At 40.8% G+C, this 72,089-nt stretch overlaps 1 long non-coding RNA gene across 1 annotated transcript; it reads right to left on the bottom strand.

Annotated features, from left to right (window-relative positions):
• Nucleotides 1–23,786: 23,786 nt before the first annotated feature.
• LOC111096867 lies at nucleotides 23,787–68,707 on the bottom strand. Its single transcript, XR_005361591.1, has 4 exons — nucleotides 68,697–68,707; nucleotides 67,761–67,809; nucleotides 24,993–25,173; nucleotides 23,787–23,921 (listed from the first exon to the last, which is right to left on the bottom strand). It is a non-coding gene; the product is annotated as an uncharacterized LOC111096867 (long non-coding RNA).
• Nucleotides 68,708–72,089: the final 3,382 nt, after the last annotated feature.

Below are 72,089 nucleotides of genomic sequence, written 5' to 3'. Positions count from 1 at the left end.
GGAGGAGGGGTGGAGGAGCCATGAAGAGCAGCAGTGGACACCGTGAGGCCACTTCTCTTTCAGAGGGTGACAGCTGACCTCAGTCATTGGTGCCCTGGCGCTGTGAGCAGAAAGTGAAGGCTTTGGGCACAGAAACTACTCTCTGGGCCCATATTTTCACCATGCCCTCCCTTGGGAAGAGTGGCACAGGCAGAGTTAAGAGATGATCCAGTTCACCCCACCCACCCCTCCCAGAGGTGCTGACAGTCCTTTTCCAACCCAGGAATGGAGATCCAAAAATCCCCATTTCACTCTTGGGAAGCCCATCCTGCAGCTTGTACCACTCTTTGTCTAACTGCACGTTGAGCCCATTTCTTAGTTTTCCCTAAATGGGAATGTGAGGAGAGATTTGAAGATTGGCATCTTCTTATTGAGATTGGTGCTAAATTCCTCAACAGGTTACCCAAGGAATGACATGAGGTAAAGGTGTCTGTTGACAAGCATGCAGGTTGCATCACATTTCTGCGGGCCTGCCTTGCCTCAACAGATCCAGGGGGTCACAGTAGGTCTGAAGACCTACTTGTGGTCTCATGGGACTGTTCCACCAGCATCACGCCTGGTGGACATGGAGGGTCTGCACTTCCCCTCCTCACATTTGGATACCAGCCATAAATATTAACGCTGACAGTATATGCTGTGTGCCAGGCACAGATCAGGCGCTTCACATGAGAGATAGATAGATGATAGATAGATAGATAGATGATAGATAGATAGATAATAGATAGATGATAGATAGATAGATAGATAGATAGATAGATAGATAGATAGATAGATAATAGATATTCAATATATATATAACTTCCTCCTTCTCAGACCACTGAAAGACAGATGCTAGTATCAACCCATCATATAGAAGAAGACCCTGTGGCTCAGATGAAATCATCTGCCCAGGGTCACACAGCTATAGGATGGCAGAGCTGGGATCAAGCAGGTAGTCAAGGTGTAGAGTTGTTTTCAACACCTTACCCGATTGTTTTTTGGGATCTTTCTCAGACAATTTCCCTGTCTCCACCTTCCCACTGCCTCTTCAAAGTCAGCCTATGCACTGTGGCTCTCTCCAGACACAAATATCAGCATGTTCCTCTCACGGTGGCTTGGTTTTGCAAGCCCCGAACTCCAGCCTGGGGATCAGGATCTTCCTCTCCCGTCTGTCATCCAGCACCCTCACACAGTTTGTCTGACTCGACACGTAGTTGACCTACATACCACTATGGGGGGGGGGGGCCTCAGACTTTCTTCCTTGTTAACCATATCCCTAAAACTTAGATTGGACCTACTCACATCAGCTTTGGAGATATGATTAAGCCTGCACAGCCTCCTCCTCACCATCGACCTTCCACCATCCATATCATAACAGGACCATGACTTGGTTTACCTGTAAATGTTTCAAGAGTAAGAATTCTAGAATTCTTGTGACTTTTTTCCCTATTATTTTTTCAAAGTGACTGAGGACTGTTTATCATTCCTTAGCAAGGTTGGTAGAGCTCTCCCATGGTATAAGTCCAGGGGAAAGAAATTCAGCCACCATTTCCTAAAATTCCACCATTAGAGATTCTTTAACACTGTATTCCCTTAAAATGAAAATGCACTAAGCAGAAGTTACTAATTGAGCATCTCAAGCCATTCATTCTTGTAATGGGTAAGTTTAATCCTGTGTCAGCATTTGAGGAAAAGGAGGGAAATAGGAACGAAAGAGTAAGAGAGCACAAAATGTAAAGATTAAGAGACAAAAAAGATGCTATCAAGAGAGGAAAAGGCACAGAAAGGGGGTGTCAGTGATGCCTGCAAACAATTTTTCTGCCCAATAATGTTGTTGCCCCATAGCACACTCACATGCCCCTGTCCTTGCCACTTGCACATTGAGCTCAACATTTTGGCAAAGATTTTTCTGAAGCATGGGCTCATGTTTTTTCCTCTTGACTTTCACTCCACATCCGCTAACAGCTGATGCAGCAGGTCTATAGCCATAGAATCAGGACTTGCAATTGGGACATTGGCCATTGGGTTGCAGTCTTAACTGCTTGTCTGCCTACCTGCCCTTCACCAATGTTCCTTGGACTTCCACCCACTTCCAACATTTCCAGGACTGGATTCTCTGAGTTGAAGGCTTTTGTTGCAAGCCAGAGTTTGGGGCGTGAAGCCTGGCCTGTAAGGTCCTTCAGATACTCCATTGTTTTGATGCTTTCATTTCCAGGAACAAAGGCTCTTCTACCCCCACCTCTCTGTCCCTTCAAAGGGCACCACTCTGTAGCAGCAGCAGCAAGCACATCATGATATCATTTCTGATATCCATAGGTTTCAGCAATCAGTAACTGGGTTTTGTTCCAGGAAAAAGCAATATTCTCTGACAAATAAGCCATTTGCTGAGCAGTTTAAATGACATTGCAAAGAGTGACACTACAAACCAATGAGCCTGTTTTCTCTGCTCCTATTCACTGTAAAAACAGCTAATGCCCCAGATAAAGGGTGTAGATCACATGTGACTTATAACGTGAATACAGCTCTGTATAAAGAGCCACACGGAAAGTCTGCCTTGATCAGCCACTCTGCTTATGAGAGACCCAACCAAGCTGAATCTTTTCCTCTGAAATCTCGGAGTAAGAAAATACCATCACCCCTGATCCTTGAGGGTTTTCTTAAATGCCTTCCATTCCCTAAACCTTTCTCTTCTTGTCACTAACGTGGCAAAGCCCAGGTCTCTATTAGCCCTGGGACTATTGTAACCTGCTTTAATGCAGGGCGTTTCCAGGAGGCAGATGTTTTAACTAGCAGGGGAAAGAAAGGTCTGTTTCTTATTGACGGAACCCTAGCATGTGTAATAGAACTTCAAAGATGTGAGGCCAGATTGGGCAGGCGACATCAAAAGCTTTTGCCTGGTGCTGAGTAAACCTTGTATTCTGACATACAAGTTCTTATCTATTCTGCTCCAGACTTGAGAGAAGGAGGCTGCATCTAACCAAATCACATTGTTTTTCCTCGCAGCTGCCAACTTGGAAAAATATCAGGGCACAAAGGGACCATTAAAAAAAAGACACACACACACACACACACACACACACACACACACAGACATGTTTTGTTAGTTCCTAAGCAACACAATATTGCCAAGATGTGGGCTCTTAGGAAAACGAGAAGATATTTGTTACACTTCCCTATTGAGGCCACTCGCTAATCCTAATTTTTATCTTTTTATAAAGAAATTAACGGAATGAATTTGGACAAAGTCTGTGTCGTCCCCCCCCCTTTCACCTACATCCTTGTCACAGTGTCCCTGTCCCTTTGATAAACACTCACTTTCTAATGAGGCCAAATCAATGGTTTAATTATATCTAAACTCAAACAATGAAACTATTTCCTGATTTAAAATTTTAAAAAATTCATTTATTTTTAAAATGGTTTAAAGGAATTACATTCACTTCTTCAGATTACCTGTTTTTTCCATTATTAAGAAAAAAAAAACAACTTTAAAATGTGTTTCATTTCAATGTAACTGGAACATAATAATATTTCCCCAGTCTGGGAACCAGAAAAAATCAGGAAGGCCATCTTTCTATCAAAATGTGTGTGTGCCTGCCTCATGTGGGTTTGTTTCAAAGCACCCAGTTATTTCCTCTGAGAATGTCTATGTGTGTCAATACTGGGGAAGGGAGGAAGAGCCCCACAGAAGGAAATTAGTTTTAAACCTGGAGTTTCCTCCTACATTGAGAACACATTTATTTAATCAATGGGTCCTTCTGAGGGTCTTGTGTGTGGGATCTGGCAGGGATGGAATCACCTCCAGCCTGCCTTCTATAGAGCTTGGCCATCAAGGCCTCTCTGAAACACACAGATCTGCCTGCCAGTCCCTCTGCCTTAAAACTCTGCTAGTTTGAACTCCACAGCTCAGCCCCGTCCTGGTTTCCTCCGCCTCTCAGCTCTGAGCCACTCTATCCCCTTTGGATGGTTGTATCCATATTTGCAGACACCTAAATAAGACACCATATAGACCAGGGTGATGACTGTCAACTTTGGGCAAGACTCAGAAACCCAGAACCCTGCTTGTTTAAGGGTAGACCTGTCTCCAAGCACAAAGAGCTTCAGCCTCCCCTGGATGCTGGTAGGAAATGCAAGACTCTCAGGCCCTGCCCCAGACCTGCATTTAACAAGCTCCTCGGGGGACCTATGCACATAAGGTTTGAGAAGCACAACCCCAGAGGTTATCAATATACACATGCCCAGGCTCCAACCTGAGGTTTTGGGGAAGACCTGGGTGACATCCTGGATTCTGTGTCTCAACAGTGCCCTGGGTGGATCTGCTCTGTCTCAAGTCTAAGTACCAGTAGTGAGATGCTCAAAAGCATCAGACAGACACAAGTTGCCAGCAACTACAAGCTGGTTAGAAATGAGCTAAAGGGACACAGGATTCCTAACATTCAGGGAACTACATGAATTAAGTTCAAAGAGCCCAAGAACAGCCATCTCTGAGGGCCCTGAATTCCTTCTGTCCTTCCCTGTCTTTGCCATGTCTTGGAAACCAAAAGACTCTCCTCAACCCTCTTCGCTGCTGCCAAGGTCCAGCCACCGACAAAACATTAAAAATGCTTTGTGCTGACCCTACTCCTCAAGGCCCTTTCTGCCTTCTATTGCCCTCATAGTCCTCACAACCACTTTCCTTCCCTGTCTCTGAGTCCCGTTCAGTGGCCAGCCCTACTCCTTACATTGAGACAATATCCTATAGAAATTGGTTGTCTAATTGAAATCATGCTCATGAGTCCCTTTAATAATCTTCAAAATGTCCTCCCTTTTACAGATTGAGACCAGGAAAGGGGGGGGGGCAGTATTTCTACTGAATATTGGTTTGTAAAGGTCACATCTTTACAGGCAAAAGTAAGCAGAGTATTGAGGCGATTCATCTATTCAGTGAAGCAATTATTAGACCCAAAACCTATAATTGGAAGAAACATAAGCATTTAAAGACTTCTTTAGCATATTCCACTGTCAAGCCTGATAGTATTAATTATCAGAGTATGACATTATTTTAACTTTGGTTTTTGACATAAGTTATTTTATAGTATCTTTCACTCACTGGTGCTCTAATAAAAGAAGTCCAATTTGGCCCACCCGTTCTTGTTAGATGGATTTTACAGTGACAAGGAAGGGTGGGTGCCATCAGGGTTGAAGGTTGGTATGCCCCCTGAAGCAGAAGAGGGGTGGGGCTAGATCACCCAGATTCATTACATAATTTCACACCCCTCCACATCCTTTGACCTGGGTCAATAGATTCTTAATTCACTTGATATAAAGTGGACAACTGCCCTGAATGACTCATAGGCCAGATGATATTGACCCCATGACCCAGAGGTCCTATTTCAATTAGAGAGGCAAATGAAATTTCCTTACTAGCAAAAAATGAATTCTCTTCCCAAGGAGAATCCAGTAGCAAATGGTCTTATATCCTGGACAGAGAATGCTGCACTCTCCATGACTCATACAAAATTGGATTCTTCTTTGGGGGCCATGAGAAAACTGGAGTCTCTTTTTCAACTGTGACACAGGTCAGTAACCAGGGTAAGATTAGACCTTCACAGCTCTGGGCTTCTGGGCAGAGTGGGATGATCCCCATGGTGAGAATGGCACCCCATCTTTTCATGTGGGCCTGTATTAAAAGCACATGACCACACTTTTCTTTGAGTGCCAGGCATTTCACATATGAGATCTCATTTAATTCTTATAATAACTCTGAGGCAAATAGTATGATTATCCCTTTTGGCAGATGAAAAAACTGGAATGCATTGAGGTAAAGTAGCTTGTCCCAAATCATTCAGCTAAGAAGTGATTGAGCTGGGCATGGTACCAAGACCCCCCAGCTCTGAATATGTCTTGTCTTATAGCTGGTCTTCTGGAGGCAGAACCTTCCATGTCTGATCCATATTCACCCTATGCCATCCTAAACAAAGCCATATAGGTCACCCCTCATGCTTCTGGTTCCATGTCCAGCTGTTTTCTAAGAGGCCCACTTTTCTCTTGCTTATTCATATCCACCAAACAGAGCAATGACTTCCATTAACTTGCTATGGAAAGGAATTGACTAAAGTCTTTGGTTTCCTAGAGACTATATGTTTTGTATTTCTTTGTAGTCTTGCCCAACACTTAGATAATGTCCCAAACTCACCTTGGGTTCTCAGTACCTGTTGTTGAATGATTAAATGAGGGAACAGCTACCGAATGCTATTCAGGTAGTAATTCCACACTTCTGCCCTGACCACAAATGATCTATTTAATTGATTTTAGTGACTCCACAGTAGCTGTTATATTACCTCAGAGCAAAATTACTCATTTCTTGCTTCTAAGACCTAGTAATTTATATGCTGAACATGTAATAATCTATTATATCAAATATCCACTCCTATTTTTTTTAAATGCTTGCTGCAGAGCATAACAGCCCTAGATACACAAAATAAGTGCAGGTGACTTATGAGTTTGCACAGAAGAGCCTTCTGTTCTCTACACAGCTGTTTCAGAAAAACATGGCAAAGAGTGTAGAAGGAAGCAGGGTAGGTAAATATTAGAAGAGGCATTTAAAAGCAGCCCTGATCACTGGATCCTTAGGATGTGTTTGTTAGGGAAGGATGCCCTAATAATGGTTAATATTGATACAGCATTTTACAATGCAGCCGACAGGCAATAGGAAGGCTGTTTTTCTGAAGATAAGCAAGTGGGGGCATGATAGACCAAGCTCATGACCTCAGACCAGGCAGTAAGGCACTCAACAGCAAAGCGCAAAGACCAGGCACCAGAGGGTGGGACTGCTTGCACAGTGATCTATAAACAGCACAGCTGAGTGGAAAAGAATCTTCATTTCCAAGCCCAGCATCCCTGACCACTCCATGGAACCCGACAGTGGGTAGCAGCATGTCGGGGAGGAGAAAAGGAAGAGGGAGATAGGGTACAGGTAGAGGCACCCCATGTTCTCCTGTCCATGCCCCTGGATCTCCCAGGCCTGATGGAGCAGTGGTCACCATCTGTTTTTCCTAACAGTGGGGATTGTTGGTGAGACTATGACAGCTTGCAGAGCCCACCTCTTTTTGGTGTCTCCTTTTTTGACTCACAGCTTGGGATAATGAGCACTCTTCCTTATCCCCTCACAAAGGTCAACTTGAAGGCCTGCCTTTGGGGTCCAGCTCACCTGGGTTTGCATCCAAACGGCACTATTGACAAACATGATATTAGGCAAGGGGCTCAAGCTTGCAGAGGTACAGAGGTTCAGTTTCCTCCTCTTCAAAATGGGCATACTATTGTCTGCCTCTTAGAGTTCTGGTCAGGACTAAAACATATGATATAGACTGAGAATCTAACCAAATATCTGGATCAGAAAACCATGCTCTGTCAATCTCAGTTCTTTGCACTGTCGCTCCTACTTTCTGCCCCCACCCCCAAGCTGCTCCATCTTTTGCTGGGATGTAACTAGAAACAGCTGTGAAATACCTGTTGATGTTTTGCTTCATTCCAGATGTCCTTGAAATGAATCTTCTGTCCTCTGTGCTCCTCTTCTCACCATTAAACCCCCTTCCTTTCATCTCTGGGGAAATCTGGAAACCAGAAGATGCTCTCTGGTCTCTCATGGCCAAGAACTGGGACTGATCTTGTTAATGATCCCCTGGAATGGTCTGCAGAGTGACTAACATTTTGTTTTTTCCAGGACTCACCCAGTTTGGGAACTGAAAGTCCCACATCCTAGGAAAGACCACATCCCCGGTAAACCAGGGCATCTGGTCACCCTAATTGTCTGCAAGGCCGTTTCAGAGACAAACAGAAAGCTCATCGCTTCTCAAGTCTGCAAATAAGAGCAGGTAACTCAAATAAAACAGTCCAAAATCTATAGGAGACACAGAAGTCTCATGCTCCTGTGGTTGAGTCTTCTGGTCAAGCAGCAGGGGGTCACTTAAGAGTGCCCCCTAAAGGACCTCAAATGCTAGTCTTCAAGACAACCCACAGGCTGGACATGACAAGTAATGGGAGAATTCCAAAAGCCACCTGCTTCTCATGGTCCGAAGAACACTCTTCAGGCCTTGTTGCTGAGTGAGAAGATAGTGAATGCACACCCAGAAGGGAGATTGTTACAGTACTAATTGAGTAACACTGCTGGTCCAGGAAAAACAATGTTCCAAGGGCAGAAGGTAGGTTTCTCTACCCTTGGAACACAAGAGAACTAAAGCTTGCATACCAGAATTATTTAGACAATGGGAGAATCCCAATTTTTCCACATCAACCAGCTTGTAAGACCTGGGGAAACTGCCTAATTCCCCTATGCCTGGATTTCCTGAACTAATAATACATAGATGTTTGTTGTGAAGAATTAACAAAATAATCCATGTGAAATGCCTAACACAGCTTTCATTTCTGGCATTATGGAAGATCAAATTACTTAAAGACCCTCCCAATATGAAACACCTAGAAAATGCTGAGTAGATTATAATGAACATTCTTTTAAAAGCAATAGCTAGGTTTATAAGAAAATGAGGGAAATTCCCAGAGACTCAAAATAAAAGGAGAACTAAACTCCAGAGTGCAAAGCCTGAACAGATGCCCTAGCTGCCTATGGGGGGTGGTGGCCAGATTTGGTAATGCAAGGGCCTAGGTATGAATATCCTTGTGTGGTTAGGAGAACAGGCCTTGAGTCCACATGATGAAGAAAGTGGAATTCAAACACCTCTCTTTCCTTTTCCCCCACAGAAAACCAGAAGCCTCAAAGTGCTATCTTAGTAGAATCTATACTCAGGCTCAGGAAGATGATCAAGAAGCTTAGTTGTCTTAAACCAGGCTCTGGATAAAGAAAAGAAATAGTCTCCTCTGATAATTCATGAGCACAGGCTTGCCTTCATGTGGGTTTTGGGTTCAACTTTGCTCTAGATGCACGATATGAATGACTAATATAAAAAGTGATTAGAGCCTATGACTCTGGTACATCTTGTACAAACAAGAAAATTTCTCTGGAGGGACAAAACTTCCTCAAGCTGGAAGAGTCCCTCAGATAAATATCCATTACCATAATCACAATCCAAATTTATGAAGGAGGCAATCCACAATGAGTGGGAATCAGCAGAGATAGCAAAGAGCAGATTTTGACCCCTGAGAAGACCCACTTGAAATAAACTATCAGAATTAAGCTAAAAAACAAATATGTTTTAAAAGCTTAACCACATAAAAATATCTTTTAAAAAACACAATGAAATAATTATTTTTGAGAAAAAGCTAAATGGAATTTCTAGAAATGAAAAACATAGTCTGTATGTAACCAGGATAATAGATGCAGCCAAAGAGAGAATGAGTAAACTGAAAAGTGGACACCAGGATGACATACCTGAAGGTGCAAGGTAGGGTCACCCAAATGCAGCAGAGAGAGACAAAGATATATAAAAGAGAGGCTAAGATCTGAGGATGATAGGACAAGAAATTTAAATACAAATCTAACAGGAATTCCAGCAAAAAGAGGGGAAAAAAAGATAATATTCAATGAAATATGGGTTGAGAAGTTTCAAGAAATGAAAAAAGATGTAAACTTATTAACTCTGAGTGCAGTAAAAATTAATTCGTATCTAAACACATTGCAGTGAAAGTGCAGAACATAAAAAAAGGAAAGAACATAAAAAAGGAAAAAAACCATAGATGAAACATGTCACTTAAAAAATAATATGAAAATTCTTGAAAAGCTCTTTTTGTGAACAGTATAGCTCTTGGATAAATACCTAGAGTGGACTAACTGGGGTCATAGGGTAGGAGGTGTACACTTATAAGACACCACCAGATTTTTCTCTAAATTGGTTGTATAATTTTACATTCCCAACAAGTTGCTACACATTTTTGTCACATTTACTATTGTCAATCTTTTTATTTTTAGCCATTCCTGTGGGTGTGTAGTGGTATCTCATTGTGATTTTAGCTTGCATTTTTTTTGATGACTAATAATTGTTGAAGAGTTTTTCATAGGCTTATTGGCAGATTTATATCTTCTCTTATGAAGTATCTATTCAAACCTTTTTGCTGAGAACATTGTTTTGCATAGCAACAATATAAAACAGAAAACAATAGAATAGTATTTTATCAGTCAGGGTCCAATCAGGAGACTGAAACCAAACCAGCAGTTTAAACAGGGAAAACTTAATGTAATGGATTATTAACTGATAATCCAAAACAAACTCTAAGGTGTGAGAGATAGAAACTATACACACAGGAAAACTGCCACCCTTATAAAAGAGAGGAAAGTGAACAAGAAAAGAACTTAAAATATCAGGGGACAGGACCTGAGAATGCTGAAATTCAGACCTCTGAGAAGAGGACATGGTTGCCATAAGAATATGATGCCCACTGATGTGGTAACAAAGAAATTGGGCATTGATAAGCCATAAGATCTAAGAACCACTCTCCAACATGGTAACAAAGAAACTAGCTAGAGAGTGCCACAGATAAACAAGGATCCTTATACTTTGATTTGTTCAATGTTAAGCCAAAAAACAGAACAGAAGAAAAAAATTTCCTTTTTCCTTCTTCCTCTTCCAGCCTTGTAATGTCCCTCTGGCGCCCTCCCTTGGCAGAGTCCAACATGAAGCCCTCTGGCAAGAGAGAAATGTAATCTAGAGAGTTCAGGTCTGATATCACAGTGTATGACAAAGAAGGGCAGATTTGAAGCTGAGAGGCAATAAATTAATAACAAGCACAAATAGTTTCCAAGGGCTGAAGAAAAACAATACCTATGAACCTAGATTTCTATACCCAGTTAACCTATCATTCAAGGCACAGCAATGGCTAAAAAAATTTTTTGTTACACTTGATACAATACATACAAGAGAAAATATGTAACATATAGGTAAACTAAGACTTTTTCAGGCAATCAAAAACTGAGGGTGTATAAGTTAACAAGCCCTCAATGCAAGAACTACTAAAGTGTTTCCCCTCAAGGAGAAAATTGAATCCAGAAGGAAAATTAAAATGCGAGGCAAAAATGGTGAGCAAAACAACTGGTAAAGTTATGGGTAAATATAAATAAAAAGGACAGTATGGGGTACTTTGGTAGCTCCATGGTTGAGTGCCTGCCTTCAGCTCAGGTCATGATCCCAGGGTCCTAAGATCAAGTCCCATGACAGGCTCCCCACAGGAAGCCTGCTTCTCCCTCTGCCTATATCTCTGCCTCTCTCTGTGTGTCTCTCATGAATAAATAAATCAAATCTAAAAAAGAAAGAAAGAGAGAGAGAGAAAGAACAGTATAAATCAATGATAATTTTAAAATGGCTAATTTGTGGTATAAAAGCAAGGGATAATTAAAATGTTAGACAACAATCTGGGAGACAGGAAGAAATGATGAATTAAAAATTTTTTTTTTTAATGTTTTAAGCTCCTTATATTTCTGGAAAGAAGGTAGACTTCAGGGTCTTACCACTTAACAATACAGAAAACAATGTAATTGATACTCCCTAGAAGTATACAACACAATCCTGGATGATACATTCTAAGTCAAATATGTGTGCTATATGTCAGGGTTGCCTTTAAGAACAAAAATAGGATGAACAATATTAAAATCAGTAAAATACAGAATAAATATATTTTTTACCTACTCAAAATAAAATAGGGATGATGAGAAAAAAGAAGAAAAGCTTAAATCACAACAAATGAAAGCACTAAATCTTTTGGAGAAATAAATTTAAATATACCTGTGATTCCAATAACTATGAATGAAATAAACTTCCCCAGTAAAGACAGAGATTTTCTTACTGTGATTTTTAAAAAGGCAGCTATTTATACTATATAAAAGACATAGCTAAAACTTAAAAGCATATAAATATTATAAATGAAAGGATGGAAAAAACATATTAGATAAATGGTATCTAATAGAAATCCGGTGTCACCATGTTAATTCCATATGAAATAGATTTCAAGAATTATTAGAGATAGAGAAAGGTACTTTCTAATGATAAAAAGAACAACTCATCAGAAAAATCAGATAATTACAAACTTCTATTGACATAAGCTTTGAAATAAACAAAACAAAAATTAATATACTTTCAAGAAGAAATTGACAAATCCATCCTCACAAGAGATGATAATATACTTCTTTCAAATTAGTAAATCAAGCAGATAGAAAACTTAATAATGACACAGAAGATTCACCAACATAATTAACAAACTTTACCTAAAGTCATATAAAGAATGTTTCAGGCAATTTTATGGAATATATCCTTTTCAAGCACACAGAAAGCATTAACAAAACTTGTCATATGCTAGGCTACTAAGCAAGTTTCAATAAAAACCAAAGGATTGGTATCATACAGGGGTGCCTGGGTGACTTAGTCAGTTAAGCATCTGCCTTCAGCTCAGGTCATGATATCCAGATTCTAGAATCAATCCTAGCACTGGGGTCCCTGCTTCTCTTTCTCTTTCTCTCTTTCTGCCCCCTGACCCTCCCTACCACTTGTTCTCTGTCTCTCCAAATAAATAAATAAAAATCTTTAAAAAAAATTTTTTTAAATGATATACAGATCAAATGCCTTGATCATTATACAAGTAAGTTAGAAATTAATGACAAAAAAACTTTGACGATGTTAAAAGTATACTTGTAAAATGGATAATACATCCCCTTTTAAAAATTAAATCAGTGGCCCCAGAAGAAAGAAAGGATCTGATCTCCAAGGATATTGAATATGCAATCTTGACTCCCCTAGGCCTGCCGCTCCAACAATTGACTTTCAGGAATTTAGAAGTACTCTCACCTGAAAAGTTTGGCTTAACATATTCTTCCTAGGGCAGACACATTTCTGCCCCACTCTTCCAAAGACCAAAACAACTATCTCAAAGATGAATTGGGCTATATGTTTTCTAAAATTGCTTGAGAAAAAAGGGGTTGGTCACTGGGATTGGAGTGTGTAACTGATGGGTGAGGGGGACCTTAAGAACAAAAATGCTGGGGATCCCTGGGTAGCTCAGCGGTTTAGCGCCTGCCATTAGCCCAGGGCGGGATCCTGGAGTCCTGGGGTCGAGTCCCGCATCAGGCTCCCTGCATGGAGCCTGCTTCTCCCTCCTCCTATGTCTCTGCCTCTCTCCCTCTCTCTCTATGTCTATCATAAATAAATAAATCTTTAAAAAAAGAACAAAAATGCTTCGGTTTTTATCCAGAGTGGTCTCCAAGGAAAGATAGTACTGGCCTATATGCCTGGCTTCTATCGAAATTGTAGTTCCTAGGGGAGGGGTTGCAGTCTGGCAGGATAAGAGTCTAGAAAAAAGAGGTGAGGCACTTCATGCAGCAACACGGACATAGGGTGACAATGACAAGGTAGCCTGACTTTCTGGATCTCCAATCTGCATCCCCCCAGGATCCCCATGCTCTAAGCTCCTGACACCATGAGATCATCCCTAAAGTTATTCCACCTTAAATGAAATACAATGTCAACCTAGTTTATCAGTCTGCCTCTGCTGAGTCTGAGAACTACAACAATAGTCTTCTAGAGGATACATTCTCAGCAGAGGCAATATTACCCCCAACGGAGCAAAATTTGGTTGGGGAGGGAGTAAAAATACTTAAATATTACAATGATTTATGGCCTTCTAAAGGGTCATAGAACATAATTAGATATACAGTATATCTGTGGTATAAAAGTTCATGGGGGGAGGGAACAATTAGGAAAAAAAAAATCCTAAAAGGCTCCATAAGGGGGCAACAATCTTATTTTTTAAAATGTTTTTATTATTTAAATTCAATTAATTAACATATAGTGTATTATTAATTTCAGAGGTAGAGGTCACACTATAACACACAGTGCTCATTACATCATGTGTCCTCCTTCATGTCCATCACCGAGTTACCCCATCCCCCCTCTCCTCTAGCAACCCTCAGTTTATTTCCTATAGTTAAGAGTCTCTTATGGTTTATCTCCCTCTCTGATTTTGTCTTGTTTTATTTTTCCCTCTTTTCCCCTATGATCCTCTGTTTTGTTTCTTAAATTCTGCATTTGAGTGAGATCATATGATAATTGTCTTTCTCTGATTGACTTATGTCATTTAAAATAATACCCTCTAGCTCCATCCACATCATTTCAAATGGGAAGATTTCATGATGGCTGATATGATATATATATGATGGAATATTATATATATAATTGTATATATATATGATTATATATAATGGTATCATTATATATAATCATATATATATATGTCATCTTTCAGTGGACATTTGGACTCTTTCCATAGTTTGGCTGTGGTGCACATTGCTGCTATAAAAGCATGGGGGGGGGGGTGGCAGATGCCCTTTGGATCACTACATTTGTATCTTTGGAGTAAATACCCAGTAGCCCAATTGCTTGGGTCATAGGGTAGCTCTATTTTCAACTTTTTGAGGGACTTCCATAGTGTTTTCCAGAGTGGTTGCACCAGCTCGCATTCCCACCAACAGTGTACGATGGGTTTCCTTCCACATCCTCAAGAGGGCAGCGATTTTAAAAATAAAAAAGAAAGTTTGAAAAATATCCAGGAAGACAGATGATAATACCCATGAATAGGTGGATACAAAGGAGTCTGGCAGTCAGATCTTGCCCTTAAGTAATCCTCCATTTAGTCAATGGTCAGACTAATTAACTAAACTGTCCTTCATTAAGAGCTTTTAAACTTTAGGAAAAGGCATCAGTCACACTGATAAGGGACCACAGAGCTCAATTCTCAAGTTTTCAGTCAGCCTCTCAGCAAATATTTGGTAGTTTCTACATCTGTGCTGTATAATATGTTTGCCACTAGCCATATGTGGCTCCCAAGCACCTGAAAGGTGGCTGGTCCAAATTGAAATATGCCATGAGTATAAAATATTGAGACATGCTTTCATGGATCTCTCTTGCTGCCACATGTTTTGCTTGGTTTGAATCTTAGCCCTTTTGGGCTGATGTAATAAAAATACCATAGTCTGGGTGGCTTAAACAACAGAAATTTATTTCTCGCACTTCTAGAGGCTGGAAGTCTGAGGTCAGGCTGTCAGCAGATTTGGTGTCTGCTAAGGGCCTGCCTCCTGGTTTGTAGACTGCCATCTTCTTGCTGTGCCCTCATGTAGAAAGGGTGAGGGGTCTCTCTGGGATCTCTTTCATAAGAATACTAATCCTACTCATAAGGGCTCCACCCTCTTGACCTAATCACCTCTCCAAAGCCCCACCTCCAAATACCATCATACTATACTGGGGACTTGATTTCAACATATGAATTTGGGTGGACACAGACATTCAGTCTACAGTGGTATGCCAAGAATGGAAGACTGATCACTTTTTACCTAGGGCATGTATCAGAATTGTGTTCACAGTGAGCATCCTTGAAGGATGAGATAATATCTGCCTTTGGGACAAAGAACAGCTTTACCTTCTGCTTTCTATGAAAAGGTGAGTTTCCCAGGCTTAGGGTTCTTCAGCTATAACATAAACCCATTACATGTGTGGTAACCACCTGGGCACAATGTCACCCCCATGGGACTTTGGAGGGGTATTAGTTTTCTATTGCAGAATAACAAACTATCACAAATTTTGCAACTTAAAATATTACCCAGTCATTAGCTCATAGTGTTGTAGGTTGTGAGCCATGCAGAGTTCTCTGCTTAGGGTCTCAAAGGCTGAAATTAAAGTATCACCAGGTTGGGGCACCTGGGTAGTGCAGTTGGTTGGGTGTCTGCCTTCAGCTTAGGTCATGATCCCAGAGTCCCTGTACTGGGCTACTTGCTCAGTGAGGAGTCTGCTTCTCCCTCTGCCCCTCCCCCTGCTTATGCTTGCATGTGTGCATGCACATACTCTTCTCTCTCAAATGAATAAATAAATAAATCTTTTTTAAAAATTAAAAAAAAAATAAAGGATCACAAGGCTGAGTTCTCATCTGGAGACTCTGGGGCAAAGTTCACTTCCATGCTCATTCAAGTTGTTGGCAGAATGTAATGCCTTATGATTGCATAACTGAGAGCCCCCTATTTTCCTTGATGGTTGTCAGCAGGGGCCACTGTCAGCTCATAGAGGCCTCCTGCATTCCTCACCACATGATGTCCTTCATGTCAAAGCCAACAATGGAGAATTTCCTATTGTGAAATCCTTCCCATGTGTTTGATCTCTCTGACTCCTCTATCTCTGACCTCTAGACCCAGATTTTAAAAGGTCATGTGATTAGGTCAGACATACCTGCCTAATCACCCTATTTTAGGGTCAACTGATTTCAGACTTTAATTATGACTGCAAAATCCCTTCACAGGGATTAAATAACTAGGAGAAGGTGGGAGTATATAAGGGACTAAGGGTTTCTGGGGCCACCTTAGGCTTCTACCTATTTCAGGGACCAGGGGAGCTGAGGCAAATATGCTGGTACTCACACTGCTTCCTGTGCCATGAGTAATAAAGTCCTTTATCTTTGACCCAAGGATGTGATCTCTTCTGCCAGCTTCCATGAAATTGTGAGAGTATCTTATAAGAAAGGTAAAGTCAAATCCCAGACCCATAACATATACACTAACTTGTAAAGGCTTAGTAGGTAAAACATCTCATTAATAATTTTTAAGTTAATTACATGTCGAAATGATAATATTTTGGATATATGTGATTAAGCAAGGTATATTATTAAAATTAACTTTACCTCTTTATTTTTAACAGTCAATATGGTTACTAGAAATTAAAGTTACATACGGAAGAGTCTTGCATTTGCATTTCTATCAGATCTTGTTGATGCCTGTGCCTGGCTACTACCAAAGTCTTAGGCCCTTTGGCAGGGTTGCAGTCTGACTACACAAGAGCCAACTGTGTCCTACAGATGTTTTGTTTGGCCAGGACAGTGTTTAAATATTTTTATTGTTTAGATGCCTTTAAAGATGGGCATGTATCTTCAGGTATGCCCCAGGTCTCGCCACTCCCTATTATGTTGTCACTTGACTTATTTACACATTTATTTTACCTGACTTCTGTAAGCATTTAAATTTTGTGACTCTTATAGTCATGCTCCTTTTGCACTAGGCATATTAAAAGATACTGACACAGGAGAAATACCAAAAAACAAAACAAAACAAAAAAAAACAACCATTCAGTCAAATGTTAGCATGCATGATTCAAAACGGCTCTAAGAATTTCAAAAGCAAGGAGTCTTCATGGGCAGTCTGGTGACAGTGAGTCAGTAGACCTGGTTCTAGATGAGGTTGTCAATGATTTCAGTGGCAGGCCTTGAGCAAGCCATTTCTCCTCCATGGGCTTCTGTTCCCTCAATGACAAAGTGAAGGCCTCCAAGTTCCTCTTGAAGACCAAAATATGATGGCTTTGCTGGCTAAAGCAATCAGACAGAGCTACATGGAAAAGCAGGACTTGATACTTGCTTCTCTGTCCTTTGTACATTATTTCCTTATTATAATTGGCCCCAGAGGAAGGGGGAGGGAGTCAAGAATACTGCAAGTTCTAAAGAGCTTCTATGGATAGTTTGTCAAAGAAAGAAGGCAAAACATTGTGCTACAGTGTTGCTTTGTGTTCTCCATGGGTATAGATCATTCCAGTTTTGGCCCTGTACTGGTAGATAATCAAGAGCTGGCAGCGTCTTGATACCTACATCTGCTCCCCCCTCCCTTCCACTTCCGACAATGGCATTTCATGAAATCCAGAAGCAGATGCTCCGTGTTGGGGCTGAGCAGATATGAGCAGGGGTTTGCGGCTGGCAAGTTCCCACTCTCTCTACCCATGACATCTTTTTCATAACCTGAATTTCTTTAATTAAAAAACATCTGCCAACTTCTGTTATCTGCAAAGATGTGCCATAGCAACTCTCTTTGCAAGCCCCTTTTGTAGCCGATGCAAACAGGTGGAAGAAAAGCTTCCATAGAGCCTCCCAAGTGTACAAAGAAAAAGGGATGGGAAGGAAGCTCCTCAAATAGCATATGTGTGTGTGTGTGCATGCGCACGCATATGCACACACACATATGAGAGAGAGATAGAAAGAAAGAGAGAGAATGAACATGCTCATAGGCAAATCTCTCTTACAATTCATTCTTCTACAAGTTTTCCTTCTCTATCAGAGAGAGTCAGAGAACTTTGGGAACATGGGCAGTACACCTGTCCTATACACACCACAACATGAGAACTGGTACCTTGTGACAAACGAAATGCACAGAGAGAAGAACTCATGGAGCTTAGCCTTACTTGTCAGGACATATGTTGTGTTTTGTCCAGAATAAGTCTGATTCATCAGTGGGAAATGGAGGCCCAATCTCTGCTGCCCTCATCCTCTGTCCAATGAACAGCTACCACCGAAGGAAAATCTTCAACAATAATCTTGAGGAGGTGAGGGAACATTTGCATGCCCAGGGCAGGAATACAAATGAAGTCCACACTGGACATGTCTAATATATACCAAGTCAACAAACTGCTTAAGAAAATATCTTCTATGTTCATACCTTACAAATACACCTTCAGACCAACCTGGAAAGCCAATTTCACAATGAGAATTCTTGCACTCAGACTTGTGCATGGCCTGGGATATATAGAAAAAGCCAATCCCAGGATCCTGCCCTGCTGCCTTTTCTCTTTCCATTTGTGGCTCCATCCTGCACAGCATAAGCCTCTTGTATCAGCAGACACTCCAGTCCACATGCCCAAATCTCAAATATGCTTTCTGCAAGCCGCTACTCCCCACAAACTTTCAGATCTAGGGTGTGCACAAGAGTATTTTGTTCTGTGTTCCAGGGGGCTGGCCAAAGAAACAGTCTATGCTGGACTTGGAAGCCCAAGGAATTTCAAGTTTCTGAAACTAGAGCATGATTTAGAAAGTGAAGGTGACAAGTCATGAGCTCAGGGTGGCACACATCCTTGGTTCCATGGATTCTTCACCTCCCATAGAGAGAAGGGTCAGAAAGAGGTAAAACAGGGCCCCAAAAGTTCAGGACCAAGACAAGGACCCTTCTTGCTGGGTCTAAGGGCAGTGCTGATCTTAATCTCTTACTTCCATCCTTGGGCCTCTTCTCAAGATGGATCCAAGTGTCTCTACCTCCTCATCCACCAAAATGTGCTCCTCTCTTCCACTGTTGAGGCTAATATAAACATGCTACCTTCCCTAAGAAAAGTTTCCCAATTCTTTGAGAGAAAATAACTTCTGTTGGTCCCCATCTCACCTAGATTAAGCTTAAGCTCCATTGCTGGCCCCCTGAATCTGAAATGGAGGTATTTAAAGTAATAATGAATATCCTCAGCGTTATCCTCTTGACTTGACAGTTTCTAAAGGGCAAAGTCCTTTGTGTTTGGGGCATTCCCACAGCACATTCCCTAGCACAGTAAAATGTGGATGATGGGACTTAATGTCTTTTAAAATAATATCTTTTTCAGATCAGAAGAATATAAAAAATTGATAGGTCTTTTTAGATGGTGAGCTATCTGGCATGTTTTGTCAGCAATCTTTAAGATAACCCCTTTTGCAGCCAGAAAGTCACTTCCCTCCCAGACAAGGCTAACAACTTAGCAATTTTTTGTAGTCTTAATATTTGCCTTCTCATAAGTTCCATCCATTGATGCAGTTCATCTGCTCTCTACCAGCCTGTTTCTTCTGCATAAGTGAATAGCCCTTGTTCTTAACTTCTCAGATCATATGTAATGGTGCCAAGTGTCTAACACCATGACCATCACATAGACATTGAAATAAATTATTCTTATTATTGCCTCATTCCTTTCAACTTCTTGGTAAAAGATTAAAAGAGCATAAATAAGTAAATTGGGTAACTCTCATCCTTTACATTTTTCTCCTCCTTTTTTCATTCCAACTATACTTTCCTACTACTCCCCTCCACATATTCTAGGTCAGGGCAAAAGAAACAGGAAAATGAAAATCATATGTTTCTTTCTTAAAATTCCAATGCTACCCGGGCCAAAGACAAAATATTTACCTCCAAAGTGAAAACATCCGATAAATAATGTGAATTATGTATTTTTTAATGGATCTTTTAACTCTGAGGTGTCAAACATCCTCATGTCTTAAATAATGTCACAAACAATGATGATGTCATAGAATGCCAGGGGATATCTCAGAGTTTCAAAGGCGATTACATCATGAGGAGAACATTAAAGACATGGAGTCTTGTATCCTATTCTGGCCACAGCGATAAGGAAACCCGGAATCAACCCTCTCAAATACAGATCATGAAATGAAGGAAAAGGAGCCAAGGACATGGTTAGACAAAGAAAAACAGTTCAAGAGAAACAAATCATAGAAGAGTAAAAAGAAACTGTTGATTTCACTTGGAGGGAGTTAAGTGGAATAAGTTTATGTAAAATCCAAAATAGCAACTCCATAGATTTCTAAACACACATAGATTTCTAAACCACACTTCAAAGGACCTAGCACAGCACTAGAACTTGTTGAAAAACAAAAACAAGAAAGTATTGCTATTCACAATTAGTAATCAACCGAATATTGATAAACATTCATAAGAAATAGATAATAAAATATTCAAGCAATCTTTGGAGTTTTGCAGAGTTCCAAAGTATATAAAATGTTGTGGTGTGTCCATTCTCCACAGATGGCTATCTTAAGCAGCATTTCCTAAGAGTTATACCATGCATTGCTCAGGCTAACATCATCTACTGCCAAGAATCTTGCTGCCAGGGAGGAGGCTAGGTATGAGGGGAACAGGCCCCCAGTTTACTTTGACTCTTCAATGACACTTTCAAGTTGCAACATTTTCAAATATTTTTTTCTTTGTGGCAGTTTTTTTTAAAGAATCTTAGAAAGACTTTCCAGGTAAACTGTCCCTAAAATTAAGCCTGATTTTATGATAAGATTTCTTCCATGAACAGATATGCTTGTGTGTGTGGCCATTATAGCCTTTTAATTCCCAAAGCTGGATACAGGGCTCACTCAGCCTTGCTCAATAACCCAAGTGTGGATTATTTCTACACTTTTTTTAAAAAACTCTATCCCCATATCATACTTGGTAAGATTATCCTACAAAGGTGAGTGAAAGGATATTTTAAATGGCAGCAGTAGAAATTCTGAGAGAAAATTTATTATGTTTGGATGAAATGCCTAATGGATCATTTGGGTATGAAAAGACATATCTTAGAGTATGTTCTAGAATGAGAAACCAAAAACAAAGAAGGGATTGAACAAATATTTCTGCATCAGGAAATGAGAGGAAATGTTTTTGTACCTATAAGTATAAAGGGGGGAAGACAACAGGTTCAGAGACTGGGGGGCCATTCAGGAGATATAAGGAAGTGTAAGGGAAAAGAACAAGATAGGAAAAAGCAACACGTATCATTCAAGGAAAAGAAAAGGTGGCCACTCAGCTAGTCCAGGTCCTGCGTATGCTGAGAAACTGAAGGATGGCTATGTCTAATATTGCATTTTAAGTTGTTACACAGAATCATGCTGTAACCTCCTTTCACTGCCCCAAAACTTCAGTGGACCCATAGTGCTAGGAGGTAAGATGGAGGGAGGGACACTAGAGATGGAGGGAATTGCAAGAAAAAGAAGGCTATATTTCATGTTTGCATTTACTCAGAGGAAAGATAAAATAAAAACCTCTCTGGACACAGAAATCTCAGAGGTAACTAAGAAAAATATAAGCCCCTCCACCTTCAAGAATCTATAGAGGCATTGATGAGAATATGGGGCTTTATATGGAGATTGATACTCAATTTGTTCTGTAAAAATTAAAGACTTGTTAAAGACAAGTTACAGATGTGGAAAAAATATTTGCAAAAGACATATCTGATAAAGGACTGTCACCAAAAATATACAAGAAACATTTACATGTCAACAGTAAGAAAGCAAATAACATGACAAAAAAAATGGGGAAAAGACCTGCACAGATATCTCACTAAAAAAGATACACAGATGGAAAATAAACACAAGAGAAGATGCTCAACATACTACATCACAAGGGAATTTCAAACTAAAACAATGAGATACCACCCCATACCTAGTAGAATGGCCCAAATCCAAAACACTGACACTACCAAATGCTGGCAAGAATGTGGAGCAACAGGGACTCTCAGTCCTTGCAGGTGGAAATGCAAAATGGTGCAGCCATTTCAGGAAACACTTTGGCAGTTTCTTATAGAACTAAATATACTCTTACCGTATGATCCAGCAATCATGCTCTTTGGTTATCTACCCAAATGAGCTGAAAATTTATGTCCACACAAAAACCTTCACGCAAGTGTTTATAGAAGCTTTATTTATAATTGCCAAAACTTGGAACCAATCAAGATGTCTTTCAGTAGGTGAATGGACAAATAAACTGTGGCCCAACCAAACAATGGAATTTTATCCAGCGCTAAAAAAGAAGTGAGCAATCAAGCCATGAAAAGACATGGAGGATGCTGATCTGAAAGGCTACATACTGTATGACTCCAACCATACAGCATTCTGGAAAAGGCAAAACTATGGAGACAGTAAAAAGATCAATGGTTGCCAAGGGTTAAAAGAGAAGGAGGAATGAATAGGCTGAGCAAAGAGGATTTTCAGGGCAGGGAAGTTATTCTGTATGTCACCATAATGAGGGATACGTGTCATTATGCCTTTGTCCAAACCCAAAACATGTATAATACCAAGAGTGAACCCTCATACAAACTATGGACTTTGGGTGATAATGATGTGTCAATGGAGGTTCACCAGTAATAACAAATGCACAACTCGGGTGGGGGCTGCTGAGAGTTGGGGAGCCTGTGAGGCATAGGGAGAGCAGGGGGTCTATGGGAAAGCTCCCTACTTTTCACTCAATTTGGCTGTGAACCTAAAACTGCTCTTTAAAAGTCTATTTTAAAATGATAGAAAATTTATATATATATATTTTTATAAAAGAAGGGTGACTTCAAAAGTCTTTAGGACACAGGAAATCCCAGATGGCTGACCCCTGGGTTCAGTTGCCAACACTTATGGTAAATAAAGCAAAACACTGTCCGTGGGCAAAGTTCCTGAGAAATTAGACTTGGCTCACGTTCAGCGATGTGGACCATCTATTTTCTTCCCATTGTGCTTTCCCACCCTCTGGTGTTTGGGCTGACCATGGGACCAGTTCCAGCCAAGCAAATGTGAAGGAACCCAGCCTGTGTCACCACCTTGCCCAGGCATGTCATCATCAGTCCCTGCATCTCAGGCTTCTCCTTCTCTGCTGCGGCCACCGTAGGAGACGCACACTGGGATGGAGATGCTGACAGGTCAAAGCAGCCTGAGATGCCAGGCTGGAGAGCTGCAGGGCAATTGTTGTGACAAACAAGCAGTACCTACAGGGTTTTGCATGAAGAAGGAATAAAAACATCTGCTGAGCTGAGCCCCTGAGGTTTAGGAGGGTTTGTTGCCAGAACCCAAGCTGGTCCACTCGATCTGCTACCCTAAGTCACAGTTTCCGGTTCAGGTTCATGGAGGCCTGACTGGAACACTGAACATGCTGTGGACAAAACTGCAGTAATTTTTAGGTGAACTCAGTTTTGAGAGTTTACTCCAATCTAAGCAATACTTAGGTCAGGACTACACTGTCCATTTTGCTTCTTCCAGTTTCCTGGAGAGTGTTGCTCTATTTATTTTATTTATTTATTTATTTATTTATTTATTTATTTATTTATTTATTTTTTAGTTTTTATTTTTTTAGGAGAGAGTGAGATGGCTGCCATCCATCATTTTGGAAAGTCACGAGATTTACAGATAGATGCCTAAACAAAGGACAAGCGTATTAACAAATCTAGCTGTCCAAAAGTCAGGGCTAATGTTAACCAAGATGAGCATTACTGCGATTCCATCAAGATGTCCTGTTATTTATTTAACTTTTCCATTTTCATTTTTTATTTGGGTAAGATAATTGCTTGTGATAAGCCTCGGGTGTGGAGGTCTGGTGCATACAGAGTGGCGGAGGCGAGCTTCCATCTCCCGCTGGGGATGCACTTGGGGAAAGGAAACGATGTATTAACATATTAAAATAAAGTCAATTAATGTCCTTTAGTGGTCTTCGAAAAGGAGGACCTCTCCAAAGTGAATGGCCTACTATCAAGAGGAAAAATTCTTATTAGGGGGATAATATATTCACCTGCTTGTGGAAAGAAAGATCTCATGTGAGTGGATTTTTGTAAGACACAAAAAAAATATGTCTAGTGTCCCTTTCCCTGTGGGGCTGATCCCACAATGCTACTCACGCATTGCACTTCCTAGCACCTACACCGGCACCCCCCATTGCTCTGGCCAAGACCCTGAAACCAAACAACACTGGGGCTTTGGTGCCTTTAGTCTCAAAATGGAACTTCCATACAGGAGACGGGTTTGTTTAAATGATGACTCAATACACAATCATAATTCTTTCCGTGGAAAAACAACCATGACTTCTGGCTCTTGTGCACCGCCGTTCCCCTCCCCTTTGTCCCCTGCTGTCCCTTTCCCAGCAACCTCTCTGTTCAGGCCTGAACACCCCAGCAGCTTAAGTAGAAGCAAATGTGGGTATGGTTCCTGCTTCTGTGAAGCTGATAATGGCTTGAGGCATATTCAAGTGCTCTGCTGGATAGCAATGAAAAGAGCCACTGGTTTTTCGTGGTGCTCGCCCCAGGCCCCAGCAGTGCTGTTGCTATTCAGGCAAGAAACCTGAGGTTTGGAGAGTAGGTAACTGACCCAAGGTCACACTTCTGCTGCTGCTGAGACCAAGAGGATGGAGGAGGGGTGTCGCTAGAAGCATTCTTTCTTCCCTGACATCCTCTGTCTACCAAAAAGGCTTAAAAATAAAAGTTGTGTCTTTGAGTTCCTCTTAAAAAGAGAATATTATATTGGCGGTCACCCCTAGTAATCTGTGAGCAAACATTATTGCTTGTGCTGTATCCTAGCTCAAGTGTCTCCTGGAGGCTGTCCCATGTCCATCCCCGACCTTGCTCTGCCATCTGGGTCCATCCCTGTCCTCCTCCCTACCTCCTGCAGTGGAAGGATTCCCTTCCATTCGCTCCTCTCTTGTCAGTCCATTCCCCCTCACACACCTGACTTTATATGATGTGTGTTCTTGCTCCACTTCAATCCATTTCCTACTTTTTTCTTTTCCTTCTCCTTTTTTCCCTCCTCTTCTCTTTGCATCTTTTCTTCTTTCTTTCTCCACCTTCCTCCTCCTTCTCTCCAAGAGTGTGTGCACTGGTGGATATGCTGCAGACCATGAACCGGTTTCTGCCAGACAAGAACACATGCAGATGGATTGCTCCGCCATTCATTAATCATTCCGGTACTACCTGAAAGTTTATCAGCTAAGTGAGATCCTCTGTAAAATGTGTCCTTGGAGATTCCTGTCTTGGCCATCCCTGAGCAGAGTCTATACCCTGTATCTGCAAGGTCTAAGAGGTAAAGGAAACAGAACAGGAAAGGCTGAGTCCTCCAGTAACTTGCATGTAATAATCACAAAACAAAAACAAACAAAAAAATCTAGCTGAATTAAGTAGAATCAGGGATAGATCAATCCTCTGTTGGAAGAATTGTTCCAAAACAAATGGTTTCCCTCTATTCTGAAAAGATTCCCATTCTGAAGAGAAAATGTGGTCTTCTCTGCTACCCTTTGGGGGTTGGATAGACCCTTGTTTACCTCAGATGCTTTAAATTGACATAGGTATTAGAGACAGAAAATTGGACTGTAGCCTTCAAAGGACCCTCTGAACTCCAATTATCAGCCATCACCTCAAACTGAATATTCTCTCCCTATCTAAATCCCATCCCAAGCTGGCAATCTGGAAGCCATCAGGGAGTTCTCCCTCCCACATAACCTCAGAACAGTCGATCAGCAGATCCTGCCTCGCCTGTTGCCTTTACTGTGTTTTGAATTCCTCCTTTTCCTCCTTGGTAGCCCTCCTCTGTTTAGCACCTGGGTCACTCTTTGCCTGGGTCATACTGGCCTCCTCCATGTCCCTAGCATCATCCCTCTCCAATCCCATCCTCACCGCTGCCTCAGTGATGCCATCCTGCCTTCCTGCTCAGTGTACCTCCTCATGCCTCCCCAGCTCAGCACCAGCCTCATGGCCAAGCCCAAATACTTCAAAGAGCCTTTGAGATCTTTTGTGAATCTCCCCAGACTCATCTCCATCACTTTCCAGTTCCCCTGGCTGTACCCACGTGAATTACTTGCAGTTCCTGAATGGGCCATTCTCTCTTTCTCCCTGGTTTTGCACTTACTATCCCTTTCCTCTAGAATGTCATTTAAACCCTCATCAGGTGGCTATTGCCCCAGTTCAGCTGTCCCTGCTCTCTTGTTCTCCTTCTGAGACAGCATTAACACAGCCCCATCACACTATGGTGTAAAGGCTGGTTTACTGGTCCCTGTTGCTTCCCTGACACTTGGGAGCCCAGGGTATTCCTTGCTGTTGAATTCCTGTGGAATGTAACTGCCTGCTTATGCTGGCATGTATAATCATACACTTCCTAGTAAGTAATATCCAAAATAATAGCTATTATTTTGTGTAATACATTATTATAGAATCTATACCTGTTAACATACATTGTTAAAATAGTACAATTTCTTAACTATATCATGAATGCTTGTCCCCATTGCTCCAAATATAGGACTCTTGAGACTGAGAAGCATGTGTTTTATTTCTTCTATCTTCTCTGTAGCTCCCGATGCCTCATACAGGGAAGATGAAGAGGACTCAAAGTCAGAAACTTGGTGGGAATGGGCTTACCACAGAGAGAGAAACAATGTAGCCAAAACTGGAGATGAGGAATTTTTATTTTCGGGGACCCCAAATCTGCTATATCTACTCACCACAATGGGCCATCCCATCTGTCTGAAGATAGGGACACTGGCTCTGTACTTTCTGGTTTTTCTAAGTGAGAGAGGACTCTGCTACCTATAGGACCAGCATGTCCATTGGAATCAAAGAAGATGGGCTGAGCAGGAATGGAAAACAGTTTCCCGGCCTGCCCACTCGGGTTGGTGGCAGCTCTCTGCAGTGCTGCACTGAGGAAGGTTCAGAAACCAGGTCAGATTTCAGCAAAAAACGTGGTGATTCAATCAGCAATAGATCCAAAAGAAGATGGTGGCCCATGTGCCAGAGGTTTGCCTTCCAGATCTAGAGACTTCTGCAAATGGAGAAATCATTCCTCCTAATCCTTCAACACTCTGACTGCACATATATCAAATTACTTCTCCCCATTCATGGGGGAAAGGGGACAAAGTGGCAGGGCAAGAAAACAAAGTTCCAAAGTTGAGAGCTGAGCCGGAATACCACCTACTCTGGACTCAAAAATGCCTCCATGAAGCTTCACCTTCAGAACCTGAGGTCCCCTGCTCTACTTGGGAAACTTCTGCTCAGTCTTCAGGACATGTTCAAATGTAAACCTACTGGTGAAATCTTCCCCAGGTCCTCCAGTTTATGCCATCTATCCACATGGCCCTGGCTTAGGTCACTGCCATACTACTTGTACAACTGACACACACCAGTTTTAGTTTCTACAGAACTGTCTCTCCCACTGGACACAGCACTCCTCAAACATGTGCCTTTGCCCCATTCAAATGTATATTCTCAATGCTTTGTCCAGGGCTTTGAGTGGATTTTGTTGTTATAAAATTGTATGCTTCCTCAAAGGACAGTCTCAAGGCATCACTGATATAAAATATCAGCTAGCATTATGGGGTAAACTGAGACCCAGATCTCTTCATCATGTTTCCATTGATTATTTGGTCCAGTGGGGCTTATGGAGCCAATGGATCAATCCAGTGGCTTCAGTGCTCTATGACCAATAACCATCCCTCTCCTGATGTCCTTCACTAGAGGCAGTTGGGCATGTTATGCAAGAATAATGCTCGGTTCATACTTTACCACCTCTGTTATAGCTTGCTCCAAATAGCACAACTGCTACCTGTCCCAGTCCTCATCTGTTCCCATCTCACTCTGGGGATGCCACGGGCAGAACTGAGAGCCCAATCTGGAGCAGGGCCCCACAGGAAGAAGATCCTCAAGATCCCGCTTACTCTCCAACTGGAATGGCTTATGAAAAAAAAAAACAAAACTGCTGTGCTTTAGGTCAAGCAAACAGATGGCGGCAACAGTACCAACCACAGAAAGGGACGGAAATCCCTCTTATTGATGAGGAACATCTATCATTTCAGAATATGGTGGTTTCTCTGCAAGAAAACCAAACCAATTTATTTAACCATTTACAATGCTACCATGTGTTTGTGAGATGGAAGTTTCCTCTGGGCTCAGTGTGACAAAATGCTGATTGCCAATGTTTGCTGGCCCATCACCAGGAAGCTGGATGGATGTCAGGACCTGAGATGGGGATTCCAAGGCTGACGGTTCTCACAAGAAGGGAACAAAGAGAAACAGGCCTGCACTCATGCAGATCACATGCTGAAAGAGGAGGCTTGATGGGTAGTCAAGCACTCAGTGAACATCTCCAATTACCTAACACTGTGGTAGGCAGAACATGTTGAAGGGGAAAGAGCCGGGGGCTGTGTCCTTTGGTGTGTCACCTCAACTTTCAGAGTCCCCTTATCTGCAAAATGGTGATAATAAATCTGCCTTGCCTCCATCTGAGAGTCGTGCTGTGCATAGAGTAGTAGATAAGAGAACAACTTCTAAACCCAAACCCCATCACTCTCTATAACAGCACCATGTTCATTTCCTTCATGGTCTTTATCATAATCTCTAAGTATGTGTTTTGTTGCTGCCTTGTTTGATGTCTGTCTCCTCCAGTAGAACACAAGCTCTCTACAGGCAGGAATCCAGAGCAGTATGTGATCCACACAATAAACTCCTAGTTGGTTAGTAATTATCATCTTCCTGCTATCCCACCGCAAGACATACTCATTCCTACCTCTACATCTCTGCTCAAGCTGCTCCTTCACTTCAAAATCCACCACCTCTCATCTTTATGGCAATCCAAAATCTTCCTTGAAGGGCCACCTCAAGCCTCACTGCTTCTATGAAATTATTTTCTTAACCTTTTTTAAAATCGCCCTTTTGCCAGGCAGTTCTTCACTATGAAACAAATTGTCTGCAGCCCATGGCCACACTCTCTCACATCCTCAGTCAGCATAGAGGGGGAGGATGGTTTGGTAGGTTTCCACTGTCCTCCTAAACCCCATGTAGTTAGTCCTCAGTCCAGTATTCTGTGAGCATTCCCTAATGAGAGACTTGTGCAAAGAATAGGAGAATATGTCCTAGAATAGGAGAATCATAATTTTAAAACCCTAAAATACCCAGGGTGAAAGGAGATGCTAGGCCCAAGACTTACTCTGCAACTTTGTCATTTGCTGACATTTACTTCCTTCTTGGTTATCTCACCACACACACATTTATTAGCCATGGGATATGGGAAACAAAGAATCCCCCAAAGGAACTAATTCATTCTTTCTAAGAACTTGGGAGGGAGCTAAGTGCCACTCTTAATAGTCAGATGTCCTGCAGGAAGAGTCTCCTGGGAATTAGAATCTCCCCTGATGTGGCCATCCCCCCATCTCCTTGGATTCCCTTGTCTCTATATCAGAGCTTCAGCCATCTCAACAACCAATTCTCTGCAGATAGTAAGTAGGTATTCTACAAGTCAATTCAATTCTGACACTAACTACCAAGGATTAGAACAGACCCACAGATTAAGGACCCAATCCCATAAAACTGCCCTCCCCTACTTTAGACACCAATCACGTGTGGATTCCCATAAAGAAGATGTGATATATATATAAATATATTTGTAAATATATTTAAAACATAAATATATATAAAAATATAAATATATTTATATATTATTTAATATATGATTATATATCACATCTGATATGATATATATCATATCATATATCTGATATGATATATATCACATAATATTCCATTATATAAGCATTCCACTATATATATTATATATATATATATATATATTCCATTACTCAGCCATCAAAAAGAATGAAATCTTGCCATTTGCGATGACATTGATGGAGCTAGGGTATATCATGCTAAGCGAAATAAGTCAGTCAAAGCAAGACAAATATATCATTTCACTCATGTGCAATTTAGGAAAAAAAACAGATGAATATAGGGGAACGGGAAAGAAAAAAGAAGGAAGCAAGCCATAAGAGATTCTTAATGATAGAGAACAAACTGAGGGTTGATGGAGAGAGGTAGGCAGAGGATGGGCTAGATGGGTGATAGGTACCAACCAGGGTACTTATTTTAATGAATCACTGAATTTTACTCCTGAAACCAAGATTATACTGTATGTAAACTAACTAGATTTTAAATAAAAATTTGGAAGAAAAGAAACCAAAAACAATCCAAATAATTATAACAAAGAAATTTTATATATGCAAACAATAAAGAAATGCTGTTAACTTCCTAGGGTGTTTTGTAAAATACAAATTTGTTTTTTGCATTAAAAAAAAAAGTGTGGATTTCCAGATTACTCGCACTTCTCTCCAGTTTGGCTATAAATCAAGAGTTCCCACCTATCTTCAAGTATATAACTTGCTAGAACAGAACTGAGCTCACAGAACTCAGGAAGTCACTTTACTTATATTCACCAGTTTATTATAAAGGATCCAACTCAAGGATGGCCCATTAAAAGAGATGCATAGGGCAAGGTATGCTGGGAGGTGGAGCATGGAGCTTCCATATAGGCACACCCCTCTCCCAGCACCTCTCTGTGTCCACCAGCCCAGAAGCTTATCAAATAGCATTGTTCAAGAGCTTTTATAGATTTTTAATCTCCAGCTTCCCCACCTTCCTGTAGGTCAGTGGGTGGGGGTGAACGTTCCACTTGGTCTTTCTAGTAACCAGACCAGCCTTAAGTCATCTCATTAGCTTAAACTCAGGTCTGATCAAAGATGCTCATTACAAATAACAAAAACACCCCTCCTGTCATTCGGGAAATTCCAAGGCTTTAGGAGCTCTGTGTCAGGAACCAGGAATGAAGACCAAATATATTTGCATTACACTACCATAGCCAAATGTGATAAAGGTAGATGTCTTGACTTAGATAAGTTGGGGAGCCCTCTAAAGAATTATCGTGCTTTTTCTTTTCCAATAATGACAGCTATATCACTCTCTTTTCCATCTTGCCCTGGCTACCAGGAAGCACCACATAAAACCTGTCACTTCATCACACAATTGTGTTAACCTATATGATTGGCAATATTTGCTCCCTCTTGTCTCAATCATGATTTTCTCTTTTTATTCTATTCCCATAATCTTAGTATACATGGTCACCTTATATTCTCCCTGAAAAGAGAAGTGATATAAATAAACTGATAACTTAGCCATAAGACCATTGTCTAAAGAGGAATTAATAAAATGAACCTCCAGATGGAGCCTGCTGACTTAAGCTGATGAACTTTCCCAAAGCAAAGTATACAAATCCTCACGAAGTCAAGTCCTTACCCAGTGTTCAGAGTCAAGAGGACACAGCAAAGAACTCTACTCAGTGTTGACATGGTGTGCCCTCAGTGTAAACGTAATCAGAGGATTAACCATGACTGGGGGTGGGGGTGGCAATGATACTGAGTATAGAAGAGGAGAAGGTTATCAGCAGGCCTGGGAATATCGACCAGCCTGAAATAATGGTAGGTTCCTGCAGGCAAAAACTTCATGAAGTGGGATTTCAGATGGGCCTGTTCTGTTTTGAGGTGGGAGCTTCTTAAGGACATTAACTGGGTACTACTTATTTATTTCTGACTTCTCATCTCCTAGCACAGTGCCTGGCACAGCCTAAACACTCAGTAAAGTATTTCTTCTCTCTTAACACTATTCTTTGTTTCCCTTCCAATTCTGAGGCATAGAGCTAGGAACACTGGGGATGATATCCAGTTTGTTCCCATGGGAGGAAAGAACTGTGGGCTGGGAATCAGGAGACCAGGGCTCTGGGCCCCACCACTGAGGAGTTGTGTGATGGCATCAAGCAAAAGAGTAGTGGTTGGTGGATGCAGCTTAAGTCAGACTGTCTGTATTTGAACATTGGCTCCTCTTCTTGCGGTGTCTTCAGGTAGTCATTTAACCTCTCTGTGTCTCCTATCTCTTCTTCTGTAAAAGGAGGGTGAACACCTAGAAGATGTTGTGAGGATTAAATGAATTTCCTTAAATGAAATATTTAGAATATTCCCTAGCACATACTAAACATTTGCCATAGCTTTTATTATCTTTAATAGTCACAATGTCTCTAGGCCTTAATTTTTATCTCTCTCCAGAGTCAGGTTTGAACTGGATAATAGATGTCAAATATGCCACCCTTTCTCATTCCCTACCCATGACAGACATCACTAATTGATCACAGCACTCTCCTACTGGGTCCAGTTAGAGCCTTAAAATTTTTCCCAGGGCAATCCTCCAGGCAGCCACCTCTAGTGTTTCAGAGTTAACACAAGAAATGAAATGTATTTGCTATCCCAGTAAGAGGTTATCTCACAGATTCTATGATTCTTAATGAACAGATGTGAGAAACGGGTGAGGAGGTCATGGGGGGGGGGGGGGAAGGAGTCTGTATGAGAACTTTAGTACCATTCCAGGCACCACCCTTGATCAACCGACCCTACCAGACACACAGCTTTGAGACCTTGCTATTCCTCAGCTTCCCCTGGGACAATGACAACTGTTTTCTCCCTGTGCAGTGTCACTGCAGTGATAAAATGGTGTGTGGCTAATTGGTGGGTAGGCCACAAACAGAGCAGCCCTGCATGTGATTTCAGACTGCCAGAGGCTGTAAATTATTTAACATGATAACCAAAAGATTATAGTGATGTATAGAAGTTTCAGGGAGACAAGAGGCTAGCTTTGAAACCAGGCTAGTCAAATACGTGTGTAAAAATGAAGAACATACTTTGGGCCAAGATACAAAGGGGTAGCTAAAGCTCATACCTGGGAGACAGGCTTTCGGTTCTCATTCACTGGGATCTTCAATTTGCCTGTGAGTATAATAAACTGCTACACAAAGTTAATTCTTAGTTAGCCAAGAAAATCCAGGATAATACAAAATAATATGTACCATGTGGATTAAACAACCCAGCTGAAAGGCCTTGCCATCAGGCCAGAGCCCCATGCTGACTTCCCTTTCTCCATTAATGGCCCCAGGGTTCTGTTACCCTAAAGTCTTCTTTGGCTCTTTCCTCTCCCTCTGAGTTTTTATCCCATCAACGTATCCTAGTGAAGGCCTTCCCACCCTCCTTTTCTTTCCATCTCATTGCCACTGCCCTCATTTGGATTTGAATCATCATGGCAGCCCCAGGGCTCTGACTTCCTGGCTCTGAGTCTTCCAGCACATGGCCCCATTTTCTAGGTTTTTCAAGAAAAGTGCTAATCAAAGCACTTCTCCACTCAAAACCTTCATGACTCCCCTTGTCAAATGAAGCTTGGCATTTAAGTTATAGAATGCAGGTCCACTCACTTTCAGGCCCCTCCACAAGCAGTCTACATGGTGTCCCTGTGACACCCTCTCTCCTCTTAGAGGCTTTGCGTGGCTGTCCCCCCACCTTAATGGCCTTTCTCATAGAGTCTTCAGGCCAGGCCAGGGTGACTCCTTTGAGATGTTTAAATATTCTGATTAGCACTCCCTTGAGATCCAAAACATGACACTGTTCCTTGGGCAATGGGAGCACTGTGCATCCCCTCTGAAAGACTGCAAGCCTCCTGCCTCCTAGTAACCCCTAGCCTGTGCTACCAATCACTCGTGGCAAGAGCTCCTCCAGCCTTGACCCCAACTCTGATCTTGACTTGGTAGCCATGGCAATTCTGTTAGCCAGTGCTGTTGGGAGAGCTGGAGTGTGATGGAGAAGGGACTAGCAAAGGGGTCATAGGCAAAAATCTCTTTAGAATCCTCTCATCTTTCTTTATCTCCTATCTTTAGTGTTTTCCAATATTCCACTTAAGGCCTTTGAAGTCAAAGCCACAATATTCTGAAGGGTTCCAAGTCACTTGTTTTCCTCCAAACAAATTCCAGACAACTAGATGTAGGCTAAACCATAGACCTCATCTCCTTTTAACTCCTATCCTATAAATCTAAGGTAGAGAGGGTCATTCTGACACATCCTCAGTTGGAAATCAAACCCTCACCACCTCCACTTTATGCACCTCCAGGATGGGACTGCTTTGGCTGCTCTGCACCCCTTCTGCCCATCTGCTGGGATGGCATGGTGCCCACTCACAAGTTGGTTGGAGCCTACGGAGGTGCCAGGCAACAATGTGTTTTGATGGGCAGCCTGCAGAAGGTGGCAATTGCCATCTCTTGTGAGTGAAGGCCATAAGCAGTGCCAGCCCTGGCATGCCAGGTCTCTGTACACTTGTTCACACCTGTTGACTCACTAGTGCCAAGAAAAGCATACTTGAGCTAGGAACAGGGTAGGGAGAGAGGACATCCTCAGAACACCAGGCTCTTTGGGTTTCCTTGTGAAGCCAGAAAGGACCTAGAGAAGTCAGAACCACACATGTATCTGGCACTGTAATTTGTCCTCTAACACTGGTTTGTGCTCATGAAGGAGAAAAGTACCCAGCTGGGAGACTGTAGCACATAGTCCAACATGGATACAAGTCTGAGTTCTAAGCCAGAGATGAGAGACGAAGAGAAGGCCAGGATAAGTTTAGCCTTAATATGCTTTGAACCCTTATAAAATATGCCTAATCCACCTGGAGACCTCCACTTCCTCGCTCCTCCTCTGGTCCTGGAGAATTACTGTGTTCTAGCTAGGACATGAGCCCAGCTCTAGAGTCAGAGAGGTCTGGCTCTGTAGCACAGCTCTACTAACTGACCGGTGATCTTGAGCAAGTCACTGCCTTTGCCTGAGCCTCAGGTTTCTCATCTCCACAATGGGTGTAACCACATCTACCTCCTTGGATTGATATGAGAACGAAATATAGGACAACATAAGTAAAGTGCCCACTGTGGTATCTAACACACAGTAGGCTCCCATGAAATTACAGTGTCCTTCTTTTGCCCTGCTGTTCCCTGTCTTCCTTCATTCTTTATTCCAAAAAAGAAAGGTGCTTCAGGAGCTAAATGGTATCACAGATGTCCATCTAGGAACAAGTCACTGGGACAGAGTAGCAGAAGACGTTCCAGGATAAACACAATGGGAGAGAAAAGGGAAAGGGAAAGGATGGAGATAGGAGAGGAGGAAACAGGGTTCTTTTCACAAAGGTCCCTTCCATCTCTGAGCTCTCATGTCAACACTCCATTCCAATTAACAGCACAAGATCTGGGCTCCATCCCCACCTCCACTTATCAATATCTTCCCACTCTTTCATTCCAACTCCTCCACAATGCCTGCTCAGACAAACAAAAACCAGGAAGGAAAGTACATCGTGAAATCACATTATCTAAAGGCCCTTATATACAAGATGTTTTTCCACCAAGACCTTGAAATTCTCTTGTTCCCTCTTCTGTGGTGCCTGCAATGTGCCCATGGCAGTGTGGAGCAGAATGAGGGTGACATGGGCGCGAGTCCTGCCCTCCTGGTTCACAGTGCAGGAGACAGAAAGAGCTCAAATAACCTTAGACTAAAGAACCTAACCAAGATGTATGCAAATAGCTCTGGGAAAATATGGATTTAATTTCTCTCTGTTCTCCATGTTTGGCTGGTGGTATTGTGCTACCCACCTGCCATAAGGCCTTTGAGAGTAGAACCCACATGTACTCCAGTATGGGGCCATCACAGAAAGTCTTACTGACCCTTACTTACTGTTTGCATCAGAAAATATGAGAAGCCATGAGGAGTTTATTTTGGTGGCTGGTATGACCCCACTAGTTTCATGGCTCTACTTTAAGGGTGGCCCATTGGATTTAAAGTTGAGTGACATACTCAGGGATAGACCTGGATGCTGGAACATCATGGGTAGGAACAGGATCTTGAATCTGTAGCTGAGAGGCTGTTCAGATCTGCCAGAGATCTCCAATGGATTTCTCAAGGAACCACCCTAAGTTTTGGATGACAGAAATAAAGGTGAAAAGGAAGAAAAGCAAATTATTGGAAGAGAATACAGAGGCAAAATGCCACCTGCTTTCCAAGGCAGGGGAATTGGGTAAAAAGGGGAGATGGGATCGGCCAAAGCATGAGAATGGAAGAGTAAGTCTTAGAAGTGAAAGAAAATTCCTAGAGGAGCTGATCTGGGGTACCTTGGGGCTTTCAGTAGAGTGTAGGCCCCTAAAGCTCCAAGGAAGACAAAGGGTGCTTGAACAAAGAAGACCAGATGGACTGTCCAGTCCTGAGCAAAATCTAGCTTCCATGTCCCCAGGAGACTCAGAGGAGAATTGACCCATCAGAAACCAAATCAATTCAATTCACGAATTCAATATATTCCTCCTGTGAGTATCTTTCCAGGGATCAATAGTGAGCTAAAACAGAGTCCCCACCCTCAGAGAGCTTAAAGCAAGCACTGGAGTCAAGAAACTTGCATTCAGGCTAGTACCCACAAGACAAGAAATAACAAGTGCCCGCAAAGATGTAGAGGAGAGGGAACCCTCCTGCTCTGTTAGCATGAATTCAAACTTTCAGCCACTGTGGAAAACAGTATGGAGTTTCCTCAAAATATTAGAAATGGAAATGCCATGTGATCCAGTAATTTCATTCCTGGGTATTTATCTGAAGAAAATGAAAACACTAATTCAAAAGGCTATATGCACCCCTAGGCTTATTGCAGCATTATTTATGATAGCCAAGATATGGAAGCACCTTAAGTGTCCATCCATAGATGATGTGGTATACATATGCAATGGAATATTACTCACCCATAAAAAAGAATTAAATCCTTGCCATTTGAAGCAACACAGACAGACCTAGAGGGTATTATGCTAAGTGAAATAAGTCAGAGAAAGACAAATACCATACAAGTTTGCTTCTATGTGGAATCTGAAAAAACAAAACAAAATAAAACAAAAGAGAAATAGATTCAAAAATATAGAGAACGAACTGATCCCTTGAGGGGAGGGAGATTGAGGAGGCAGGGAATGAACAAAATAAGTGAAGGAGATAAAGACGTACAAATTTCCAGTTATAAAATAAATAAGTCACAGGGATATAAAATATAGCATAGGGAATATAGTCAATGATATTGTAGTAACTTGGTATGGTGACAGATGGTAACTACACTTATTGTGATAAGCATTTCATGATGTATATCATTGTCAAATCATTGTGTTGTACACCTGAAACCAATATAATATTCTTTATCAGCCATACTTCAATTAAAAAAAAAAAGGAGATCTGCATTAAGAGCCTACCAACTCCATGGAGGAGCTGGGTGAGCCTGAACATGTTACGTCAGCTCAGTTTTTCCATCTGTACAATGGGAGTCAAAAGTAATGCCGAATTCAAAGTGGTATTGTGAGAATTAAATCATGTTGCCTGTGAAAAACTCAGCAGTATGGCTGGAACACAGGCTGGATGAATATTGGCTGACATTATTGTTGTCACTGTTTTGCTTATCATGATCTTGATTATCATTAGTTTCAAAGTTTAGCTGGGGAGACAGAGATTAATCAAATGCAAGCACAGAAAATGTCATTTTGAACTATGATAAGTAAGTAGTAAGTACAGAGACCGCTTACAGTGTCTTGAGATTGAACCCGGGGGCCCTGAACTAGCCATTCGGATCAGCAAGAGCCTCCATGAGGATGGCCTGAAGGCTGAAAATGGAGAGCCACTTGGGCCTTAAGTGTGGCAAAAGGAGCAAGGGAATGTGCGTGGGGCTGAGGCTAGGGTTCCAGGCAGTGGAGACCACTTATGTAAAGTCCCTGTGACAAATCCAAAGTCAGGGCTAGGGGCACCTTGGTGACTCAGAGGATTAAGACTCTGCCTTTGGCTCAGGTCATGATCCCAGAGTCCTGGGATCCAGTCGCTGTGGGACTCCCTGTACCTCCAGGAGTCTGCTTCTCCCTCTGCCCCTCCCCTTACTCATTCTCTCTCTCTCTCAAATAAAAATTAATAAAATCTTTTTTAAAAATAGTAGTGCTTCTAAAAACCATAAAACACAAAATTTTACTAGCAGCTAATCTCCCACACAATTGTAGCTCCCAAAGAGCATAAGATGAAAACAGAAGGAGGTTAGAAAAGGCTGAACTGCAGACCATAAGACGACAGGGGCAAGGTTGAGAAAAGACTAGCCCCCAGCACAGCTCGGCCCAGGTCTGCAGGTCTCCAGCCACCTCCATGCCAGCAGACCCCAGGCACACTGCCAGGCCTGGGAGAAAGGAGAACTAACTGTCCCTTACCCTCCCTGCTCTGCCTCATCACCCGGGGAGCAGAACCCCCTCCTGCCCCAGGCCAGTTGGCTCCACAGTGCTCCCACTTCTGTCTGCCAGGGTCACACAGGCCTCATCCCCCTGGTCCACCACTTGCCTCCCGGAAAGCTGACCTCAGCCCCAGCCCGACGGTACCAGTCTGACTCAGTAGATCCACTAACCTCCCTTCTGAGAATAGATACACTCTTTGTATCCATGATCCAGTGGGAAGGTCTGGGCTTAGAATCTCAAAGACTGAAGTATAAATCCCATCTCTACAGCTTCCTGTGAGGCAGCTTCGGTCTCCTCATCTGTCAAATGGGACTAATGTCACAGACAGGACTATCACAAGAAGATGAAGGTCAATAAACCCTGTTGACCACCAATAAAGAGTCAATAGCATGACTACTATTGTGAAACTGATCTACACTGGACAAAGAGAATCAATCACTTTGGGGTGACAGAGCTAACCACCTCCATTGAGCCTCTTACAATTACCACCTGCCAAATCTGCTCCTACATTGCTTACTAGGTGGCCTCAGGCAGATTATTTAGCTGTTTTCTACCTAAATTTCTTCATCCGCAAAACGTGAATAATAATAAGTCCTACCTTGTAAGATTATGAGGATTATAGAGATTAATATCTATAAAATGCCTGGCACTTGGTAAATATTTACCAGGAGAATGATTATTATTGTAACTTGGGCTATAAAAATATTCTTCTGGCTGTTACGGGGGCATAGTAAAAACAGAGAGACCAATGAGATGTGTATTGGGATAAACCAGGCAAGAGGTAGTGGCTTGGACCAAAGTGGCAAGAGGAGTGGAGAGAAGTGCTTGGGTTCTGGACATAGTTTGAAGGTAGAGGTACAGTATTTACTGGAAGATCGCTGTGGGGTTGTGCAAGAAAGTAGTCAAGGACGAAGTGCAAGGCTTAGCAACTGGAAGAATGGGGTTATTTACTAAAAGTAAAGCAGGTATAAGGAAGAAATGAGGAGACCCTAACTACAGGTGCAACTAGTCATCCAGCTGGAGATGTCAAACAGGCAGCTAGCTGGGGAAGTCTGGAGTTGAGAGAGGAGTATACAGGCTGGGGATAGAAACTCATATTTAAAGCCAGGAGACCTTGCTGAAATTATTGGAGACTAGATAAAGAGAAAAGATCAAAGACTGAGCCCTGGGACTCTCCCAAAGCTTAGAGGTCAGAGGTGAACAGAAACTCATCAAGAAAACCAAACAGGGGATCCCTGGGTGGCACAATGGTTTGGCGCCTGCCTGTGGCCCAGGGCGCGATCCTGGAGACCTGGGATCGAATCCCACGTCGGGGTCCCTGCATGGAGCCTGCTTCTCCCTCTGCCTGTGTCTCTGCCTCTCTCTCTCTCTCTCTCTCTCTCTCTCTCTGTGACTATCATGAATAAATAAATAAAATCTTTAAAAAAAAAGAAGAAAGAAGAAGAAAAAGAAAGAAAGAAAGAAGAAAGAAAGAAAGAAAGAAAGAAAGAAAGAAAGAAAGAAAGAAAGAAAGAAAGAAAGAAAGAAAACCAAACAGGAGCAGCCTAGATGGCAGGAGGAGAAAGAGAGAAAATGTCTCAGGCTACAAGTAAAGCAAGGGTTTCCTGGGAAAGGGAGCAGTTGATCAGCTGTGCTAAATACAGGGATCCTGGTGGGGTAAGATGGAGCTGGGGATGGACGTTTTGTTTGGCAATGTGGGGCCACCGGTTACCTAGAAAGGGTCTTCTTCGGTGGAGTGGTGGGTGTAAGCCTAGATAGAAAAGGTTAAGCCAAGAAAAAACAAGAGCACATGAAATGGAAACTGCAAGTATGGAAGACTTTTTTTTTTTAACTCAAGTATAGCTGACACACTGTTACATTAGTTTCAGGTGTACAACATAGTGTTTGGACAACTATATGCTCACCGCAGATGTAGCTACCATCTGTCACCATACAGCGCTATTACAATGCCATTGACTATATTCCCCATGCTGTGCCTTTTATTCCCATGACTTACTCATTCCATAACTGGAAGCCTCTACCTCCCGCTCCTCTTCCCCTATTTTTGCCCAACCCCCACTACCCTCCCCTCTGGCAACCCCCAGTTCGTTCTCTGTATTTATGAGTCTGTTTCTACTTCTGTTTCTCTGTTTGTTTTGCTGTTTAGATTCCACATGTAAGTGAAGTCATACGGTATGAGTCTTTCTCTGTCTGACTGATTTCACTTAGCATAATACCCTCTATGTCCGACTACATCGCAAATGGCAAGATTTCCTTCTCCTTTGTGGCTAATATTCCATTGCATATGGAATATGAGCAACTTCTTTAGGGAATGCTGCTGGTAGTGGAGAGGAAAGGGATGGGGTCATCCCAGAGGGAGATGTGGCGTCCAGGGAATATTATAGTGTGCTGCTTTTTTTTTTTCTTTTTAAATGGAAGGTATTATGGCATGTTTGATTGCTGGATAAAGTAGTCTAGTTGAGAAGGGAAATTGCAAGAGACAGAAAGGATGTCTCTAGGAGTGATGGCCTAAAGCAACCAAGAGAGGAGGGTGCAGATGACCTGGGGCAAAAGCAGAGGAATTGAAAGGTGTGATAGTCCAAGTGTATATAATCTTCTGCTTGCATGATTTTCTCGGTGACATATGACTCATCACCAGAGAGTCCAGAGAGGATGTTGGAAGGTGGAGAGATAAGAGCATGGGTGACCTTGTCCTCTAGGAGACAGGAAACGTCAGGGATGAGGGACATGTAGGACTATAGGATTGCTGGGAGCACCGAGAGCCTGCTGGAGCTTGGTCAGTTGTGAACTTCAGGTAAGGCAGTCAGTATGGTCCTGTCTCCCTCCAGTAAGGTTTGGCTGTCTATGTGATGCATAGGAGGGGAGGACAGTTGAATTAATCCTGGGGCTGGGATTTTGCCAGGCAAGCATGATGGGGGCTGGGGAGAGACAGGGATGAGGAAGATGTGTCCAAGAATGAAACCTATGAGAAAGAATGAAAGCCTGAGAACAGTCCTGACACAGCAGTCCAAAATCCTAATTCAAACACTAAACCATGAGAACCTAACCTAGTCACCTCTGCTCCCTGTGCCTCGATTTCTCACTAATAAAATGGGGATTATAACCCACTTCATAGGACAGTTAATAACAGTGATAGGATGGAAATGAAGGTAATTTATGAAATTGAAATAAGGCATCATTTATAAGCCAAACTCTCCTCCAAACCAAGCCCAGTTTGAGTTACTAATTGTTCCTGAAAACAATAAAAATTCCATTTCTTTTAAAACTGAACTTTAGCATTAAAAATGTTTCCTTAATTTATACCAGTAGTCCTTCTGAATGACACAGTGAGGTTTTCTGGTACCTACCTACCTCATTTGATCATTTAACTGATGCCCACTCACCAAAAAGAAATACTTATAGGCAAGCCATCAGGGAGGGGGGAGGATGCTCTAAAGATGAATAAGACTTGGTCCCAAAATGTAAGAAGCTCAAAATCTTCTGAATATCTTGGAAGTCCACAATGGTAAAGCTCCTAGAGGTCTGGAGCGATGTCTCTTTAACTTGCTTTGCCTGGTGACTACCACTCCACAATGCAGAAGAGATAAATACCTCATAGAAAGGTCAGGCTGCTCCTGCTGATCCTTCCAAACAGCAGTGTTTTACAACTTATGAATCACATCACGTTGTGGTCTTGTTTATTTTGCAATAAGCTACAAAGGCACAGAGTGATGATGCCTGTCCTACTTTACAGAACAGGGAGACTGAGGCTTGTCCAGGCACCCAGAGCCAGTAAGTGACAAAGTTTTCTTCCCAGACCTACTGACTTCCCAGTAATTCAAGAGACTCATGGCCACCTGGAACCAGAACCCAGACTTCAGGCGCACAAGCAGTGGGTAGAGATGACACACTCAAAGAGTAGTAGCACAGCACTAAGGGAGCCACATGCTTTATAGGAGGAGGTGGAGAGTGCTCCATAGAAACAGAGCATGATTCTCAGAACACTCCCTTTCTGCAAATCATGCCTTATGGCTTAGCCTCACTCCCCTCTGATGTCCTCTTGACCTCTGGGGAAAGACTAGCAAGAGCACTGTACCCAAGTTGAGAAACTTGAATCCTCATTCTGCTTCTATCACTCACTGTAGTGTTTTCCTCCTTCTATGCCTCAGGAGCTTCATTTGCAGTATAAGGAGGTTGGCTTGACACTTGATGCCATCCCCAAACCCCTCCTGCCTTGACTCCATGGGTCATCTGTGCCTGCTCCCCCAGGATCCCACAGACTTCTGCCCTGGGTGCTCTCAACAGCCTCATAACTGAGAAGCATGAACAACAGAGAAACTACAGTAGCTCTGGTTTACCAAAGTGATGAAGGAAATAACTTTGGGTACTGATTGCCCGTTAGTCCTTTAGAAGATCTCTGGAAAATACACTGGTGTTAGGGATAATTAAAGCAAAGCACTCATTCATTCAAATTATTATGTACAGGAACACTTGACTATGGGTCAGGCACTGGAAGTAAGCATTAGAACCACATCAATGAGTGAAACCAGGCACAGTTTTTGCTTTTCCAGAGCTTGTGGTCTACTAAAAGACCGGCATTAATCAGTCAGTCAACTACAGAAATATGTGTAAAGTGACAACTATAGTAAGTGTAATAAATGGGAAGCACACAGTGCTTTGGGAGTATATAGTGGGGGGGGTTAATCTATTTGGGGAGATCAGGGCTGACTTCTCTGAGGAAGTGACAACTGTCTGCTATGCAAAGGAGATAGCAAGGCAAAAGAAAGAGTGTTTTAAATGAGAAGAATGGAATGTGCGGTCTCCATGAAGGGAAGAAGCATGACAAATTCATGGTCTAAGAGAGGCCGGGCAAAAGGAATTACTGACAGCCAGGGAGAACATGATGCAGGGTGGGACTAGAAAATGTTTAATGTGTGCCTTTTTTGACCTAGGAATTGCAGCTCTAAGAATTGGTCCTAAAAATCCTTGCTCAAGCCCACAAAGATGTTATACACACACACATACACACACATAATTAATCTTGGTACATAATCTTGGTACAACAATGAGTACCATTGAGCTGTTAAAGGAAAAAGAGTTAGATTTACATGTACTAATATGGGAAGATAAAGTACTAAATGAAAACAGTAAACTGCAGAATATACAAAGATAATTTACTTCTTAAAATGTATATTCATATTATATCATGCGTATATAATACACAATTCACTAAGCAAGAAATGAACCCAAGATTATATACATCAAATTGTTAACAATGATTACCTCTAAGGAATAGGAATGCAGAAGGATTTTATTTTGTCTTGTTACGTGTCTGTCTTGCTTGAGGTTTTTTTTTTTTATAATCAGAATATTTTATAATCAGTAACTATTTCTTGGACCAAAAAATGCCATATTGTGTTTTTTAACAAGAGAGCATACCCACCCATCTCCTTGAAATCCCCCAGTAAACCCATGGCCTAAATTAATCTGAGGTTTGTGTGACCTTGGAGCAACTAAATCACCATTCTAAATCATCCCTCACCTCCTACCTGTTTTCCCTCTTGTTTTATCTTCTCTTGGGTTTAGTGGAGAAGAAAAGTGAGTTGGGTCACATTTGATTAAAAAGAAGGAAGAAACTAAAGAAAGGAAAGGAGAGTGGGTGGAAAGGAAGAAAGGAAAGAGAAAAGGAGCCCTTCTATCCCTCTCCTCACCACATGTCTCTCCAAGAGTCACAGAGCAAGAGTCATTAGGAATGAGAAAGAAGAAATGCCACCAGGTGTAAGGGTACATATTCCAATGAGACTGGCAAAACAGCACAGGGTTGGGACACAGAATGGCAAGAACCACAGCAATGATCATCCCCACCATCAGGTGCAGACTCTTTGGTCGGATCCTCACTACCTTATCTCAAGGTAAGGATTTTACGTACATTAGCACCTTAATTCTGCATTTAAAAACCAGTAACTTCTCTCAGCATCTGTTTTCTCATCTGTATCATGAGGAAAGCTTGCTAGCTTGCAGGGCTCTTTGAGGATCAAGTGAGACCCCACATAAATAAAAGTATTATTTGTTCTATAATTGATATTATTGTCACTCCAGCTACTGAGCCAGAACAGAGAATGCTCACTAGCATGAAGTGCAATAATCCTGGTATCCAGTGGTTACCATGTGGTTGCTCTTTAGATCTGCTGAAAAAAAAAATGGTGAATGTGGAAATAATTTTAGTCCCATTCACAGATTTTTAAATGACTGACTGTATGCTGGGGAGAGGATTTGGCCATGGGGAGGGGTGGTCGCTAATACCACGCAGCTGCTATGGCTGTGAAAATTTAACCTCAAGCAGCCTAAACATTCATTTTACAATGTACACTGCTGATTACTTAATTATGTCTAAAATATAAGTCAGACACACTACAAACCCCAGGGAGTAAATTACACAGATCTATGAAACAACATCTATGCACTCATTCTGGTCTCACATTTCTGAATTATCTCTTCCCCCCCAGTGAATTTGAAAAATTTCCTCCTTCTCTGTAAAACGTATGGCTATTGCAAACAAATGATCTTTTTTTTTTTTCAGTGCTATAAGATTGGTGTAGGAGAGCCTATCTTCAACCTAACATTTCGGACACTTACCAACAGGTTCTTATCTTTATGTATATTTGAACTAGGAGATCTACATATGCTTGATCTCAGCATGAACCTCCGTATGACCTGATTTTGTTACCATGGTCACCAATTAGATGAGTCTTGTTGACTGCAGAACAACAGTCAAAGGATTTCTATTAAGTTCCAGGGCAGAATAACAGTCATATTTTGTGAACACACTTTATAGATTATTTTTCCCATTTGCTTGCCCCAAGGTCTGCCTCCCTCTATCTGCTGAGAATGCAGTTGTTATATAAAATTCAAAGAAAATGCTTCCTGGGGCCAGTAATTAAATTTTCTTATAAAATAGATGGATCAGCTGGGACTCCCAGTCCCCTCTTCTCTTTCTGGGATATATCAATGTAGGTCCTACTCAGAACTTAGCTATAACCATCTTTCCCTAAAATAACTTCACCCCCACTCCATGGTCTCACACAGGAACATGTATATGAAAATACACCACACCCTGTACTGATTATCAGCCATCCTATAGATGCAAAACACTTAAGTGTATTTTTGAAAGGTTCAGCTAGGTGACATTCTTCATATAATCATTCCAGCCAACAAGTGTGGTCCAGTGATTCAACAACCTCACAAAAACCATGCCTGATAATTTATAAATGTTGACATTAACAGGCAATATGTAGGTACTGAATGTTTTATGAGTGTATCAGTTTCCAGTGGCTGCCATAACAAATTAACACAAACTTGGTGACTTAAAACAACAGAAATTAATTTTCTCATAGCCTGGAGGTCAAAAGTCTGAAAGCAAGCTGCCAGCAGGTTAGTGCTCCCTCCAAAGTCTCTAGGGGAGAATCCTTCCCTGTATCTTCTAGCTTCTGGTGGCTCAGCCATGTCTTGGTTTGCAGTTGTATGACTGCAGTAGAGCTCTTAACACAGTCTCCATCTTAACTCAGTCTCCTGGTCTGTGTCTGTGTCTTTGCCTCCTCTGTCTCTTATGAAAATACTTGTTATTGGATTTAGAGCTCACTAGATCATCCAGGATCACTTCATCTTTAGAACCTTAATTACAACAGGCAAAGACTCTTTTCCCAAATAAAGTCACATTCACAGGTTCTGGGAATTAAGATGTGGACACATCTTTTGGGGCGCCATGATGTAACTCACTATAATGACATGCTTTCCTGAAGGTTATATGAAATTGAGCTTAGAATTTTTATATGTGTAATGTCAGATCCTTGTCACTAATTTGGAACTTGATACAATGCCAAAGACTATTTACAAGAATATATACTTCCCTCAGTATTTATTAATCAAAGGTTAGAAGTTTGAGTTTAAATTGGTGATTTGGGTATAAGAACACTGAGAAGTCTTATAAAATCCTAATGAGGGGCGCCTGGTGGCTCAACGGTTAAGTGTCTGCTTTAGCGCAGGGTGTGATCTCAGAGTCCTGGGATCGAGTCCCACATTGGGCTCCCTGCATGGAGTCTGCTTCTCCCTCTGCCTATGTCTCTGCCTCTCTCTCTCTGTCTCTCATGAATAAATAAATAAAATATTTTTTTAAATCCTAATCTTAGGATTTTTCAAAATGGTTCTAATATCAAAATAAACTCCAAACACCAAAGGCATTCTGAGGATGGTAAAGAGACAGAAGAAGGACTGGAGTATATAAGACCATTGAAACAGGTCAAAAATGACCAGGTAGGGGAGAACTAATAAAATAGGTGAAAATTATCAACAAGCCATGAGCAACATGGAAGATATGGCACTGGCAATATCTGTGAGCACTTCAGGGCAAGAGATCAGGAGCAGGGGCCATCACAGAAGCTGTTCTGTTTTGTTATTGTTTTTTATTTATTCATGAGAGACACACAGAGAGAGGCAGAGACATAGACAGAGGGGGAAGAGGGCTCTCTGCGGGGAGCCTGATGTGGGACTTGATCTCAGGACCCCAAGATCCCAACCTGAGCCAAAGGCAGACGCTCAACCGCTAAGCCACCCAGGTACCCTAGTGTAGACTGTTTAAAACAAGCAATCTCCTTTGAATCCACAGAAGCTGTTTTGTTGATAGCTGTGAGGATGGTTGGACTGTGCGTGTTGTATTCATGAAGCTACTCATCGGCATTACTTTGCGTCATTGTGCCTTTGCCATGCATGCACTTGTAGGTTATTTCGTTCTTGTAATGCTTGCTTTTGACCGTGTAGCTTCATGTTTCAAGCTATTTCAAGCGTAAATGCATTCCTCCTCGCACATGCCACAGAGTCTGGAGTGGAAAGTTTGAGGGTTTCTTATTTGTTTTGTTTTTTAAGCTCCTACTAAAGCAACACATTATAAATGGGGTGCAAATTAAGGTTTGTACTCTTCATATACTGTTGTAGAGATCTTGCTTTCTGTGCCCACTTTCTGTCACCCAATACCTTTAGAAAAGGGATTCTCTGTCTCTTCAATTGCCCTGTCACTAAATCCACTGACCACCTTGAGTAATTCATTAGTTTCATATCGCTGCTGTGACAAGTTTCCATAACCATGATGGCTTAAAGCAACAGAAATTATTATCTTATAGTTCTGGAGGTCAGAAGGCAGAAGAATTGTGTCTCACTGGGCCAAGATCAGGCTATCAATCCATTCTGGAGACTCTCTAAGGAGAATCCATTTCTTTGTCCTTTCCAGCTTTTAGAGGCTGCCCACATTCCATGGCTCTTGGCCATCCTTCTGCACCTTGGAGCAACAACACAGGGAGATCTTATTACACAGTATCACACTACCCTCCTCTTCTGCCTGCCTCTTCCACATTTAAGGACCCTTGTAATTATACTGGGGCCACCTGGATAATGCAGGCTAATCTCTCATTTCAAGGTCCTTAATGTAATCACATCCAAAAATTCTCATTGGCCATGCAAAGTAACATATTTTCAGGCTCCAGGGATTCAGACATGGTCATCCTTGGTAGGGGGCATTATTCTGCCTACACAGCAACAGTACAGATCAAGATCAAGGCAGGCTACTCCTCCTGGTTTGGGCACATCTCCTCTCATTACCAGGGATTCTCATTAAATCCTATGTAGGTGGAAGTAGCTGGCAGGGGGAGGAGAGGGCAATTAGATACAGGTAGCTAATGGTCAAGTCATAAGGAGCTGAGTGTCTGCAGTTCAGAAGTACAAAACTACCCCTTTCCAAACAATTGTCCTAAAACTTCCACTCCAGATGGGAAATGAATTACAGGTGTACTTCATTATACATAAATACCACATAAGGAAACCCACTTGCTCAATCAAGGAATCACAGCACTGATGTCAACCAACTCTCACCCTGCTGGAACTCCCAGCAGTTTGTACCACTTAAATGTCTGCTAATGGGGCAAAGCAGTTGCTACTGGGCTAATAAGTTGGCCATTAGCAGCTTCTTAAGTAGCAGGCTGAGGGAGCTCTGCGACATAGTTATAGCCACTGAGAGCAAGCCATCTTCTCAGTTTATAAAAGATCCTAAATTGGGGCAAGAATTGTTTTCCCTAAAGGTTGACTTATTTGGCTCCAAATATGGAGACAGCAGTTGTTTAAGTTACCAAAAAAATGTCTCCCTTAATAAAGATATTCACTCTGAAAGTCCTTGCCAGGCTCTTCCTTTGGGCATTCAACTGTTGGTTTACAGACTATGAATTACTTCCAGAGACACTAAGGCATAGAGAAACTTTTAAATAAAGCTTTAAGACATACTATTCAATCGATCAGAAATGAAGATAGAGCACCATTACAATTGTAATATGAATGTCCCCAGTTAAGAGTGCAAATGAAGTCAGGGTCACATTAAAGCTGGCTCTCACTATCACTAATTAAGACCCTCCTGCTCATTCACTCATTCAGTAAAGACTTACTGAGCACACAGTGGGGAGTGATCTAGGCTAAGAATTTCAGCCAAACCCTGTGCCCTTATAGAGTTTGCATTCTATAAATGGAAAGACTGAAAATAAACAAAAAGTGAGTGAATTATAAAGTATATCAGAAGGTTAACAAACACATAGCAAAAGAGCAGAGGGGAACCAGGAGTGCTGGGGCAGGGGGCAGACAGTAGTGAAGGGGCATCTCCTTGAGCAGGTGACATTTAAATAAAGGCTCGAAGGAGGTGAGAGTGGTAAGCCAGGAGGAAATCCTGGCATGGGCAACAGCTAATGCAAAGTCCTTGAGGCAAGATGGGATCTAGCTTATTTGAGGACAAGTAAGGATGTTGGTGTAGCTGGAGAAGAGAGAGTAGATGCAGCTTTAGAATAACCGGGTCTGGGCCTTATAGGATGTTTTAAGGACTTTGGCATTTCTTCCAAAAGAAATAAAGAGCAACTGGACAATTGAGAGGAGAGGAGTGAAGGAATCCCATTCCTATATCAAACCTTCCTAGCTGCTTCTGGGGAGCCCCAAAACAATGCCTACAAGTTGGCTTGTTCTCACATGGTTCTCTCCTCACCAAAATACCTCCCCTCACCTCCTCCACCAAAGTGCTCTGCAAAATGCCCATGTCTGGCCAGACTGCTGCTCCCTGGTACTCCTGAGCAGCTAGCCCTGGCACGCCAGAGCACTGCAAGTGTGACTTTCCCCACCCCATCCTGCCCTCAGGGAGTCAACTCCCAAAACCATACACCTTTGACACAGATGCTCAAAACCTTTCAAGAGAATAGCTCCTCTAGTGTTTGGCCTTTATACCAAACTAGTAAGCCATTTCTATTTCTTAAAAAAAAAAAAAAAAGACATTTCTGAACATTTTTCAATTCCTAACAAATATACTTCTCTTTTAATTGAAGATTTGTCTTGAATTATGTTATCTTATAGCTCCATTTTCTTGAGTGTATTATTCCTTTGAAGACTAGCCATATGAATCTAAAGTCCAGCTTCAGGGATCCCTGGGTGGCTCAGCAGTTTAGCACCTTCCTTTGGCCCAGGGCATGATCCTGGAGTCCTGGGATCGAGTCCCACATCAGGCTCCCTGCATGGAGCCTGCTTCTCCCTCTTCCTGTGTCTCTGCCTCTCTCTCCCTCTCTGTGTCTCCCATGAATAAATAAATAAAATCTTAAAAAAAAAATAAAGTCCAGCTTCTTTTCTCTCCCTCTCCTTTGGATTTACCTAATTTTGAAAACCCCTCTGATGGCAGAGAATATATTTTTATTGTATTTTCCCCAATACTGACCACCAAGCCTTGCATAAGTAGGTAATCAATATTAGCTAAATTAGTGTTTATTAGTTCCCCATGACCTTGACCCTGTGCTAGACACCAAAGCAATCACAGAAGTGAAAGGAATCCTCCTCCCTCCCCTCCAAACAAGCTAATAATAGAAGAAAAATCTGGCAAATAACGTCAAATAATGGTAGAATGTGGTTAAGCACAAGAACCAGACATTACAAACCCTGGCTCTATGAATTCAAGGAATAACTGGGTGGGATCAGAACATGGAGAATGGTTTCCCAGAGAAAATAGGACTTGAACTGAAACCCTTTAAGGATGAACAGAACCGGGATCCCTGGGTGGCACAGCGGTTTGGTGCCTGCCTTTGGCCCAGGGCGCGATCCTGGAGACCCGGGATCGAATCCCACGTCGGGCTCCCAGAGCATGGAGCCTGCTTCTCCCTCTGCCTGTGTCTCTGCCTCTCTCTCTCTCAATCTGTGTGACTATCATAAATTAAAAAAAAAATTTAAAAAAAAAAAGGATGAACAGAACCAAACAAAACTTACAGAGTCACCAACACTCCATTAAAGAGGGAGGTGTAGAAAAACGGGAAGCCACATTTGTGTTGCTTAGGCTATTTTTACAACCAGCCTTGTTAATGCCTATGATCTGGCCTGTAAACCCTGTGTGGAGTTTTACAACATCAAGTTAGGGAATGTAGAATAGACGTCAGCAGAAATCCTGTTAATGTTCCATCAGCAACAATAACAAACTACACTGTACTTACTTCTATCAAATGAGCTTAAATAACAAAGATAAAAGTGTGTCTAGCTTTGGGATAAAAGAAGTCAGGCAGTTGGGGACACTGAAGTATTTGTTGTAGGTATTCAGGATCTGGTGATTGGCACCAGGAATTAGCACAAGTACATAATGGAGGAGACTTGTTTACGGACAGGTGCAGGTAATGTATGGGGCTTAGGAGACACAGCTCGTAATTGAAGGGGAAACTACCTTGGCTGCTGAGCATTACACCAAGAGGCATAATAATGCTATTCGATGTCATGATGGCAATTAGCCTCCTCCTGTAAGCAGAAACCCAAGAAGTTGTTGGGAAATAGGCCATCCAAGACACTGGAGGCAGAGTTGTGGGAATCAGGATGCCCAGATGGGAAAGAGACCAGATATTCTGCTGTTTGATAAATATACGAAACAACTAACTAATTGGCATTCCTCTTTCACCAATGAAAAAAATGTAGAACACATGCTTCAGTAAAACAAATACATCTATAATAAAATATAGATAGTTTATATCTATATAACAAAAGCATTAAAAATGGCCATAGGAATCGTGAAACGTCAGCATAAAAGTTGGTTATCTAAGAGATAAAAATTATTTTTGTGTGCTGCCATACAAAGGTTTGTTATCTCTAGATGCTCTCTGTTGCAGGGGAGAAAAGTATAAAATTTTTTAGTCAAGCTGCATACTCTCTATACCCAAGAAGTGGTGTTTAGTGGTTTGACACCATATGTGTGGATTCCACAGATCATCATTTTACCCTGTTGACTGAGCCCAAGTCCCTGCTAAGAAATTAAAATTGCGTGAAATGTAAAGACTTTACATTTGTGCAAAAGATTCTCTAGGCAAGACTTGAAGAACTAAATCATATACAAAAATAGGTTACTGGCTAGGAATCTGGTTAGTTTTTTTCATTATGGAATAAGTATTTTGAAAAGTAAACCATTCACAAATATACCTAATGCATAAAAATGGATTTGTGCTTATATGTGCTTTGAAAGTTGAGTTTACTGCCTTTGAGGGATTTAATTACTAAACAAAAAAATCAATTGTTTTTCTTTTAAAATAAAACACTAAACAACCTCAAAAGGAGATTATAGTCAGATCCTTGAGTCACTATTTTTTCATTCTCCTTCCTTGTTTTAAGTCTTAGCCTATTTGTTTTTTAGCCATGTGATTTTAAGGTGATCATACGTACAGATTTGCTCAGGACAGTGCTGGTTTACACTTGATGTCCTGGCATCATTATTTAACACATCTCACTTTCAAAAATGTCCCAGGCTATCTGATAAATTACATGGTTACCCTGTATAATACAGATCTAAGTAACTTGAAATCTACTGTGTATTTTGAAGTCAATGAAGAAGGCAATATTTTGGACATTCTTCGCATTACCTGCACAGATAAAGTCAAAGCTCTGTTACAACCCACTTGGGAGGTTTTGCTAAGTACAAAAGCCCCCATCCATGAATTTTCTGTGTGTGCATTTCCAAACTCAAATGAAAATCCTGTCATCATCCCCTTCTCATTAGCAACCACCCCTTTCCCTAAACCAGTAGATAGTATTTGCAGGTACCCAAATGAAATCCATCAACAAGAATTTATTGAGCCCCCAAGACATATGTTAGATAATGCAAAATCCCTGGTAGTATCAACCATTTGATCAGACCATGATTCCTCACCACTCCAGAACTCCTTGTACTAAAAAATTTGTCTTCCTGGTCCATTTGTGGGAGCTGAGACTTAAGAAGAAATGGATCACCTCATGGGGAACAACATAGCCTAGGAGCAATTCCAAACTCTGCCCAACAACCACTCCCAAAACCCCTGCCCTGACACACACACACATTCCCCTTCCCAGTGATAGCAGAGTACCTACAAAAGAGACACAGATTCATTCAACAAATGTCCTATTTTCTGGCTCTCTATTTTTTATATGCTGAATTGGTAATGGAGCTAATAAAGGTTCAAGATTGCTCTTTCTGGGGGCCAAATTTTTCTTTTCTCCATGTCATGCTTTTTATTCAGAAAATAATTTTCTTTGCATTGTTTTCACAAAAGCTTTCCAACACCCCCAAATAATGCAGAGAAATTGGCTTTTATTTGGAGCAGGCTTTTTCAATGCACACTGTATCTCTCAGCACATCTATTATATTAATCTAAGCTTTAATGATACAATGGGTAAAAACAGTGTACGGATGTGTATAAATGAAAAATTTAATAGATTTCCCTCTTAATGTAATAGAATTGGCATGAGGCATTGGGAACAGGAGTGAAAGTAGTCACTCAAGCATTGTGTTTACATGATATTTAAATACAAGTGGCTGGGGTATAAGTACCCCTAAGTACACCTGAAAGGGATGGTGCCTCCTAATCATTGTTTCAGCAAGTGACAGTTGTTTACACAACAGCAGCACATTCGCTGCTGATTTGAATAATAAACATGCTTAAATACCAGCTGGATAATAGAAGGATCATTGAAACATAGTTTAAAGCTCTGATTTACAGGCATTGTAGCAACACTTTTATTTGCTGTACAATGCCACACTTCTGTGCAGTCTCTGAAAAAAAAAATTTAAGGCATTGTTTCAAACATTGGGGTCTATTAAACTTGATTAATGCACACAGCATATGTATCCATAGCCCAAGCCATGCCTGGGTGTACTTGAGATAGCTATTGTGCAATGTGTTTTAGCAAAACACTTGAGGCTATAATAGAACCATTCAGGAGGCCCTGCAATGCGAGGTGTCCACCAGAGCCCTGAACGGTGGTACCTGACACAGAACCAGAGCATGTAACCTAGGTCCTGTGATTCACAGGCAAAAAACAACGGGGTTGACCTGGATGATCTCAAATTGTAAAATTTTAAAAAGTGATGATTCTAAACCCTATCAAATCTTCCTCAGTGTTTTCACATTCTTTTTCCTTCTTCACATGCCCATTGCTACCACCTTAATTCAGGCCAGTTTTACCTTTTAGCTGGTCAACTGCATTAGGCCTAACCTGGTACCTGTTCCCAAACAGCCCAGACACAATCGCCAATCTGGAGTTAAGACAAACTGCCCGCTTGGGTTTGTCCTCACAGGTAGGCAGTAACTGGCAGGTGTTAGCTACCACTCAAGTTTTCAAATTCGATGATTCTGAAACATGATTGAACCTGTTCATTTGAAATAAGTCATGCCCGGGGAAGTTACTTCTGTAACCAAATTAGCAGGAGTCTAATTTGCCAACCAGAATTCTAATATTTTCATCGATTTATCAATTTAGTATGGGAAATATATCTCAGAAGATAACTCACCCTGGTCATTCAGGATACTCTCTCCTGGAGTGATGGCCTCGGAGGAGCAAATTATATGTCAGAAAGTTGCTTAATGAACATAAAGTAAAAGCAGAAGGAATGGGATGAATTGCCACTTTCCACTCCAGGGAAAATGCTAGTGAAAGTAATAGCACCCAGGCACCAAGCCAGACACCTATTATCTCTAATTCTTCTAAAATCCCCCAGGAATTATTATTCCCTTTTAAATATAAGGGACTGATCGAAGGCCACATCATTGCTGAGTTATAGCATCCAAACCACACTATTGCTAACTAATTACTAATCATCATATTGATGACCAATAATTACTAGACATTAATATTCAGACCTCATTCTTTCCCTCTCCCTCCCTCTTTCTTTTTCTCTCATTCTATCCTTCTTCCTTTCTCTCATTCTCTCTCCTCTTCTCTTTTCCTCTCTCTCTCTATTCCTCCCTCTGTCTTTCTCTCCCTCCCTTTCATTTTCTCATTCTCTCTCTTTTTCCCTCTCTTCCTTTCTCACTCCTTTTCTCTCTCCCTCTCTCTCCCTCATTGGGCTGAATAAAAATGAACAGGTGTTTATTGTCTGACTCTTCTTTCAGTGAATCCCCTGCACCAGTCACAGGGCCTTACACCCCTTAGAGCTGGTGGATGCCCCACTAATATTGAATGAGTGATTGAGTGAAAGGTTAAATGCACCTTACATGATTGTTGCTTAAAGCTAGACATGTCTTTCTGGTAATATGGCCTGGCATGTGGTAAGAGAATTTGGATAATCATTGTATCTCCAATCCATTAAGAAATAGTGTTGTTTCCTCAAATATCAAATTCCATCTGGTATGAGTAGCTTATTAAAATTTAGTTCCCATCACAATCATACTTGAAATTTTACAGACACATTACCAGCATCTTTTCATGTACAAAATACATTTCTTAAGGATTGGAATAAGAAGATGAAATCCATCTCATCTTGTTACTCATCTATTCAAAAACAGTTCCAAAACCAGGAGATTGCATTTTCAGAAGAAAGGACAGCAGAGGCCCAGAGATTTTACTGCAGTGCACTCTGAAAGCCAGTCATGGGGCCATCTTGCCCTCAGATCTCCTTCTAAGAGCATGTGCTCCAGTCACAGTCACAGTCTCCCAACTCCAGCTGAGTGTAGGAGTGAGGGCAGTGATTTAACAACCTGAAAATACTAATAGTGCTAACAATATATTATAAAATGTATTTTTATGACTACATGGTAATCTGATCTATAGATGAACCATGATTAAGTTGACCAATTCTCTCATTTTGGACTTTTATGGTGATTTAATTGTCACTGCATGGAGGATAAATATCCTTGTAGTGATATGTTTTCCTATAATCTTTGCAAGTTTGATGCATAAAAAGTGATACCTTGTTTTAATTTGTATGTAGTGGATTACTAGAGAGACTAAACATTTAATGTGTCAATTGGTCATTTTATAACTTCTTCTGTTAATGTCCTGTTTATATCATTTTTAAGGGATTGTTTTCAGTGACTTCTAGAAGCTCTTCATTTATTAATAATATTAACCTTTATTTTATATAGTGCAAATATTTTCCCCAATTTATTTTTCTTTGAATTTTGTTTATTGTGTTTGGGACATTCAACAGCCATTTATAATCTTTATCTCCCTAGCTATCCTTTATAATAGAGGCTGGCACTTTCCCAGACTCCTTTGCAGGCAGGAGTGGCCATATGACCAATTACAGCCAATGAGAGACTTATGAAAGTTGCTGAGTGAGGCTCTGGGGAAAAAAATAGTTTTTATAAGAAATAGATTGCTGGCATTCCTTTTAGGGATCTTGCCTACTTGCCTTTTTTTCTGTGTGGAAAATGAATGTGAGCCTAGAGGTACATCAACAATCATCATGCAACCATTAAGTAACTTCCATGATAACAAAACTCTATACTTTAAGGATAGATAATGGAAGAATGAACACACCCCAGGTTTCTAGCCGAGCTGGACTACCAATCCAGATTGCCTATTTCATGAGGTAAATAAGTCATTATCTATTTAATATAGAATGAAGTCCGGTTTTTACTAGTGATGGATATCCCTAATTAAAATACATTTATGGGAATATGATTTTTTAACATAATAAAGTATGCCCACTTTTTTCTTTTTTAAGTCTACTAGAAAAATAAATAGATGAATGCTGAATGCCTTTTGACCTATGAAGAAATATTTTCCTTACACCAAAGATGTCATCTATATTTGCTTCTGATACTAGCATGTATTTTATTTTTGGTTGAGGACAGTATTTCTTCCATGCAGGAATTTGTATTATGGAATGACTGAGAAGAATCTTTTTTTCTCTAAATGACAATCCAGCTTTTAAAATACCATGTGTTGAATACTCATTTGTTTTCTCAAAGGTACTTAAAATGTCACCTTACCACTTTGGTTATTCAACCTTGAAAATACATTTTATATCTTGTAGAGTAAACCTAGTCTTACTCTTTTTCCTCAGACTCTAAACCATTATTTCATGTTTAATCATCAGGTTTAGAGTAATTTTCTTATGTTCCAACTGTAACCATTGGAAATTTTTATTGAAATGGAATTAAATCTACAGATTATTTTTCTCCTTAAATATTATTTTTATCTATTCACTTGGATTTCTCTTATGTCTTTCAATAATACTTTATAGTTTTCTTTTGATAAGTTTTTCCCTAGGTAGTGTATAGATTTTGTTGCTATTGTTGACACATTTCTTTATTTTCTAGTAGATTCTATGGTAGACAAAAAAGTAAATAATCTTGTTTGCCTTACAACTAGGTTCCCTCCCAAACTCCATAATTCATTTAAAAGTACTTTAATACTTTATATTTTTAACTATATCATCATATTATCTGAAAATAACTATAATTTTGTCAAGTTCATTCTAGTTCTATACTTCTAGTTCTTTTTCTTGTCTTATGCTTTGGTATAATTAGAGAAAAACCAAGATGGGAACAAGCATCATGATCTTTAATGGGCCTTCCTCAAGTGTTGTAATAATTTTTATGAGGCTACATATTGATATAAAATAAGTCATCTTCTTCCTGTAGATGTCAAAAAAATAAAGAGAGATGAAATGATAGGAAAAAAACCTAAAATTTCAATAGCAATACTTAGATTACAAAATAGAGTCAATGGGGCACCTAGGTGGCTCAGTAGTTGAGCATCTGCCTTCAGCCGAGGTCATGATCCATGGGTCCTGGGATCAAGTCCTGCATCAAGCTCCCCACAGGGAGTCTGATTCTCCCTCAGCCTATGTCTCTGACTCTCTATGTCGAAAGAGGAAAGAAGAAAGAAGGAAGGAAGGAAGGAAGGAAAGAAAGAAAGAAAGAAAGAAAGAAAGAAAGAAAGAAAGAAAGAAAGAAAGAAGGAAGGAAGGAAGAAGGAAGGAAGGAAGGAAGGAAGGAAGGAAGGAAGAAAGAAAGAAGAAAGAAGAAAGAAAGAAAGAAAGAAAGAAAGAAAGAAAGAAAGAAAGAAAGAAAGAAGTCAATAAAGAACAGAAAATGATATGCTGGGAAAATCGTATTGTTTTGAAGGACAAACTTTAAAGGCATGAAAGGAAAATGGATAAAAAGGATGAGACAGAGAATGATAGAACTGGAGATAATGGGGAGCTAGCACATGAATAAGTTAGTGCCTCTGAAGCAGAACACAGAATAAATGGAAAAGAGCAAAACCCAAATATATAAATCTGTGACAAAAGACCCATTTTTTGAGCTAAAGAGAGATTTTTAAGTAGATCTTAAAGACTTTTCCAGACAAAACTAATGAAGAGAAAATCACATCTAGACCTTCTGCCAAAACTTTTGAATTACAATGATGATGAAAAATCCTACAAAAACTCACATTAGAAAAAAACAGATTATCTGCAAAGAAACAAAAATAAGATTGGCTTTAGACTTCTTAGCTACACTAAATTCCAGAAAGCAACAGAGAATTATCTATAGGATTTTGAGGGGGAATAGTCGTGATCCAAGATTTTAAAGCCCTGGCCTATTGTCTTTAATGTAAGACAGCAGGAGAAAGACAGCCTTGGCTAACCTAGGTTTAGAAAATATATCACATGTGCCTGTCTTGAAAAATCACTCAAAGATGCTTTGCTGAGAGAGTCCTTAGAGAGAGAAAGAGAGCGCAACATTAAAATCCAAGAATAATATAATAGTATCAGCAAACACACACCGTGCTTACTGATGCCAGGGCTCTTCTAACATCCTTGTTCACATTAGCAGACGAACGTCACACTACAAAGTGCAGACTATGAATACATGGTACTGATGGGGAGCCAAGGGGCAGAGAAGGCAAGTAACTGCCCCAAGGTGACATGGCTAGTGGATGGTGCCACCAGTGTTTGGACACAGGAAGTCCTCCAGCACGTGAGGACACTTACACCATGTCAGCTGGCTCAGAGCAGCTGGATGCCCACCCACACATGCCTCTGCATTCCACCTGGGTCTCTGCTGGCCACAGATGGTTTCCCAGTTTCCCCTACAGCATTTCAAAGACATAGATGCTTGAGTCAATGGGGACAAACATTTTCAGGAATTGTCTGCTGCTGTTTTATAAAGAGGGAGAGAGAGGGTACATGCAAAAGATAGTAAGCTCAGAAATGCAAAAAAGGGGGGGGGCATTTCTCTTTTGGACAATGCCTATTACAGAGCATTCGAACACTGCGAGAGCTTCTCAGCAGCTTGAGAGTCACAAAGGTGGGTGACAACATTTATCTGCTCCGTAGAAAGGGAGAAGGAGGTGAAGACTCCCTCACACAAAAATCCACACTGGCTTTTCTCGTTTTAGTTTGAGCTTTCCCAGTGGGCAACCTCAAAGATGCTGGCCCCGGCTCACAACCCTGAAGGGGCAGCCATCGTGGGAAAGAAGGGTGGGCCCCAGCATAGGAATCCAGGCCTTGAGCCATCTGGGTTGGGTCTCAGCAAAATTCAGAAGTAGATGAAGTTCTGCTTGGAGGTCTGATTGTTCTGCTTCGCACACTCCCTCTGTGCACGTGGTGGCCACCCGGCCTGCTCCCAGTCAAGCCCCTGCCCCTGACTCTGGGGCCTCCTTGAACACCTTCCCTCCAGAGCCTGGTCCTGCCAGTCTAACAGTCTACTCAAGGCTGAGACAGTGCTGGCTGCTGATAAATGAATTCATCTCCTTGCCAGATTACAGATGGGTTTTGTTCTAGTTAAAAGTAGCATTTTAGCAGCTACCTTCAATGCCTCCTAATCCCTAGGCTGGGAGGTGAGCATGGGGTGGGTGATGAGGGACAGCGCACTTCCTCCTCAAGTGGTGCAGCTTCTGACCACCCCAGAACAAGCCCTGGGCTCATTGCATTGAGTTTTGGCACACTGTCATCTCCTGGCTCCTTTGTTCCTGATTAGCAAGTTCTGGAAAGTCTGTGAAGGTTAGGTCCCATGCCAGCCAGCCATGACCTGAGGTGTTCTGCAGCCCCGCCCTCTCCGGGGGGACACTCCCCTTCCCAACTGCGAAGACAGAGACAACCCGCTGCCACCTTTTCAGAACGTGTTTAAAACAAGCTGCTTCTCAGATGTCCTTGAGAGCAATTAATTCTCTCCCTGCACTTCTGTAGCACTCAGAGTCCTGCTATCTTGAGCCTCCCATCCCAGCTAGAGAGGCAGAGCCTTGGCTTGGTCCCGGCAGCCAAAGTGCAGTGCATCTCCCCTCCTCTGAAGACCACAGAGAATTCCAGGCCTTCCTGAAAGGGCCATCTCTTGCCCTGGAAGCAGAACCATCATCTGAGGCACCAGCACGAGCCTGTGAATGAATGGATGTCTGGGCTGAGGAAATAGAGTCTGTGTTCATTTCGCAAGGGAGTCAAGAGAGAAGCAAGACAAGATCGGCCTCCTAGAGCCTCTCCTAGAGAGTCTCTATAGGGGAAGAGAGGCGAAGGTGGAAGGAAAGGAATCTGGATTTGCATTCAATAGGATATTAATGGAAATGGAAGTGTAAGTAATTCTTCTGGAAAAGTAGAAACCATGCCCATAGAGCTTCAAAAATAACCCCTTCTCCATCTCTCCTGCCCAGGCCCCACTGTCACCCAGGTGTCACCAAGATTATCCCAAAACTCTTCTTACTAACTGCAGATTCTGCCCTGGCTTTTGTCTGACTCCACTCTGTCCATCACGCTCTTTCCAGAGCTCCTATCCTGGAAATTAGTGCCATCATGTTGCTTCCTTGTTCAGATCCCCAGCCAGTTCCTCTGTCCTGCTGAAGAGGGGCTGAGTGTTCCTCCATCTGGCTGTAAACTCCTCCCATTTCCTAACCAGAAAATACCCATTATTTTCCCCCAAAAGCTCCAGCCACTCTGAACTTCGTGTTTTTCCCCTTGAACAACATAGGCTCATCCACAATTCTAACCAATTGGAATACGATACTTTTTGCCTTTTATATCCCACAGCCACTCCTCACCTCTTCTATGAAGGCATTTTAGGGAGTCTGTGGGCTGCCACTGCCCACCTCTATTCTAGTCTGCAACATATTGTACTTTAATTTTGCATGTCTGTGTCTCCCCCACTCAAATCCAGGCTCCTCTAAAGTGGGGATGGTGTCTTATAATCTTTGAATCCTCATCATCTACCTTACAGTCTGAAGTCAAGTAGATGCTCCATAAGTATTTACTGAATAAAGAAGCCTGGAGGAAAATAAGCTTCTCCACTCTTCAGTCTCTGACATCACCCACATATCCAGCTTGCTAGAGAGGGTGATTCCTAAATATTGTGACAGTGACCCCACAAACCACCCATTCCCATTGGATTCTCTTTTCTGTTGGCTTCCCTGCCTTTCACTTCCCACACAACCCACTTATGTCCTCCCTGGGACTCTTACTGATATCTGGAATACCACCACACCATACCAAGAAAGATGCTCAAAATTCAATTCACCTTCTTCTGTCAGCCTACCTTAAACAGTTGCACTCAGGTCTGGTTCTTCTTTTTGCCGTGTCCCAGCAGATGAAGAGATATACATTTCATACTATATTATTCTACCCTTGGATTCTTAAGATTCTTTTTTTCTGTCTTGGGTATGTATGTCCCAACTCCCTGATGAGAGCTCAGTTTCCCTAAAAGTATAAACTTCTGGATCCTCCCAAAGCTTCCTGCCCGCTGCATTACCACAGGTGTGATCATATCAAGGGGAAAGTGGGGGAGAACACAAAACCATCTGCTCTTAACTTCAGATATAATGTGAAGACAATCATATGAATCATCAAAGGATATACTTATAGTATTGTACTTTTATAAAGTACTTTAATTTTATTTTCTTTCTTTTTTTCTTTTTTTGACAGTTCACAAGGCAGAGAGCTTTAAGGTAACTAAAATGTTAAAAGCTCAACTTAAAGCTATTCCAAATAAAAATCTCAATTTTTGAAGAAATTATATGTGAATTTGGAACAAATAAGATTCCTTGTTCCAGAATTATTTTTTACATACAATGTTGCAGAAAATAAAATATTCTTAGTGCCTGGACTCCAATCATGATGTCTAGGTACCTAATGCAATTTGCATATGTCCTGCTCCAGTTCCCTGAGGTAGAGTCCTTCTACTGCGGAAGGCCTTCATTTTCTTAGGAAATTTCACTCTTTAATCTGAGAAGTTGCTGGAATCTGCTGTGTGTGAAGAAACAGACATTGCAACAGACAGCTCCCACCACCACCAAATAAAACCCCCGTTGCCATCTCTCCACCACTGGGAAGCTTGCTGGAAGGGTCAGATATCTCTCAGCAACTCTCAGCAGGGCACTTTATTTTTCTGGATGTGAAATAGATATCTATGCACCCATAATAGCTTATAAAAAGTTCTATTATAGTATGTTACACTGTTACAGGTAGTTTGGCTATGTTTTATTGCTAATACAGTCATTCAGTACCAGCCATCTCCAGGCACTGTGCATGAGCTGAGGATACCATGGTGAATAAGGTGTGTGGCATCTCTGACTCAAGAAGCTTGGATATTTCTGAAAAGGCAGAAATTGTTTAGGCCATATGTGTGATGAGCATTACAGAGGAAAGATACAAGGTGTTATGGGCACATATAATACAGAGAGAAACTAGTCTGGGGTGGGATTCAGGAAATGCCTCCTGGAGTGTGTGACTTTTAAAATGAGACCTAAGGATTAATAAAACATACTCAAAGGAGGGGCAAGGTAAAGTAGGAAAGGCCTGGAGAGAGGAAGACTTAGAACGCACAACCGTACAACACAAAGTGGCAGAGCCAGGATTGAATGCAACCTGAATGCAGATGCAGTAACCACTATGTCCTGGGGGTTAGGAGGTAGGCATGTCAGGCAGGGCTTTATAGGATTTCTTTCCTAAAAGAAATGAGAAAAAAAAAAAAAAGAAATGAGAAGATACTGAAGAGTTGTTAAGTCAGGAAATGGCAAGATCCTTCTTAGACTTTCAATAGACCACTTTGGCTGCCATCTTGAGAATGGATTGGAATAAGACAAAGATGAGTTCAGGGAGACCACTGAGCAAGAGACACTGGTGGCTGGGACCAGGTGGAAGCAGTGGTAGAGCAAAATTGATGGAACCCAAAAGAGCTTCAAGTGGTAAGGTCTAGACTGACCTGTTGATTGGCTTAACAGGAAGGCAGAAATTGCCACTCAGTTAGATGGTTTCATTTGCCTTAACTTAGTATTTCTAGTAATTCTATATATGTGTCTTAATTTTCTGTATTGGGAAATGAAGATCTAAAGAAATAGGTACTTTTAATGTCAGAGAGGCTGTAAATGGTGAACACAGGATTTGAACTTAAATTTTGAAACTTATGTAGATAGGTCTATCCTTCCAAGACTCATGTCTTGGTCATTTTGTATTCCAAACCCATGGGACACATGCTTGGCACATGGCAAGAGCTCAATATGTTTTTGAATTAATGAGCAGGAGGAAAGGCATCCATGGGTTCTGGCTGACATTGGCTCTTTGGGCATCATCAGAGAGTAACACGTCCTACTATCCCCAAGCTGCACTATCAAAATCTTCCAGGCCTGCTGGTTCACCCAAAAGTACCCAGATGTCATTTTTCTTTGCCTGTCAGACTACACCTGGTGACACCTGCCCCTTGGCCCTCTCTCAGCTGACCATCTAGAGTCCTGTGTCTGCACCTCAGAGTCTCATCTATCCCTTCGGTTAAAAAAAAAAAAAGAAAAGAAAAGCTTAAGCTAAATTAAGCTGGACAGCTCAGGTGTTATTTAAGTTCCTCCAAAGTCTTAGTAAATTTCACAAATATTTAACAAGCAAATTAATTTATGTAAAAATCTGTACATATTTGATAAACTTGAACCAATTTAATAAATCCTGTCCTGTTTTAATAAATGCTGGATTAGAGTTAGACTTCCTACAAACAGTAAATACATAAAGAAAATATTTGTTATGTGTGTATATGTACTGTACCTGCCTTTTCAAAGATCAAGAAAAGATTATCTTTGCCATAAGGACTTTTAGACCACTGTTTTGTGTGCATGTTTGTTGGGAAGAAGAGGGGAGAGGGCACTAAACACATGTTAAAACTATTTAGCCAATGATGACTTTGTGGACAAGATAGCATGCCAGAGAAAGCACCAAAAGCACTAGCGACATATATCTTCTAGGGTAGAGTAAGAGCAAGGGAGAGACTGGACCTAGAGTACCTATATTCCATTTTTATAAATAGTAAATGTCCTTTGCCACTCATTCTTTCTCCCTTCACTCTTCTACTTTTGTCCAAGCAACAAAATCTTATCCAGAAAATACTATCCATCTTTCTTCACAACTTAACTCAGACTTCCACTCTTGTGTGAAACTTTCCTTAGCCTCATCTTCACTTCCAAGCAGAATTCGTACTTGCTGCCCTGGAGTCTGAAAGCATCCCATAAATATTGATAGGACAGCACTTATCCTGTTGTAGTTAGCAGTGTGCAAGTCCGTCTCCCTCACTGCACTGTGAGTTCCTTCATGGTGTCATCAACAGAGACCTGCATTCTTTCAATGAAATTTGCTGAGAAACAGTATGTGCTGGGTGGTATGCTAGAAAATGACAATGCGATGGAAAGAAAATGATAGGCAGATGGTCTTTGCCTTCATGAAACTTACAGTCCAGCTGGGTATGGCAGATGCTGTTGGTGTTTCACTCATATCTTTTCAGCATTTACCTTCATAGATGGTAGGATTTGGTGGGGGCGTGTGGGGGGTGGTGTTAGGAGGATGAGGAAGCACTCTCAGCATACACAGGGCAAGCAGGAATACCAGAGATTTAATTTCTCCACAAGAAATCCTCAAGCAATAATGGATGGGGAGTCTGTAGATAAATACCTTAGCTTCTCTATCCTTGGTTGGGATAACACTGGGGCATGTTCTATACTATTTCCCAGTGTTCCCCAGCAGGATTGAGCTCCAGCTGTCTAGGGTAGTGAGAGTCTTGTCTATGTCCAGTCCCTTCATGGGCTGACTTCCTTTCCTTTCCTATCTCACATCCCATTTGCTACCAGATTTCCCTGGGATTATCTCCCAAATAAACTATTGACAATTGAATCCTTTCTTCAGGTCTGCTTCTAGTGAAACTCCAACCAAGACACAGAAGAACAAACAAGGAGTCATCTGATCCCTGCCTCCTGGTATCCACACTCTGTATAATCCTCATCCCTTTAATGTAGGCTTGTGAGCTGGACTTACTGATTTGTTTGTAGAGGATATAATATGGTACATGTGATGGGATGTCACTTCCAAGATTAGGCTACAAAAAGATAGTGACTTCCATCTGAGTGCTCTCTTTCAAGTTCCCTAGGGAAAGATGGCTGCCATGTTCTGAAGCAGCCCTGGGGAGAGGTCCACGTAGCATAGAACTGAGGCCTGCCAGAAGCCACCTAAATGAGCTTGGAAGCAGATATTCTGAGGCCTGCCAACCACCAAGTGAGTGAGCTTGGACACAAATCCTTCCCCATTTGAGCCTTGAGATGACTCCAGTGCTAGCCAACACCTTGATTGCAACCTTGTGAAAGATGCTGAGCCAGAACCACCTGGATAGGCAGCTCCTGGATTCCTTACCTATGGGGCTATTAAATGTTTGTTGTTTTCATTTGCTAAGCTTTGGGTAATTTGTTCTGCAGAAATTGATAACCAATATGAGTGATATGATGGTATTCTAAGAAGATGGTGATATAATATCAGGGGCTGTCTTTCTCCTTTTATTAATTGTCTCTCTGAGGCAATTTAATTCATGAAAAAGGAAATCTTGTCACATTGCTGAAAATAAGGGGGGGGGGGTGATCTCACCTGCCTATCTTGTCTATACCTGGAAGAGACCCAGCTTCCATGTCAGCTTTTTAGAGGTCCTGCCCGTGCTCTTATCCCATCTGAATAAAACCATAGACTCTGCCACAAAAAAAGGGATTACACAGTGCAAACAAGAAGTTCCCGAAGCCACTCACCTTTTCTATGGGCTTTCTTTGCACCTAATAACCCACAGCTGTCTTCTTGCTCATCAGGAGTCACTCTTCATGTTACAACTGATATCCACTCTGAACACAATTGTGTCAGACATGCTGCTGATAGGGGCTGGAAGGAGCTGCCATAATTGCCCTTAATTGGGTCCTTCCTGGGCCTGAGGCCTTTCCATTAGCTTCCAACTTAGATTGAAAGATTTTTTGAAAGACATAAACTATCAAAACTCACTCAAGAAGAAATGGAGCTCTGTACATTGCTGATGGGAATGCAAAATGTACAACTTCCTTGATACACATTTTAGTGGGGCACCTGGTGGCTCAATCAGTTAAGCAGCCAGCTCTTGATTTCAGCTCAAGTCATCATCCCAGGACCCTGGATCAAGCCCTGTGTAGGGCTTCATGCTTAGCAGGGAGGATTGAGGATTCTCTCTCCCTCTACCCTTCCCTCTGCTCACACACACTCTCTCTCTAATAAATATATCTTTAAAAAAAGAAAAAGAAAAAATGTTTTAGCAGTTTCTTATAATACTAAATATGCACTTGTTATTTGATCAATCAAATACAAAACTTGTACATACAATGACTTGTACATGAATATTTTCACATTGTATTCATTATGTCCAAAATATGGATTGGAGGAAGCGATATTCATCAACTGAGGAATAGGTAAACAAATCATGCTATATACATGAAAAGGAATACTACTCATCTATAAAAGAACAAACTATTGATACATGCAAAAATATGGACAAATCTCAAAAGCATTATGCCAAATGAAAGATGTCACACACCAAAGAATACAGAATAAATAATTCCATTACATGAAATTCTAGAAAAACCAAAGTTAAAGTGACAGAAAACAGGCCAGTGATTGCCATGGGTTAGGATAAAGAAAGGGAGCAAATGGTGGGTATTTGTCATTTCTAATAGCTGAGTAATATTCCATTGTATACATAAACCACATCTTCTTTATCCACTTATCTTTCGATGGACACCGAGGCTCCTTCCACATGCTGAGTGAAGTAAGTCAATCGGAGAAGGACAAACATTATATGTTCCCATTCTTTTGGGGAATATAAATAATAGTGAAAGGGAATATAAGGGAAGGGAGAAGAAATGTGTGGGAAATATCAGAAAGGGAGACAGAACGTAAAGACTGCTAACTCTGGGAAACGAACTAGGGGTAGTAGAAGGGGAGGAGGGCGGGGGGTAGGAGTGAATGGGTGACGGGCACTGGGGGTTATTCTGTATGTTAGTAAATTGAACACCAATAAAAAATAAATTAAAAAAAAGATAAAGAAAGGGATTAACTATAAATTGGCAGAAGTTAATTTCTGCAGTGATAGAAATATTCTATATTATGATTGTGATAATGATTACGCAACTGTATACAGTTGTAAAATTTTAAATTGTGTACTTTAAAATGGTGAATTTTATTATATGAAATTTTGCCTCAATGAAACTGATTTTTTAAATAGCAGCAGGTTTCTGTTTTTTTTTAAGAATTAGTACAATCTGAGAACAAGAGAGTTATTCAAATGTTTTTTTAAAGATTTTATTTTTTTATTCATGACAGACACAGAGAGAGAGGCAGAGACATAGGCAAAGGGAGAAGCAGGCTCCCCGAAAGGAGCCTGATGTGGGGGACTCGATCCTGGATCCCAGGATCAGGACCTGAGCCAAAGGCAGAAACTCAACTGCCGAGCCATCCAGGCATCCCTGGAATTGTTTTTAATTCACAAACATAATAACTCAGTGGAGGAAGTGAACAGCAGAATTCACTTTAATGAAACCTGACTTGGAATTTAGAAAATTGCCTTGAGAAATTCTCCCAAAATACTGGCAAAAAGACAAAAATTTGAAATTTAAGAAGAGAAATCATAGGAGTCATGGAGGATAGAGCCAAGAAAGCCAACATCAATACAAAAAGATATTCAAAAGAAAAGAAAGTAGTGGATGAGAAAAAACAAATAACGAAGTAATTGGTTCTTCTAAGCAATAGAAGAGAAGGTCTCCATAAGGAGGAAAACCTAATTTTTCACATTGAACAGGTTTGCCAAGTATCAGAAAGAGTAAGAAAAAATCAGAAGTGATCATGTCTTACCAAATGTCTGAAACTGTTTCATACATATCATATACATTTCCAGATGGACAAGGTTAGCAACAATTCAAAACAACAACACTACTCAGACTGTCATTGAATTCTCATAAGTCACACCAAAAAACAAACAAAGATAGCAGAAAGATGTTTTATATATAATTCTTACCACAAAGGTTTTCCACAGAATTCTCTATCCATTGTAGCAATTATTTCTCCTGAACACAAAGAAAAGGAATTCAAAACTTTTTTTTATTTAATATAGTTGACGCACAATTTTACATCAGTTTCAGGTGTACAAAGTGATTCAACTTCTCTGTCCATTATGCTATGCTCCCCACAAGTACAGCTATGATTTGATTATGATATGATTGGCTATATTCCCTAGGCTGCACCTTTCATCCCTGTGACTTCATTCCATAACTGGAAGCCTGTACTTCCCACTCCTTTTTGCTTATTTTGCCCATCCCCTACTCCCTTCCCTCAGGCAACCACCAGTTTGTTTTCTGTATATTTATAGGCTTGATTCTGCTTTTTGATTGTTTTGTTTTTTAGAACCCACATATGAGTGAAATCATGACATTTTTTGACATGCACGTATTCAGAAAGTCTACCTTTATGCCTTCCTATAAAGAAAGCACTCATGGGGGCACCTGGGTGGCTCAGTTGCTTAAGCAACTGACTCTTGATATCATCTCACGTCCTGATCTCAAGGTTGTGGGATTGAGCCTTGTGTAAGGCTTGATGCTCAAACAAGGTCTCTCTCTCTCTCTCCTTTTGTTCCTTCCCCTGTTCTCTCTCTAAAATAAATAAACCTCTTTTTTAAAAGTACTGATAGAAAATTCCACAAAGTGAACATGAATTCATTCAAAGATCTCATGAAAAAGGAAGACATAATACACACATGACTTAATTGTGATCAATGAAACCAGTAATATATACAATTACTCCTAAATAAGTGTTGATGACATAACTATGAAAAAGTATGGTTTAAAAAGAGGATATGGTAAAAATACATCAATAAAATTAATTTTAAAAAATAATTAATTAATTTAATTAATAAAATTAATTTAAAAAGAAGATATAGTATAACATAAGTACTGACCTGGAAATAAGAACTGACATTTTCTGAGATTCAAGAGGAGATGGAAAGAAAGAAAGAAAGGCATCGTTAAACTTAACTTTTTGTGTAAGAGGATAATTTTAATTCATAAAATTAAGAAAGAAAAAAATATTTTTAAATGTTCATTAAAAATGTAAAGATCCTCACTAGTAGAATGCAATTAAGATGTTAACATTCCAAGTAACTTTGTGAGGAGGTGGAGAAGAACAGTGACAAGGAGCTGTCATTCAAGCAAAAGCTAGGAAAAAGAAAAAGACACTAAGGTACACAATAAACAGAACAGAAGCCAAAAAAGAGAGAGAGTAATACCAAACACAATACTTATCCTAAAGAACAGAAGTCAGTGGGTTAAATTCCCTTAGTGAAAGACAAAGATTCTCAAGTTAGATTGAAAGAATAGAACCCAAATTGAGCTCTTTATAAGAGATTTACCCAAAATGATACAAAAACAAAATGTTGAAAATGAAGAATAGGTCTATGATCTTACATTTATATTTTCTTTCTCTATGTCTCACACAGAAATAATAGATTTTTAATTGAATTTTTAAAAGACAGAATAGAATTTAAAAAGTAGAATAAAACCCATCTCAAAGGCATAGAAAAGTAAAACCAGAATAAAACAGAATTTACCAAGTCAAGAAGAGTATCAAAGAGAGGAGGAAAAAAAGAAAAAAAAAGACGAAGGTTTTCAGGTGAAAAGCCTCACTAGGACTAATGAGGAACACCGACATATTGAAAAAATACATCAATTAGATATAACAGTTATGATTTCCAAGTAAAGGGCCCAAAACTCATTAAACTGGTTCTGGTTCATCTACTTTTAAAATTTGCATTTGGGAATGACAGTTCACTCTAGTATATAGTATCCATTTTATAATACTGCATCAATTGAAATTTCAATGTAAGTATATAATTACAATTCAAGAACCTTGTTTCCACCTAAATTTTCTTCTCAATTTTACATGGAATATTTACAACAGTTGACTGCATTCTAGATAATAATTCCAAAGAACTGACATCATAAAACCCATGTCTTCTGACCAATGTTCAATTAATAAGAATTCAACAGTAGAGAAACATTTTCCCTTAGAAACCAAACATTTGGAAACTAAAAAAATCACGCCTCCAAATAACTCCTGAGTTAAAGAGAAATTTAAAAGCTTTCTCGTTAGAGAAGTTCTATTCTTCAGAACTTCAAAGATACTGCTAATGTATTACTTAGTAGAAAATATATACCTTAAATGCATTTATCAAAAATTAACCGGATTAAAAATAAGTGAGTTAAGCATTTATTGAGAAAAGTAGTAAGAATACATAAGAAAAAAATACGAAGGTATAAACCAACAATATTCAGAATGAAAGGGGGAACTCAACTACAAAGAACATTGTGCAGCAGATGAAATGAGTAATTTTTAGAAGAATATAAATTATCAAATATATAATACAAATTGTCAAAATTCAAGTTAAAATAGAAGCCCTAAGTAAGCCAAAAGTCTTTCTTTAAAAAAATTGAATTGATAGTTAAACTACTTTTTCATTCCTGCCTCCATTCCTCCAAAAAAAAATGGATATTAAGAAAAGCTAGTTTTTTGGGTAAGCTTTATTAAATCTCAGGGACAGAACATTTTATGAAATTTATTTAAAGAAAAATACAATCAGAGAGAGAGAGGTTCCTATCATTGTATTACATGAGACTAGTACAGTCTTGATCCACAAGCAAGAAATTGACAGAACAAAAAAGAAAAATACAGACCTATCTCACTAATGAGCATAGAAAACAAACCAAGCATAAAATGTAACAAGTTGAAGCCATTAGTATATAAAAATATGTTAATTTTAAAGAAGGATTCATCCCAGAAATGAAAGGATGATATAACATCAAACCCCTTTAAAGTAATACCTTGTACTAACAGCTTAAATGACAAAAATACATATATTATCTCAATACATACAATATAATATAAACTTAATAATGTTAAACTCCATTCATGAAAGATTCTTAGCTATCTAGGCATAGAAGGAAATTTCCTTAAACTGATAAGATAGCTACAAAAGAAGTTATTAGTAGGAGAAAACTGAGGACCTCTTTTTTTCCAATTTCAATGGGAAACATCTGAAATTTTGCCATTTAATGTTTTACCATTAAATGTGATATGTTCTATAATTTGGAGTATATACTCTTCATCAGATCAAGGACGTTCTCTCTATTCCTAATTTATAAGACTGTTTATCCTGATACCAAGTCTTAGCCAAAGCAATAAGACAAGAATGACATATTGTCAATGTGCAAATAATTGCACATAAACTATTCGAACTAATAAGAACTGCATCAAGATTGCTAGACATGTGATAAGCACACAAAAATCTGTAGCATTCAAATACCTAGTTGATAACCAATTAGAAAATATAACAAAAAAACAAACAGAATTCATGACACCTATAAAAATATAAGGGACCTTAAGAAACCGCTTTGATAGATTACTATCAAACTATAAACTTCATGTGAAATTTTATGAAAAATGCTTTAAAGAATATGAAAAAGAAAACCTGGATAAATGGTTAGATAGACCATGATGGTGGATTAAAACAACAATAAAAAAAAAAAAAAACCTCAATGCCATAAAAAAGTTCTTCCCCTAATTATTCTGTAAGTTCACTGTAATTCTAATCAAAATCCCAACAAAATGTTTCCTGGGTATTTAAATACCAAATCTGAAATTTACTTGGAAGAGTAAATGTCTAAAAGTATCCAAGTTACTTCAGGAAAGCAATAAGAAAGATTTGCTCTATGAAAAATCAAAAGACTTTATAAAGTTGTGGTTTAGGGGCAAACTGGGTGGCTCAGTGGTTGAACATCTACCTTTGGCTCAAGTTGTGATGCTGGGGTCCTGGGATCGAGTCCCACATCAGGCTCCCCGCAGGCAACCTGCTTCTCCCTCTGTCTATGTCTCTACCTCTCTCTGTGTCTCTCATGAATACATAAAATCTTTTTTATAAAATAAAGTTATGGTTTTAAAAGATGTGATACTGACAGAAAGGTAAAGAAATAAATCATTAAACATGAGAAATACCAAAAACAGACCTGACATATAATGTACCTTTGTATAACATGGAAGAGGCATAAAAATCAGTAGAGAAACAATTCACTGTTAAATAATGGCCTCTTCTTATTTACAAAAGAATTGATCCTCTATCATATTCATTAAAAATTCTAATTAGTGAGGCAGCCTGGGTGGCTCAGCAGTTTAGCACTGCCTTCAGCCCAGGGCATGATCCTGGAGACCCAGGATCGAATCCCACGTCAGGCTCCTTGCATGGAGCCTGCTTCTCCCTCTGCCTGTGGTCTCTGTCTCTCTCTCTCTCTCTCTGTCGCTC

Source organism: Canis lupus, chromosome 7, assembly GCF_011100685.1.
Source record: "Canis lupus familiaris isolate Mischka breed German Shepherd chromosome 7, alternate assembly UU_Cfam_GSD_1.0, whole genome shotgun sequence".
NCBI classification, from domain to species: Eukaryota; Metazoa; Chordata; class Mammalia; order Carnivora; family Canidae; genus Canis; species Canis lupus.
Note: the sequence above shows the minus strand (reverse complement) of the source record. Positions and strands in the feature narration are given on the sequence as shown.